Source organism: Mastacembelus armatus, chromosome 17 (genome assembly GCF_900324485.2).
Source record: "Mastacembelus armatus chromosome 17, fMasArm1.2, whole genome shotgun sequence".
NCBI classification, from domain to species: domain Eukaryota; kingdom Metazoa; phylum Chordata; class Actinopteri; order Synbranchiformes; family Mastacembelidae; genus Mastacembelus; species Mastacembelus armatus.
The window spans coordinates 1987030-2047977 of NC_046649.1; the positions used below are offsets into that span (position 1 = coordinate 1987030).

General features: G+C 42.9%; 1 protein-coding gene across 1 annotated transcript; it reads left to right on the forward strand.

Moving 5' to 3' along the window:
* Positions 1 to 36731: 36731 nt before the first annotated feature.
* Positions 36732 to 42502, forward strand: LOC113134725 (proenkephalin-A). The gene is made up of 3 exons (XM_026314220.1): positions 36732 to 36966; positions 37281 to 37424; positions 41909 to 42502. Exons 2-3 carry the CDS (start codon positions 37284 to 37286, stop codon positions 42500 to 42502), a joined length of 735 nt encoding a protein of 244 aa, XP_026170005.1. The 5' UTR covers positions 36732 to 36966; positions 37281 to 37283.
* Positions 42503 to 60948: the final 18446 nt, after the last annotated feature.

Consider the following 60948-nt stretch of genomic DNA (forward strand, 5'->3'; position numbering starts at 1 on the left):
CATATTTACCTGGTTCACCTGAGATTATTTACATGTGAACAGTGAACAGAGTACAAGGCGGGGTCGCATTACCTGTAATGAGGTGAGACAGGAAAAAACGTACTTCTCCTTACATTCATACGGATTAAATAAAAAGTGATGATTTGTTTTCGACTTTTGAGCCAAGTATTCGCTGAGATTCTGGTTGTTTTATTTATGTGTCTGTGAAGAGAAATGGCAGAGACAGAAAAGGCCGAGAGCACACCCTGTTGGCTTTATTTAAAAAAAGCACAACGTTTTGTTTTTATTATGATGGTATACAACTAAAAGTAGACCCTTTACAGATTTGAATGATGTATTTCTTTTATCTGTACGATCAGAATTGACGGAGTAATTTAAGTTTGTTTCAGCATTACCAGGAAAATATGCGTCAAAACGCGCCGGCGCGTGCATCGACCCCAGAGGGTTAAGACTGCAGTAATCAAACCCTTACTCAAAAAGCCTAGTCTTGATCCAGGAGTCTTGGCTAATTATAGACAAATATCCAACCTACCATTTATTTCTAAAATTCTGGAAAAAGCTCCTGCTAAGCAGAAATCAGAACACTTACACCGGAATGAACTATTTGAAGATTTTCAATCAGGATTTAGAGCACATCATAGTACAGTAACAGCACTGTTAAAAGTTACCAACGATCTTCTCTTAGCCTCAGATAATGGACTTGTTTCTATGCTTGTCCTCCTAGACCTTAGTGTTGCATTTGACACTATTGACCACAACATCTTATTACAAAGATTGGAGCATGTGACTGGTATCAGAGGAACAGCATTAAAATGGTTCCAACCCTATTTATCGGACATATTCCAGTTTGTTCATGTCCATGATGAACCTTCCACACGAACAAAAGTTAGTTATGGAGTTCCACAAGGCTCTGTGCTAGGACCGATTCTGTTCACCCTGTACATGCTTCCTTTAGGATATGTCATTAGGAAGCATTGTATTAATTACCACTGCTATGCAGATGAAACCCTCGGTTCCTACTCTATATCCAGTAATAGAGATCAAAAAAAGGACAACTGCAAGTGCCTGATCTGCCTCAGCCTAGTCCACAGGCCCACCCACAGAAATCAGGCTATAAAGAGTATATCGATTGGGAAACTTTGAAGTTAACTCCCTCTGGAAGTGGACGAAGTTCCCCGGATCACGCGGTAGAACCTGTTCCTTTTGCAGACAGAGCACATAGAGAGGGAGGCCCCAGGAACGTTCCTATTCAAACACCTCCTGAGACAAAGGTAAGTACTGATAGGTGGACGGATCCACAGATATTAGACCGGGAAGTTTTGCTGAAGTTCACTCCACAAAGACAACCTCAGACAGGACAGATAGTTCTCTGGGCGGAAAGAACATGGCGTCCAGAGATAAAGGAGGCTGATGAAGAAGAAATGAACGGCTCAGCTGGAAAGGGGACTGGTAAATTAGAGGATCCAGGTCCTAGTGAGAACTATTGCCAAAAGCTCAGATCATGGGGACCCCCCAAGGGTCCCCCACCTCCCCCCAATCAGTCCACCCAATCCATTGAGGGCAGTGAGGACGAAAAGGACCGAATGGAGGACGGGGAGGTAAACCAGCATCATTCTTTTCAAGCACCCTTGCTGGCTTCGGGAGGAAGAGTGACGTATCGGCCGTATGGGCTCGGGGATGTGCAGGCGTTGGTGGATCAACTTCCCCCAGTGGCAGAGGGAGGAGGTTTGTGGCTTGGCAAATTGGACAAGCTGACCGCAGGGCAGAGATTGGCTTTGGAAGACTTTAGGGCGATTATTCAGAGGTGCCTGACCAGTATAGATGCACGAGACCTGGAGAGGGCAGCAGGGACTTTGTGCGGGCAGGATTAGGAGCCGTTTGCGCAATGGGCTGTTGACCTGAGTAGGGTGATTAGAGAAAAATATCCATTACCCACTTCATCCGCCGTGCCCAAACTGGCATGGAACTCGAAAGAAAATGCAAGGACCTTCTTGGATCAGACTAAGGAACTGTGGGTGAGTCATACTGGGTGTCATCCTGGCAAACCAGGGCCCCAGAGGAAGTGGTATAGACAGGCGGTGTTGGAGGGTGTACCGGAGAAGGTAAAAACTGCTATGTGTGACAATCCTGATTTACAGGGGGCCGACTCTGTAGTGTGGGAGAGACATCTGGTGCATCATCTGACTCGTGTTCAGCAACAATTGCAAAAGGAAGAGGAGCAGAATCAGGGCCTCCAAACTCAGCTTTTAAAAATACAGCTGTCAGAGGCCCGGCAAAGGGTTAATTCAGAAAAAAAGAAGGAGAAAAACGAGGAACCAAAGAAATTGATGTGGCAATGGGGAATGGATGCTCCGGAATCCCCGGACCTGTTTCCCATACTGCCCTGGGAGCCGAATCGCCGTCTACCGGTGAATAGGGGGGGGCTACAGGGGCGCTCCGGGGGGGGGGGGGGGATGGATGGAGAGGACGCGGGGGGCGTGGGGGCCCACCTCGAGGCACTTCAAATGTATGCTTCCTATGTGGGGACACAGAACATTGGGTAAAAGACTGCCCTCACAGGGGTTACTTCGCCCGAGGAAGAGCCCGGGGGGGACAGGGTGCCGGTTCGTATCGTGGACGAGGTGACCCTCCATCCTACAACATACCAGTGATGGACTGGGGATCTCCCGTGACCTGGGATGATCCCTACCAAGAATGATACACCCCATCGAGAGGCCCGGACAACAGTAAAACCACGGCAGATCCGCTGCTGCCCGTGATGGTCAATTACATGAAGTTGTCGTTTTTGGTCGACACTGGGGCAACATGCTCCACTTTGAACACCACCTCAGAATCTACGCTGTCGAGGACTGAGTGTGACTCTACCAGATGGCACATGCTTGCCTTGTACCCGGTATTCTACCGGGGAATGTGTGCAGTTCCTCCTTAGACCCTCTGAGGGAGCAGATATTTACTGGGCTAAACTTTGCCCTGAACCACCAGACCAGGGAGGCATCTGGTCATATCAAATGTGGCGCCCCTGGATCTCGCTCCTCGACCCCTACGTCCCTACCGGACCCTCTTCATGTCACCCTCTTCTATGACAGGCTCCAAACCGATTGGTACAGGGAAGAGTTCGATCAGGTCGTAGGAGATTCTTGGAGCATTGATACGGAAAATATTTATGTGGCACCAGAAGGTGTGGCGGCAGCGGTGAAGCTGCTCCCGGAACAAAAACAGTGGTATCAAATGGAGGAGGACTCTGCACCCCATGTGTCTCTTGCACTACACCCGAGTCGTGAGGCCAAAGAATTGGGAGGTATCGTTAAGAGGGCATTGGCTCACTCAGACTGGAAGCCCACCTCAATACCGCAGGTCTCATACGCTCCCACTATACAGACTTTTATGTAGATGATCTCTTGCTGGCGGTGCCATCTGCGACTGCCTGTATACAGGCCACTAAGACAGTCTTGATGCTTCTGGCAGAGAGGGGTTTCAAGGTTAGTAAACAGAAACTTCAAACTTGCAGAAGACAAGTCTCTTTTCTGGGGCGTTTGATTTCTCAAAAGGGGGCAGGATTGTCCCCTGCCCATAGATCCACCATGCTGCATCACCCCAAGCCCCTCCTGGTAAAGGACATGCTCTCCTTCCTTGGCCTTACAGGGTACAGCCGTTCTTACGTCCCAGATTACACCAACCTCACGAGCCCCCTCCGATGGATGGTGAAAGACCAAGGTCTGAGGAACCTCTCTGCCCACCTTGTTTGGACGACGGAGGCAGAGCAAAACTTCATCCGCCTTAAACAAGAACTGGCTACAGCAGCTGATTTGGCCATTCTGGACTATTCACTTCCATTCTTTTTGGATGTCTCTGTCACAGACGCCATGGCCAATGGCGTCCTGCTCTAGAAAAAAGGGGGAGAGAGGTGAATTCTGATGTATACCAGTGTAATGCTGGATACATTGGAGAAAAGACATCACGCCTGTATATAACACGCAGCAGCCGTGGCAAAGATTATCCAAAAAACCGCTCACATCATGTTGGGACAGCCCAAATGTTGAAGAACCTAGAGTAATGGTGGCATCCATATCCCAAAGATATGGCCAGAGAGTTGGTCAGGGAATGTGACATCTGCACCAAGTACAACACCAGACCAACAGTGAAACCAGAGATCGGTAGGTATCCACTCGTCACCAGGCCTGGACGAGAGATTGTTATTGATTTCACAGATATGGGAACCACCGTTCGAGGGTACAGGTACGTATTGATGTGTGTGGATGCATATTCAGGGTGGCCAGAAGCGTGGCCCGCCAGGAGGGAAGACAGTAACACGGTAATTAAATGCCTGATAAATTATTATAGCCCCAACCATGGCTTCCCAGAGAAAATTAGGTCAGATAATGGGACGCATTTTAAGAATCAGGATTTGCAGAAGGTGGAGGCCATGATGGGGTTGAAACATGGGTTTGGAACGGTGTGTCAACCACAGTCTCAAGGAAAGGTGGAAAGGATGAATCAAACTGTAAAAACCAAATTGGCAAAAATCTGTGCACAGACCAAATTGAACTGGGTTGATGCATTGCCATTGGCACTCATGTCCATTCGCTGTTCTGTTAACCAATTCACTGGGTTTACCCCTTTTGAACTTCAAACAGGGAGACCCTTTCCAGGGCCCCACACCACTAGTCCAGTAGCCATTGTAGAGAATGAGGGTCTGTCAGCCAAAGCATATTTTAACTTTCTGCAAGCTCTCTTTCAGCTTTCTCACAGCAGGTCACGAATCAGCAGGGTGACGGAACACAAACTACACACGACGCCGACTGGGTGCTGTTTAAGGTGATCAAGAGGAAGTGGTCAGAGCCACGGTGGACAGGATCCTACCAGGTGACAGAGAGAACATCCCACGTAGTGAGGTTAAAGGGGAAAGGAGACACCTGGTACCACTGGTCGCAGTGTGCACCAGGAGAACCGCCATCCAGATCGTTGACCAAGGTCCAGGAGGACCTGCAACAACATACCTCTGTCTCAGCTGAGGCAGAGAAGGACCCTCCTCAGAAAGGGGCAGAATAATCCCCGGGTAGTGAGTCAGGTACTGAGGTAGTCTACCCTCAGTTCGAAGAAAGAAGAAACTGCACGAAAAGGGAGGGGGTGAGAAAGAGCGCCCCTCTCCGATAATAAGAGCACCGGGGGAGGCAGCGTCGAGGGATTGTTGGTTGTGTTTTTGTGTGGTAGTTTTAGTTGTTGATTTATTTAGTTTATTGTGTATGTTTAGCCATCATTAGATAGTTTAGTTAACAATTGGGGACTTAAAATGGAGATGATTGGATTTGGGAAGGTATTGGGGGTCCTTCTGACCCTGACTGTAATGATTGTTGTTTTGTGTTTGGTCTGTATTTGTAGGCATACTGGTCACATGTGGGTGTTGCTGCATTCCCTGTATGAGATCCCTGGCACGCCGGGTAATTTCATCCACCATGGAGAGGCAGGACCCGAAGGTCCTCATGCCTTTATTGGCTACTGATCCTGATGATGTAAATAGTGGTGTTGCCATACTGAGGCCTATTGATATTGATATCAAATTTTGACATTTACATAGTGGGGGTGGGCTCTTAGGAGAGCCCAAAAGGGGGAATTGTGGGAATGCAGACACACTTTGTGTGACTAGTATGCAGCATAGTGTGTAAAGTGTACTCCTGTATGTTTTAGACACGTGACAGGGTCACCTCTCTTCACTATGTCTTCACTATGAGGGGAGACAAAAGGGAAAAACAACACCATATAAGGTAATGGTCTGAATTCCTTTTGTGGAAAAGTACTGGTATGTGGGGGGTGGCCATCAGCTATATCTATTCTATAGTTTTCCCCTATAGTTCAGATCTCTCCGTGTGTCCCATGAGGGTTGATCTCCAGAGCGCTCTGTATAGTTTTAAATAAAACCTATAATCAGCTGAACCACTCCAGACGTCTTTGTGTACTTCCTCATCAAACGGACCTGGGTAAGTTATATGCGAACTCAACACCTGATACTAGAGATAAATTTACCAAGTCTAATAAAGATGAGTTCATTAATGGCAGGGTGTCTTTAAGCAGTCTATTCGGGATGGGGTCTAAGAGACACGTTGATGATTTCGATGAAGCAACTACTGATGTAAATTCAGAGAGATCTATGGGAGAGAAGCAGTCTAAACATAACTGAGGTCCTACAGATGATTCAAGAGCTACTGTAGTAGAAGATTCATTTATTGCAGGTATAGGAAGCATCTACTGAATTTCATCTCTAATAGTTGTGATTTTATTTGTAAAGAAACTCAGTTTAAACTCAAATTAAAAGTTGTTTTAATTTATAAAATGTATCCCACATTTAAACGGGGTTGTGTCTTCCACAGTTTTGAAACTTAAGAAGTAAGAGCCTACCTTTTCACAGCATTTCTGTTTCTCCCCCATTACTTTATGTATTTTATTTAATTCTCTATTTAATGCCTTTCCATTTAAATTAAAATTTTCATTTTTGTACAATTTTCTCAGTTCTGTTATATGTCTTGTTCTGAAATGTGGTTATGGCATATGATTAATTTCATTTTCAGATTTATTAAGTCCTCATGATCAGTATAAAACCTTATACAGTAAGTTTAGTTTAGTGTAGTTTCAGTGTAATTTACCATCTGTGTACATTTTATACACTTATACAAACCCTGCTGGGCTGATAAAAGTAAAGCTACATCTATGTTACACCATTGCAAAAAAAAAAAACCAAACATCTGATGTTGTGAATATATACAACAGATTGCATAAATGCATTTTTATCCCAAAATGTGTCATAGTTTGTCATAAAACACATACTGTATTTCACAAACACACTGATGACAATAAAAAGCAACAATACAACATTATATTATGTATCTACAGTATAAAAAAATCAAAAAAATACTATAACTAAATGCTAAAAAAATTATGTAACTCTGAGCCCATTATAAGAAAATTAAAAATGCACCAAGCCAAAACTAGAAATCGTACATAATTCTGCTACTGTATATTCTAAGAAGGTCTTTAATAAATTGTTGTTCACCTTTTCCCTTGACTATGGCTTTCAGTTCTTAAATATTTTAGAAAAAGAAAGTTTTCCCAATATTTTTTCATGCACATCCTCTACTAAAATTTCCATGGTTATTTTTAAGTCAGTTTTAAGTTGGGTTCATAATCTTAGCTCTACCTTTCAGTACCTGATTAATCTTTCAGAAATGGATATTGTTTAAGTGGTCGCTGTGAAAGATTATTCAGGTTTTATGACTCAGCTCTCTGAACTCTGCGGCTCTCATCTCTAGAAATTTGTTTATTAGCCAACCTAAAGTTTGACAATCAGAGTGGGGACCGGGACGCAGAGACTCTGACTCTGACTCTAAAACGCCTCTCTGCAGTTTCCTTTGAGCCGTCACCACCCCCAAACCACATAGAGACTGTGTCTGCTCCTCGAACATCTAAATCAAATAAATCAGAAGTTAACACAAGAGGAGTTATTCATGAACCTAATAAAAATTAAGACCACTCCTCGTATTGAAAAACAGAACAGTCAAATGTGGATTATTAAATATCAAGTCTCTTTCGTCTAAATCTCTGTTAGTAAATGATTTGATAACTGATCACCAAATTGATTTACTCTGTCTCACTGAAACCTGGCTCCAGCAGGATGAATATGTCAGTCTGAATGAATCAACCCCCCTCAGTCATAAAAATTGTCATGTTCCTTGAAGTACAGGTTGGAGTGGAGGAGCAGCTGCAGTCTTCCACTCAAACTTATTAAACTTTCATCCTCAGAACAGTTATAACTCATTTGAGAGCCTCACTCTTAGTGTCTCACATCCAAACTGGAAAACACAAAAACCAGTTCTACTTGTCATTGTGTACTGTCCACCTCTCCCTTACTGGGAGTTTTTAACATTCATGTAGATGTTGAAAATAATAGTCTCAGCACTGCATTTAATTCAATGTTAGATTCAATCAGTTTACTTATGCTTTAGTGTTAGGATAGTTATTTACATCATTCTTAGTATTTATTTAAAATCTTATTGTGAAATGTCAGTCGGTTTGTTTGCAAACCACATCAGTAACAAATGAGAAAAGTGTGTATGGGTGTTCTGAGTTGAGAGTTTGTGTGGGAGACAGCAGAGCATTTGTAGGCACAGCAGTTACTGTAAATGTTTCACACCTACATGTACACTATGATAGCAAATGTAACACTTGAAATGGCATGCTTTAATCCTGTAATTCCTACTTCTGTTGTTCCTGCTAATTTCTACGATGAGACAGAGGCCACAACCACTATGGAAGCTGAAACTGAGCTTTCACCCCATATGTTGTTCATGTTCTGCTATCGCTGCTCTTAACTACTAGTGCTTTTGCTGTTAACTACTGTTGCATTGATAGAATTAGGGCTGCAGAATGCACAATTTGCCAAATTTACCATATAGGCCATTGGTACTGGTATTTCAATGCCACACACCACCCCAGTTGGTACTGGGACTGCTAGCTATTATTGCTCATAAGATAATTTTCTAGAAAGGCTGCAGTGACTATAGAAGTTTGTAGAAAAAAATGTCAAAATATCCCTTGTATGTGTGCTCCTTCTCCTTTCCATCTGCACATACTCAGTCAAAGTGTTGTAGGATTCTAATACCTCCCACTTTGTGATCCAGTGGGTGGTAAGAATCAAAGAGTAAATATGGTACTGTGTGTGGGGATTTCCAATATTCTTCAATGTTGAGGCATCTGGCATCTTTAATGTGTACAGCACAATCTAGGATGGTGAGACCATTTCCTCTGACATCCTCCTGTGTGAATTTGATTTGATTTGACTTTTGCATTTGTAGCTGGCCTGATGTAGTCACTCCCAGACTACCACAGGCACATGACACACACCCTCCCAGGAAGATTCAGGAAAAGTGTAGCCACACACAGGGAATATTCAGGTGGCAATAAAAATCCGGGAATTAGGTGAAGTGAAGTCGTTGCCTAATGGCTAGGGAGTCGGACTTGTAACCTGAAAATTGCAGGTTCGAGTCTCAGGAACTGTCGGTGGCACAGAGTAAATTGCCAGTGCCCTCTCCACCTTATATACCATACCATGACTGAGGTGAGACCATTGAGCAAAGCATTGGACCCCCAACTGCTCCCTGGTTGCCACAGCATTGGCTGCTCACTGATCCCGGTGTGTGTGTCTGTGTGCACTTTGTGATGGGTTAAATGCAGAGCACAAATTCCGAGTATGGGTCACCATCCACTTTCAAGTGGAGAGCTGGTATAAATACTTCTTTCATCGGAAGCCTAATCAGGATCAGGTGTGGCTCATCACGTAGTTGCCTGAGGAGGACACACAAACACATAGAGGGAGAGAGACAAGGGGGAGGAGAAAACCAGGGAACGAGTAGACACAGATGAAACAAATCAGATAGTGCCTGCTAAATTTTAGAGTTGCTGTATGAGGCAGGTTTCATCCTTTTTATGATATTCTGATATGTTGTTATGTTATTTGAATTCATTACTAACCTGTTAGGACCTGGGCCATTTTTAAGACTACTGCTTAAAAGTGACATAACCAAAGTCTTTGTTTATTTAAAAAAAAACTTATGATTTGAAAACAGCCAAGGTAAGACAAAATTCACAATCATCCCTTCATAATTTGACATTTATTTCTGCAGTTCCTTGGCTGGTCTTTCAGTGAGTTTTAGTGGTAGAGAAATAGGACTTGTACTGGTGAAATCTGCTTACTGTTGTGAGGAAAATTTACACCTTGGCAGACGTCATGTTTGTCAACTCCTTGTGTGAATGCAACAGACAGTATGTCTGCTACCTCCCTGTGTGACCTGTGTGAATTCAACTAAGACTTTTCACACTGCTTTGTATTTCAGTAGGAAGCAGACGAAAAGACAGGTAGTCACATGTTCATGCTAATCATATTACGTATGTTGCCATGCCAGCGTGATGTGAGTGACTGATGTGTAAATTAATGCTGCTGAGCAGATATAAATTTGATCATTTCCTTTGTCCGGGGTCAATGGATATTGACCCATTCTGCAGATCGTATGCTCTGCTGTGACTCTGCTGCTTTTGCCTATTAAACTTGCCACCCTATAACCTGAGATTTTCCTCCTAGTACTTTTGCCACGACAGATTTGGTGTCAGTGAGAGGGATGGACGCACAGTCTAGACTCTGAAGGACGGAGAGTAACATTGCGCAGTAAATAGCGATTCCTCCCCGCGGGTTGCGAAGCTTTCATCCTAAGGAGCCCGGCCGCCAATCCAACCCAAGAAATAAAAGTACGGATTAGTGCAATTAAAAGATAAACTTGAAAAGAAGGAAAGACACAGTCCAAAGAAACACAGTCTTTTTACAAAAGAGAAAGAAAGAAGCACAAGATGTTACAAGCTGACTGGAAAGCGTATTGCATGTGGAAAGAAGAATGTCATGAGATGGAGAGTACAATGATTAGAAAGCAGTATGAAGACAAAAAGACAAAAAGCCTAAAAACAAACAAAACAGGACCAGAACATACATAACATACTATATAGACCAAAAGATTGTTCTGACACTAAATCTCTGTATCCTGTTCTGTCTGAGTTACATAAGGTGGATCAAGACCTGGACTCTACCCCCACCCTCCATATCACAACCTAACTTCACTACAGAGGACTGAAAGGCAGTTTCACAGGAAGGGAAACTCCAGCCAATGTTCCCCCATTGCAGTATGAGGCACCAGGCAACAACACTTCTGAAACACCTCCACCAGAGACTGACTCTGAAAATGTGAAGAGACACACCATGCAGAATAGATCCAAAGGGCATGGTGAATAAGAGGAAACAAAAGAGGGTATACATATTTTAACACTTCTCATGATAGAAGTTGCGGGGACGAACGGTCCCCAACTTGTATTCTGTCCCTGGACAGACACAAACATGAAGGAAGCAATGGACAAAATGACCCACCCCAAACAGAATGCCAACAAATGGGGAGAGGACTTTCTGAACATAGTGCAGGACAACAAACCAACATTTCAGGAACTGGAACGTGTGTTGAAACGACAACTGGTAGATGAGTATTACAAAATCAGACACCTTTTCACCAACACAAGCTTGAAACAACAAGACTGGGGATACGTGGACAATGCCCTATACAGACTTACTGAATCTTATGACATCCACAACAGTCGTCCCATCTGAAGACGGGCTGGGAGGCAACCCAATGAGTACCTATGAAGTCCACCTGAAGGATGCCTTTTTAAACAGGATGAAACCTGAGGTCACTGAGGCAGTGAAACAGACCTGTTTGACTTGGAAAACCTGCACACGCAGCACGCAGAGCACGCAGAAGAAACACAGAGGTGGAATGAAGTACAAAGAAAACAGAGACAAAACCTGATCTCACACACTACATTATGTTCAGTGCTATGGCCAGCCAGACCACTCATGGCAGAAGCTGAGGAAGGGGCCATGGCAGGAGACGAAGGCATTACCACCGAGACCCAGAAGTCTGTTTCCAATGTGGAGAAAAAGGACAGTGGGCAAGAGACTGCTCTTTGAATAAACAGAAAGCTGACTGGCTTGGAGTGGGGGTGGAGCAGATGCTGGACCAGGCAACTCCGATCCACACATTTACACATAGGAAGACAGAACCAAAGTATGACTTGCTAAATTTTTCCATTTACTGTGATTCTTACAAATATAAGATATTCTCAGAACTTTGTCTTTCTATTGATAATCATGAAGTGACATTTCTGGTTGATTCAGGAGCTCACAAGCTCTGTACTGAAAAGTGACTCACTATCATACCCTCCTAAAATGAGTGGTAGGTCTTGTCTCACAGTAGGTGCTAGTGGAAAACCTGTTTTGGAAAGCTGCTCTGTTCCTCTCATATGCACTTTGGGGAAACAGACCACCAAACATTCATTCATTATGAATGAGCAGGATTACTATTGCAACAACAACATCATCAATAGGGTAAAACTAACCTGTCTCACGACAGTCTAATCCCAGCTCACGTTCCCTATTAGTGGGTGAACAATCCAATGCTTGGTGAATACTGCTTCACAATAATAGGAAGAGCTGACATCGAAGGATCAGGGAGATGGGGACTATCCATCACAACTCTCTCAGATGGTTAATGTCCTTTCAGAATTTGCGTATAAATGGCAGGTTGTAGGTGAGACTTCTGTTACACAACAACTCATAGACTTTGCACACTCACACTGTACACAAGCAAGTACCCTCACACAACATAAATCACTACACTGCACAGCACATGTAGATGTAGGACCTGAAGAGGAGTATGAAAGGCAGTGGTATGTAGAAAATAAGGAAGTGGAGTGATAAATTTGACACGTCTATTGGACAAAGACTGCTGCTGTTGCCTCTGTTCTACTCTCCCCTACCCAGAAAGAACCTTTTTACAGGAAATACTCCACACATCCCACTGGCAAAACCTGTTAAATGGAGTTGGAAAGACCTGCACAGCTGGTTGCAGAGCTTGCTGTTCCTCAAGGACTTTCAACCAACAGCATCAGATCTTAGGACAGAGTATAGTAAGAAGGGTGATGTACATCGTACACAATTTACATGAGTTGTACAAGTTTGTTGAACAGTTGAGTTCATTAATAGCCAAAACGCCGCTAATGCTGCAGCCTTTACCATCACAGAAACTAGTTTACCATCAGAGCTTGAGCAAATTCCAAAATCTCTCTGGGCAGCCCATAAATATGATGTAGGCCTTGTAAAAAAATGCAGCGCCTCTGATAGTGCATCCAAAATCAGAGTACAGGCCTAGTAAAAAGCAGTACCCTTTAAAACACGAAGCCATCGATGGTATAAAGCCTGTGCTCAATTCATTGTTAAAAGCTGGCATAATAATTCCATGTGAGAATTCTCCAGTGTGCAGTCCCATTTTTCCAGTTAAAAAAATAAGAGACCAAGGTCAAACAACTGAATGGCGCTTTGTGCAAGATTTACAGGTGGTGAATGAAGCCATGAAGTAATCCTCAAACCATCTTGTTTCTGGTGTAGCAAACCAAAGGCAGGAGAATATGGTCACATTCCTGAGTGAGGCAGGAGTGATATCCTCTGACAATTTATGACTATGAACTCTGTGACCCACTAAGATAAACAACCAGGTATGGTACAAGTACTGCAATGTCAAGACTCCCCTTTTGACAAAGAGCAGGCCAACAGCAACCCCTCTTAACAAACAGACTAGGGGTGCTGTACAGTCGGAGCTGCGGATGCATCTCGCCCTCCAGGGGCTGCGCAAGCTAAATTAATATTATAATATACCCGGAGCAGGTAAGTAATTTTCTGTTGTATTTATATATTGGCCGTAGCATGTACTGCTCTGCCAATTATATTGAGTTGAGTGTTTTTCCCAGTTGGTGGCGGTCGTTTTCATCCCCTCTCCCAAGCTGTGGTTTTGTGTTGCTTTGTGTAGCCGTGTACGGCTTGCCTAAGTTAGTTATGTGCATTGCCGGGCTTGGCATTGTTTAGCTATGATATCGGCAGTGACGTTTTACTGTTCGCCTTGATTTAACCTTCTAATTATTATTACCGATTGTTTCTGAATCATCAGTGGCGTTTTTCGGCTCGACGTGATTTTGGAAGCACGGAGTAGTGTTGCAGACTGGCCTTGTTGATCGTCAGCCGCATTTTTTGAGTCGACAGTGGCGATTCCTGCTCGACCCGACTCTCTGAAACGGTGTTTCCTTAACTCACTCCACCTTAATATATATTTCATTATCGCACAATGCTTGAATCCTTGTGCTGTAGGATTGTGTTTTCAGCCCCTCGAACCTGAAGATGGGCATGATTTGTGTCCTTCCTGTCTTGGTGTGGACCATCTCAAGGAAGCACTCTCTGACAACGCATGTACCAACTGCAGTATTTTGCCCCGGTCTGTACGGGCAGCCCACTTGGCTGCATTTCAACAGCCTACTGACTGGTTGGCGGATGGGCAGTTGAGCCCGTTGCCATCGGGCCAGACTGCGGGTTTAAAGCGTACCGCTGCAGCGGGAGCGTCCGTTCCAACTAAGCGAATGAGGACGGAGAGCTCTGGAAAATTGTCTGCTCGGGTGGACCATCTTACTACGGAGTTGGTTCAGATGAGAACCCTCCTCCAGAATATTCAGACGGCTGGTGACCGTGGGACCACTGTCTGTGAAGAAGACGCCATCTCATTGGTGGGATCTGATACATATTTTCATGAAGGTCCAGTAGCTATGAGCTCTAGGACTTCAGAATCGGGCTCCCATGCCTCTACCAGTTCTCAGGGTGGCGGGCATGAATCTGCGGCTTCGGCCATCCGGACGGCTCTTGCCCGCTTGCAGCTGGACATTCCACAGGCACAATCAGCTACTTCCAGTGCCTTCTTTAGGCGGCAGGATGCCGTGTCATGCTTTGCTGTTCCCCCTTCGGAGGAATATGTGAAGGAACTACATGCCTGTTGGACAGACACTAAGGCATTTTCACGACCTACATCGGATGGACGGACTTTGGCGTCAATGCAGGACGCTCCAAAATTTGGACAGTTGAACCGGCTATAGCCTCTCTGATTGTGGCCCCAGATGAGGCTTTGAGGACTAATGCCAGGTGTCGTATTACAGATGATCTGCTATGCAAGGCTTATGATGCAGGGGCACGTATGGGCCGTATTGGGAATTCCCTTTCCCATTTGCTTTTGGGTATCTCAGCCTCACTGGAGACCTCTCCAGTCGATGTGCCAACCCATAGTTTGGTCGACGCTTCCCTGCAGGCCTTTGCGTTTATGTCCAGGGAGCTTGGACGTCTACTCTCCACGCTGACGCAGGCTCGACGTCAAGTATGGCTGGCACAGTAGCCCCTGACGGAGGCTTGCAGAAAGACTCTGAGGAGCGTTCCCGTAGTCCCATGGGAACTTTTTGGTGCTGCTGCGCTCGAGGCTCTGGAGCGTACAGCCCAGGCTACACGGACCACGGACAAGACAACAGCTGGCTGGTCTTCACAGGCGGAGCCCTCTGAATACTGGCAATAGTGTGGTCACGACTACTCGCCGGGGATACTCCGTTCAGGCTGACTCCTTTGTGGAACCTCAGTGACCGGTGGTCAGACCAGCCCATAACCAACGAAACCAGGTCCGGGCCCCAACCTCGCGTCTTCCTCGGGCAGTACCACCTGCTCGCCGTCCCCCCAGGCCCTCCAAGGGCCAGCGGGCCCGGAACTGATATGGCCGGGCCGGTAATCGGTTATTTTACCCCGGAACAACTCAGTTACTGGCCCATTCACACCCCAGACGCCTGGGTGCTATCCACCTTGTCTCAGGGATACCACTTACAATTCCGACGCCGGCCCCCCATTTCTGGCCAGGTCAGGATGACACTTCCAATTCAGGGTCCTTCCGTTTGGACTATCTCTGTCCCCCAGGGTTTTCACCAGGTGTGTGGCAGCGGCCCTGTCTCCCTTGCAGGCACAAGGCTTAAAAATTCTCCCTTACCTGGACAACTGGCTGATTTGTGCACCGACCCACGATCAGGCCCTTCGGGACACACAGACGGTGCTGGAACATATAGGCCGTTTAGGCCTACAGGTGAACCTCGACAAGAGCAACCTGACTCCCTCTCAGGAAGCAACCTTTATCGGAATCGCTCTGAACACTGTTACTATGGCCGCTTGCCCCTCACCGCAACGCGTCAGCAATATTCTACAAATGCTCCCTGCATTCCAACATGGCAGGATGTTGCCTTTCATCCACTATCTTCGCCTCCTGGGCAGATTGACAGCTGCTGCCAGCGTAGTGCCTCTCGGGCTTTTCAGGCAAGGTCAGGCACTCTCAAAGCAACGCCTTGCACACTGGGTGGTTAATGTCATAACCCAGGCTTATGCCTCACAGAGTAAGCTACCACCACCTGGAGTGAGGTGCCTTTCTACTAGGAGCCTTACAACCTCGTGGGCTGCAATGAATGGAGTACCTCTGGATATCATATGCGAGGCGGCATCCTGGACGTCGGCGGACACCTTTGCCAAATTCTATAGGGTGAATGTGGTTACACCCCAGCCATTAGAAGGGATCCTGCGACAGCACCCTTCTTCATTCTAGTGAGATGGCTACGACTCTAAGGTCTAGGGATTCCTCGTGACCATGTTGGTATAAGTCATCCAGTGCTTCAAGCACCGCCTCTGGCGGTCAGTAAGGATGAAATAGAACGAGAGTTACAACTGTAACTGCGGTTCTATGAATCCCGGATGACCGCCAGACCACTCGGTCCCTCAGAATCCTCGTGTTTTCACGAGAAGAGCAAGGGACTGAGCCTGTGTGTCACCGGGAGGTCACAGGTGACTTTGTTTTTATTAATACTCGGCCTGCGCGTGCGCAAAGATGATAATCCAGTGCTTCAAGCACCGCCTCTGGCGGTCATCCGGGATTCATAGAAAAAAACCTCCAGCAGAACCGGGCTCAGTTTGGGCCGCCATCTGCCTCGACCGGTTGGGGTGAGTGAATAGAGCAGAGAGAAAAGAACAGCAACAATAAACAACAAATAGACACTGCAAGTTGGTGGGACCAGTAACTGCACATCAGCGATATACAGGGACACCTGCAGAAGGTACAGAGAGAACAGAGAGAGGGAGAGAGCACAAACTAGGGGAGAGAGAGAGCACAAGGTTGGTGACATTCAATGGCGGAATATACATGAGGTGGGAGGAGAGGAAGAGAGGGGAGGGGAAGGGAAGGAGGGGGGGTTAGGGTAGGGGAGCTCAGTGCACCGATGGTCCTCGGGCAGTCTAGGCCTATAGCAGCATAACTAAGGGATGGTTCAGGGTTGCCTGAAGCCAGCCCTAACTATATGCTTTGTCAAAGAGGAAGGTTTTAAGTCTATCCTTAAAAATATAGAGAGTGTCTGCCTCCTGAACCCAGGCTGGGAGCTGGTTCCACAGGAGAGGAACTTGATAACTAAAGGCTCTGCCTCCCAGTCTGCTTTTGGAAACTCTGGGAACCACAAGTAGACCAGCAGTCCGAGAGCGAAGTGGTCTATTGGGATAATATGGTACTATGAGGTCTTTAACCCTCTGGGGTCGACGCACGCGCCGGCGCATTTTGACGCATCTTTTTCTGATAAGGCCGAAACAAACTTAAATTACTCCGTCAATTCTGATCGTACAGATAAAAGAAGTATATCATTCAAATCTGTAAAGGGTCTACTTTTAGTGGTATACCATCATAATAACAACAAAACGTTGTGCTTTTTTTAAATAAAGAAAGCCGACAGGGTGCGCTGTCTGTATTTTCTGTCTCTGATCTTTTCTCTTCACAGACGCGTAAATAAAACAACCAGAATATCAGCAAATACTTGCCTCATAAAAATAAGAATTATATGGCTAGAAAGCTTGAAATGTTTTCTTTGAAATTAAATAATTCAAGTCGAAAACAAATCATCACTTTTTATTTAATCCGTATGAACATAAGGAGAAGTAAGTTTTCTCGTCTCACCTCATTACAGGTAATGCGATCCCACCTTGTACTCTGTTCACTGTTCACATGTAAATAATCTCAGGTGAACCAGGTAAATATGTGCACACCCCCGAGAAATGACATAAAATGTCAAACTTCATCATAGAATTTACTCACTTTTTCGGCGCGTTTGGATGATGGCGCGTTACGCACGTGAAGCGGCGCTCCTTACATTCCACACAGAGACAAATAGTTTAGTTTGTCCTCAGAGTAAAAACACTGATTTTAACTCAAATGAAGATCGTTTGGCTCCTCATTGTGTTGTATTGTGCTGCACTAATCCGTCCCATTTACATTGACTGAAAGGCTCATTATGCGCGGCTTTGTCTGGACGTTCAGTGCGTCTTTTGTCAACACGACAGGGCTCTTCTCCTCCACTCGCCTTCCTTCCCACCTCAGTGCCCACGGAACTGGGGGAGCCTATGCAGCTCGTCACTCCAGACTCATGCCAGCGGAATCAACCAGGGCCACTGCCTTTACTGCGGTGACCCGAGGCATCCGCTCGCTATCTGTCCAAGCTGACCAAAAGAACAATAGGTCTGGGGATATTGGTGAGCCGAGCCATGGACCAGGCATGTTCTCCCAGGTTACTCTTGCCGGCCACCATGGCATTAAGGCACAAAGATTTTCCTCTCTTGGCCCTCACTGACTGGAGCTCGTACTGTATGCCTCTGCTCAGCATTAACACCAGCCGTGGAGGCTACTCCTTGTCTTAAGGCTCCGCCTGATCTCTCTCAGGTACCTCCGGTTTACCATAATTTGGCTGCAATTTTTGATAAGGATCGGGCATTTTCTCTTCCTCCCGATCGCCCATAGGAAAGGCCTCCCACCAGCCCACTGAGGGCTTCTCCATCCCTTGCCCATCCCTTCAAGGCCCTGGTTCGACATAACGCTGGATTTTATTACTGGACTACCACCTTCGCAAGGTAATACCGTCATTGTGACAGTGGTTGACAGGTTTTCCAAAGCAGGACATTTCATCCCTCTTCCTAAGCTTGCCACAGCATAGCATTACCTATACTTCCTGAGAGCTCTCAGGAAGACTACCCTGTCACAGCACTTGCTAAAGTCCTTTTATCACTGCTTCGTGGAGAGCATCCTGACCCATGGCATTCTTGTGTGGTACAGTAGCACTTTTGCAGCTGATAGAAAGGCCTGGAGAGAATAATCAGATCTTCAGAGAAAATTCTAAAACCACAACTTACCAGGCCTGAAGGACATTTTCACTTTCCGTGCCCTCCAGAAAGTTACCTTGAAACTTATCTTGAAGGACTCATGCCACCCATCACACCATGCCCTCAGGCAGACATTACAGAACAGAACAACCAGATAGTTAAATAGCTTCTACTCAAAAGCTATTGTTATACTAAATGTCAGTCTCAAATTACTTGTTTCAAGTAGTTGCAATAATTAGCATTATCTGTTTACAAGCTATACTGAACACCAGTCTGAAATAGGTGCAATAATTATCATTACTTATGTCTTAGATAAGTGCAATGATTACCATTATCTGTTTACAAGCATATGTGGCACTATGTATGTGTATTTATCTTATGTTATTTTCTTAGCACCGTTTTTTGTGTGACAGCACGAGTCTCCAATATTCAGAGAGAACAATATTCTCCTTTTTTGAGATGATGATTTGGGGTTTTCATTAACTGTAAGCCATAATCATCACAATCAAAAGTAAAAAATGCTTAAAATATTTCACTGTGTTTACTGAATTTGTATAATAAAGGGGGTTCACTTTTTGAATGGAACTACTGATATTATCTCAGTGTATTAGAATTAATTGAGGTGCACCTGCCACTGGAACTGCAGAAAAACATTACTACTCAGGAATGCGTTGTGCATATTGCCAGTCACGACTAACACTGCCTCTGGGATAAAACACACATTGGAACTCAGTTGCCAGTCAAGATTTCCAACTGACTCAAACCCTACTTCACCACTCAGCTGCTGCTCTCTTTTATTGTATCCCCTTTTCTTCATTTCTTGTTATCCATTGGTGTGGCTAAATATTCTAGATGTTACTTCACTGTTCTTTTAAACATGTTCTTTTTACTCTTTTCCTCTGAGATTTTCCTCAATTATCTTCCACATTTTTCTCATCTCATCTCCTTTGAGTCCTGTTTACTGGCACTCTCTATCCACCTTCAAACTTGTGCACTTTTAACTATCCTCATTTCATTCCTTTCATTTCTTTCTAATTCCCCTCTCTCCTCCCTTCTCCTCAATTTCTGTCCTCCTACTGCTTTTCATATTTTTCTCCAGAGGCAAAATTACAAACTCTTTTCCCCAATTTTGCCTGCCCAAGATGGGAAGCATGAGAGAAACTATATGGCACTGTAACCCAACCAACCCAATGCTTTTTGCCCATCCACCCACTCACTGTTCTACTCATCCTCCATCCTTATTATTGCAATCTCTCTCACTAACTGTCTTTAGCATCACCTCTCTCTGTCTCTCTATCAGATCGATAGTAAACAGCAGTCGTTATGCTTAGACCCATCAGTGAATGAAGTGGGCTAAAGGAGCACTTAGTGCAGTGTACATGTGTACATACTGTAGGGTTGTGAATGTGCAATGGAGGCTGGTATCTGCTTTACTTTTTGGTACTACTGATTGGTAAGCCATCATCATCAGAAACAACAATCATGAAAATGGCTGTGAGAAAATGATGCTTTGCTCAGAATCAAGGATAATTTTCCCTGCAGTACAGGTATCTAACAGATAATTACCTTTGATAATCCAGTAGGAATAATTGTGATAATGTTGATACATTAAACAATGTTTAAGGATACATTTGTTATTTTCAGGCAGACACATTAAGGCCTGTATGTTTGCAGCTGAAACTGAGCAAAGCATCTACACAATTCGTTTCTCTACTCTGGTTGAAGATGTGAAAACTAGCTGCTTTAATTTCAGCATGGAGATACATTGCTTATATTTGACAACAGCTAAATGACCTATCAGTGTTAACGCAGCATTAACAATTTTTTTGTCTTTACCTATGTAAATGGTAATGGTAAATGGTCTTATACTGGTATAGCGCTTTTCTACACTCAAGTGTACTCCAAGTGCTTTTACACTTTTGTCCATTCACCCATCACTCACACATTCATACACAGGTGGAACAGCCATTGGGGGCAACTTGAGGAGCAGTGTCTTGCCCAAGGACACTTCGGCCTGTGGACCAAGGATCGAACCACCAACCCTCTGGTTCATGGTCGACCTGCTCCACCTCCTGGGGGTCACTGGGAGCTGGGCGACGTGATTGTGACCTAGTTGCATAGATTCCTCTGTATTGCTTGTCAATGGGGCGGGAAGCGCAGGGGAAGCAGCCGGTGGAGAAGGATGTCTGTAGAAAGACTTAATCCAGATACGATTACCGTACCACTCGTCCTGCCGCGAGCCGCCTCATTGACTCTCCTCCTGGCGCTGTTCCTCATCGCTGTCTCAGAGATGCCGGTCGATTCTGACTACCAGCGTGATGAATGCATCCAATTTCTTGGGCAACTCAAGAGGAGCCAAACAGTCCTTTACTGCTCAAGACAAGCTGCATATCAAACAATGCGGTATTGTCCCAGCCACACTCTGCTGTTAATGACCGGAACTGCACTGCGAATTTTGAGGTACATATAGTGCCCTGTTTCGCGGAAAATAAAGTCCTAGCACTTTCTATACGTGGTCTTACATGTTATAAAATGTGCATCAATGCCTGTGAAAACTTTTCAAACATATAACAGCTTGAAGACTCTCTTCACAACTCTGACACTATCCAAGCTTCAGCCTTCCTGGGTCAGGTGACTAATGGCATAAGCTACTTTAGCTCTTTCGGTGGGGCAATGAGAGGCATGGAGCTCGAAGTGTATGGAATATTGGGTGAGGAAAGATCTGCAGTTACCAGACTCACCAGAGAAACGCACATGTTGTGCTAGTTAAGAAAAGGGGCCTCTCCAGCTGTAGGCAGGCAGGCAAAGTCAGTAACAAACAAAAGGCAATCAAACCACGAGGAAGTAAGGCTGGTAAGCTGAACACTAGGGAACAGACAAACTAACAACTGGACAAGGGAACACAGGGAGTATACAGTATATACAAGACAGAGTGGATCTAACAAGACACAGGTGGAACTGATTACTGGAATTACTGATTACTGGTGAGAAATCCACAAGCTACCCAGCAGCATACATGATTAAAATATTAATGTATAATCTCTGAAAAATACCAGACATTCTTAACATTTTCTCCATTTTTAAATGAGCCTTTTAAATCTACACAGGGACTGGATCACCTTTCATGGAAACAGCCATGCTAGGCCACTATATTTCTGCAGCAGCCCAGAACCAAACACTAGCTCTAGACAGGGAATCATGTTTTATTTTAAAAGTAACAGCTATCGTACCATCACTGAAGCACTTGGAAATGGGCGATAGGGTGTGAGGAGTGCTCAGAAGATTACGCTCTCATTACTAGATCTGCTAAATCTTTAACATTTTACAAAATGCACCTATATGTTAGGGATCTATACTTCTAACAATGCTGTAAATAAATAGATGTGTTGGAATAAGCACAATGAAAACAGTTCACACAGGTCTGTGAAAAATAATAGAATTCTGTCAGCCCCATACCTAATGTGTCCATCTACAACATCAGACCACAGGAAATACAGGAGGCTGAAGTGAGCTCCACATTTTAAATACAGTACAGAATGATGATGATGACCAGGAGTGTTATATTTTACTGTGTGATAATTTTTGGATCATTACAAGCAATATGAAAATAAAACAGTAAACTTATTCTTTATCGTTTTTATATGTAAAAGAGTAAAATCAAACCAAATTAAAAATGTAAAAATTATTTCAGAGGTTAAGAATACAACATGAAAACAATAAGACAACATATTTTATCCTACAGTTATTCAATGGTATTGCACTGCAGATGTCTCTGGATCACTAACACAATAAAGACAAATAGAAATGCGGGCTATTACACAAGGTAAACAAGAGATTAATAGGCTCTTCGACATGACCAAAACAGATGGCTCTGAACATTGACTGCTGAGAGCACTTTTGTTTTGCACTTTTGTTCTATGTTACTCATTATATCATTTATTTTTATTTTGTTCCCTCAAAATCTTTAAATTTGTTTTAAATTTACAATGTAGACTGTCATAAGATGGTTATTTCTGTTTCCGGTTGGGCTTTTATTTCGGTGCCTTAGTTCCTCTTATCTCCTAGGTTAGTCGCAGGTAGCTTTATGTTTATTAGTTATATTACTTTCACCTGTGTTAGATTAGTTTTGATCTGAGTCTATTTATACTCCCTCTCTTCCTTTGTTCATCGCCAGTCATTTGCCAGTATTGCCAGCTGCCCAGACAGAGCCTCTCCTCACTGCCCAGCCAGTATTTCCCGCTGCCGAGCCCGAACCTCCTGTCCTGCAGTCTCAACGATGGCGTCACCATCGTCCGAAGAGGCTGGCTTCAGAACCTCAGTGCGCCGACGACAGCGTCCCTGCTGAGGTTTCCCTCCAGCAACCCGAACCTCAGTGTGCTGAGGGTTCCTCTCCAGCTGTCAGAATCTCAGTGCACCGACAGCTGTGTCCCCACAGACGTTCCCCTGCAGCTACCCAGGCTCACAGCTAGTTTTCCTCTTATTGTCGTGCAGCATCGCCACATGTATACTAATGGTTTATCTGGCGGTAAGTGAAAGGACAGTGGTCAAAATTGGACAAATGGTATCGTAAATTTAAAAATTAATAAAATGACGTTACACTCTCTGCCTACCGGACGGTGCTAGCTGCTATTGGACATGCGTCCAATCGTTGCAGATCGTTATGAGGCATGTGTAACCGGTTTTATTTTGTTGAGGGTTTGTGAGGATAGGGAGAGGATTGTAGCTCAGCCTAGTCACAGTGAATGGGGTGCCCACCCCTAGCCTGTGTGGCACCGTGAATGTGAGCTCTGGTTTAACAAGTTTTTCTTTATCCAGTGGTCAGATTGGTATGGACTACAATATTCGTTTGCCGAGATCAATGAGGCTATGAAGGAGGATGAAGTCAGCAGAAATTTTGAGAGTGTTGGAAAACGTCTGTTTCATGATAACATGGAAATTGCTGGGAGCGTGTCTCCATCACATGCTCCAGAGCAAAACCTGTGAGCGGTAGGTGGCGGCACTCTAATTTCATGTGTGCGTGTGTGTGTGTGTGTGTGTGTGTGTGTGTGTGGATAGTGTATTAATTAGGAACTTGTGTCTTGACAGTGTTTTTTATTTCTGTATAAATTAGAGATTGATGGACCCCTGACGCTGGCCAAGCTGTGTCGCAGTATATTGCCTTCAACGTCATCGTCATCGGCACCAGCCAACCATATGCATGCATGCCCTGAAGATCCGACAGCGGCATTTGTACAGACGATGGAGACTGCGGTGGAGCATCTGGCGTGCCGTATGTTAGCCCAATGCTGGGAGGACAGAGAGGTCTGGTGTTATGCTTGTACACTGGATTGTCTGTCCCAGGAAGGCCATGACTGTCTGTGGGGGTTCCCATAAGACTTCCTGGTGAATCGCTTCGACCTGGTTCTGCAGAAACTGTGGACAGACCGATTCATCCCTGCTGTCTCTTAATTCCTCTGTGCCAGCGGAATTGTTGCTGACGACGGGCGACTCCGCGGGGCTGTTGAGGTGATTTTGCAGACGCTGAAAACTTCAGACCTCGTGCACAAATGAAAACATGCTGTTATTGAGCCGATCTGGGGGTACAACAACAAAACTGAGACTGAAACAGCCCGCTGTGCTGGTTAATTCACGGATGCCGGGGCAGGCGTGAAAATGGCATTTTATTTTTCCCTGCTATAAAATCCGATTAAGAAAGTATTATACCTGTCCTTAAGAAAGCATTTTTTTAATAACATTTTTAACATTTTTTAATGTTAACAAAAAACAATTAAAACAATTGTTTCTGATGTGCATCCTTAAGAAGCTGCATGTTTGTCTTTTTTCTGTATTCATTATTAGTTTTTCTAGTTTTACTGTATTCATTATTAGTTTTTATGGTCATCCTAAAGAGGTTGAATGTTTTCATATTGTCACACTTGTGAGTGTCCCAGCAATGTGTCTGGGATTTTGTGAATAAAAAACAAGGGTTTTGAAAAGAAATGCGTCATTGCTTTTTTTTGACAGCCCTCATGGAGCGGGTGATAGATCAAATCTATCATGACCATGACAAATCTTGGAGGTCTAGCTGGCATCAACAAGCTGCAGGCAGCTGTTAAAGAATCCACAGGGGTAAATCCTGCAATATGTGACGTTAAAAATTATTTATGGGAACAGGACGCACACACTTTGCACGTACCTGCCAGGAGAAATTTCAGTCAGTTCCAGACTGATTTGGTGGACATGTGTGAATACGTCACAGAGAATGATAGTGTGATACTTATTAACATGTATTGATGTATTTTCTAAACACATCAATACAATACATCAATACATCATAAAAGGACACGTGCCTCTTAACCCTCTGGGGTCGATGAACGCGCCGGCGTGTTTTGATGCATCTTCTCCTAATAACGCCGAAACAAACTTAAATTACTCTGTCAATTCTGATCGTACAGATAAAAGAAATATATCATTCAAATCTGTAAAGGGTCTACTTTTAGTGGTATACCATCATAATAACAACAAAACGTTGTGCTTTTTTTAAATAAAGAAAGCCGACAGGGTGCGCTGTCTGTATTTTCTGTCTCTGATCTTTTCTCTTCACAGACGCGTAAATAAAACAACCAGAATATCAGCAAATACTTGCCTCATAAAAATAAGAATTATATGGCTAGAAAGCTTGAAATGTTTTCTTTGAAATTAAATAATTCAAGTCGAAAACAAATCATCACTTTTTATTTAATCCGTATGAACATAAGGAGAAGTAAGTTTTCTCGTCTCACCTCATTACAGGTAATGCGATCCCACCTTGTACTCTGTTCACTGTTCACATGTAAATAATCTCAGGTGAACCAGGTAAATATGTGCACACCCCCGAGAAATGACATAAAATGTCAAACTTCATCATGGAATTTACTCACTTTTTCTGCGCGTTTGGATGATGGCGCGTTACGCACGTGAAGAAGGGCTTCTTGTATTCCACACAGAGACAAATAGTTTAGCTTGTCCTCAGAGTAAAAACACTGATTTTAACTCAAATGAGGATCGTTTGGCTCCTCATTGTTTTGTATTGTGCTGCACTAATCCCCTCTCAGCCACATTGACTGAAAGGCTCATTATGCGCGTCTTTTGTCTTCTCAGGTAAATCACATGACTATTCATCCTGAGACACACATTCTTGCATATGGCCTTTCTGGACAAAAAGTGTCTTAGAAAATTTAAATCAGTGTATTGTTTTCTGTGAATGTGTGAACAAGATGACTTTCACATCATTGTGAAGTAAACACTTTAGCCTACAACATGCAGGTCTCCAAAGTCTTGTGAACCAATGTTTTGTTTGTGTTTTATGGTCTTATTTCAGTGACTAAAAAAATTTTGTTTTTCACTAACCATGCATAAACACTGTTTTCTCAAAAACACAATCATGTATAAACTTGCTGCTCACATATTATTGTAGCCAATTTTGTGCTGATTACAGTGTTATCAGACTTTAGACCTTAATATGTTTAAAAAACACTGAAAAAAGCACAAATGTCAGGACATGTCAAAATTTGTCCAGGGCCCCAAAACCCCCTCAGACCCCAGAGGGTTAAGCTCCAAACAGATGCTGGGAGCGAGTTTTATAATCATCACTTCAAACATTTGATGAAAGAGTATAACAGTGCGCATTTCTCTACGCTGGACAAAACTAAAGAAAGCATAGTGGAACGGTTCAACCAGACATTAAAGTCCTGTATGTGGCAGTATTTAACAGCTGTCAATACACATATTGATAAAATCCATGACCCAGTCAGCGCTTATAACACGTCATACCACAGATTTATAAAGAGGGTTCCTGTCGCCTTGAATAAAGCAGTGGTAAATCATGCAGCACTTGTACATCATTGCGGCAGTAATGAGCCACCTCAAACTGCATTTCAAAGGATGTGGTTTTCAACCCTATTATACCACGTCATGAATTTTACCTGCTCACTCTGGGACATTTGTCATACCCATAGTAGTGAGGGGTGGGGTATGGTCCTACATAAAATTTATTCTCAACAGTGTTGAATTTATGTGGAAAGTAGCCCCAGGTTAGATCGTCATCAAAGCCTAGAGCTGCTGGTGTTTTAGCCAGGCTCATAGGCAGAAAACTGAATGAATCAATCCACCATTGGCTGTAGTTGTCATCGTACATCAGAATTACTCTACTTCCCTTCATAATCACAAGGGGGTGTATTCAAGTATGATATAGCTGTCAAAATCTGAAGCATTATGAGCTAATAATATAGCCCTTATATTTGTTACGCCTGTAGCATCTGACAAATGCTGCCACACAATTAACACCAGTGAAACAAAATGGGTATGGATCACCCTTCATCTCCGTGGTGCATACAAAATTGGCCTCATGCTTGCCATCATGGTATCTGGTTTCAAAGTCATACAGAATATAATTATCATGGGGTTCCTCAGTTACTACTTTAGGGGGGCGTGGGCTGTATGAAACACTAGTATACCTCACCTCCTCTGAGTGCCCCACAGTGCTCACATTTGTGTTTAGACGACTGCTTACAGCTCCTGTAAATTTTACCACACTCCTCACAGTATTTCTTAGTATCACGAGGTACCATATGGTGATCTGTGTCTGGTAAATTATGATTCTTGAAACAGTACATGGATTTACAGATACGTTTGCACAGATACGTTTGCACACAGTGGGGCCGGAGTGCTGCTCACACACTGTGAAGCAAACATTACACTTGTGTTTACAATATGTAACAGGGGCGTCTCATATGTGTTGTAACACTACTCACAGACATACAAGGCCCCAAAAAAAACCCTTAGGGTTTGTTATTCGTTAATAATGTGCGTCATGTAGGTAGAGCCAAATGGTTTGGGGGTGAGTCGTGTGTTTGGAAACAGAGCGGTTGTTTTCTACCTTCACTATGATGAAAAATTATTTTTACCCCTAATTCTCTTTCGAATCTAGTAACATTACTAAAAGCTACCTGTGGTGGAGACCTACAGATTCATGTAGTTCTTTAGCACAGTGTAATATTTCCAGATCCCCCATTGAGGTTTTTTTTTTGACCAGATAACACACATACATTATTGTCTGAGGTATCATTATTAGGATTTTAATAATAATAATAATATATAATAATAATAATATTAATAATAATATTATAATAATTAGGATTAGGATTAGGAACTCTTTCCCTTTCTTAACAAAATTTCACCATAAGGATCACGACCCAGCTTCAGCCATGTGCCCCCACCATGATTCTCTTGTGCTGCACTGACCACAAATTCAAGGTCCCCATCTGACGAGTCATCATTATTTTGGATCACTTGTGTGACCTCATCCGTAAAAGCATCCACATCATACCCATCATTCTGCCTTAAAACAACTTGCACGTCGCTAATCAAGGATGGACCTCGCAGCACAACATTCAACACGCTCCCCGGGCGTGACATCTCGATGGCCCTGTTTATAACTGCGATCAGCCGCTCCCTAATGAGCCCAGGTACCTGTTCGGTGTTGTTATCAATGTTGACAGCTCTGAAATTAATAGGCTGCCTCAGCTCTAGGGCATCAAAGGTAGCAATGTCCCTGACAGTGATTGCACCTGCCCCATGCTGCACAGCGTCGGCATTGGGGGCATTGTTATCTGCAGAACTAGTAGATGGCTGGTTCTGTGGCTGCTGAGGAGGGCTATGTGGCTGCTGAGGAGGCTCTGAAGTCGCTGAATCAACAACAACATCACATGGCATGTTCTGATCAGTTGTATGCTCATCGACAGGGTCCTCCTGAGCCTGTTCCACAGTTGCTAAGACACCATGTTTAGACACAGTACCCTGTGGGAGACGGTTAATTTTTCTCTTGAGCTGTTCTGACTTCAGACATGTGTTTTCAGACCATCTGAGAAAATCCGCAGTACTACACTGAGATATTCAGAGTTTGGTGGCGGCCGAGTGTTCAACATGTTCATGAAATGTGTATTTTTTTCACGCATCTGACTAGCCCAGCGTAAGAATTCAACATGTGACATTGCAGACAGTTGTCATTATCAACAAATCCACTAATCTTATCAGATTAGTGGATTTGTTTATTTTGGTGCCTTAGTTCCTTGCGTCTCCTAGGTTAGTCGCAGGTAGCTTTATGTTTATTAGTTCTATTACTTTCACCTATGTTAGATTAGTTTTGGTCTGAGCCTAAAACTCAGACCAAAAATGTCCGTCCATTTTTAAAAACTATTATATTTGTGTAGAATAGTGGAAATCAGCTCCTGCACAGCTTCTACTCTGCTGCTCAAACACTCATACTTTTCATTCAACCCTCTCACATAACACTCTCGATAACAACTCAGTAATGTTTCGCAGTACAGTGAGTGTGTTTTCACCACGAGTCTGTGTTGCTACCTCGGATGCACCTGCTGCAGCAACAGGTTGCCCTTGTACTGTAACAGCCCCTGTGTCTACTGCAGCATTAGCCTCAGGAGTTGTAGACACAGCATCAGCAGCTACTGGCCGTCGCCCCGGGTCTCTCTAGCTCCCTGTGCTGTCCGAATGGCCCCACCACAGCGCTCCAGCACCCTCCTTCCCGTTCACTCACTCCGGTATTAGAAAATGGGGCTTGGTTGCTCTGGTCTGCACCACAAAACATACAAAGATTATCAACAATGCTGGTGCTAAAACACTGCTTTTCTTTAATATTGGTACTCACCGTCTCTACTTGTTTCTCCTAAAATCTGCCGCTCTCTCCGCCTCTTTAAAGATAACCGGCCCCTTCATGACACTGCTGTGTTTTCTGCAGCCAGAGCACACGACCATTTATAAAAACCATACATTTACGCCATAGACCATAGACAAGCAACACACCATCCCTCCATTAAGAATGCACATGCGCCTAGCTTTAACCAACAATCAATAATATATATAACGCCACCATCAGTAGCTAAAAAAAATGCCTTGTTACCGTTATTAGCATCGTCTCCTGCCCCCCATTCAACCGTAACGGGCTTGGTACAACACCATTACCTGTTGAAACACACATTTTCAGTATCCCCCCAAAGTATCAGACCATGAAAAACCTATGCAACTATCAACCACATGGGAAAAATGTTCTGCTCCACTCTTCCCGCAGGTATTAAATACCAGGTAGGGACGCTACGTAACATACGCGTACATAATACCTATACGTCATCACGCAACCAATAGCGACTAGTACTGCCCGGTTGGCGGAGAATGTAATGTCATTTTATTAATTTATTAATTTACAACTCCAATTTTGACCCCCTCCTTTCATCCACTGCCAGATAAATCATTAGTATACTACTCACATCTCCAATCCAGCAGCCGGAGCCCAGCGCTGTTTCCTCACCAGAGCCCAGAGCTGCCTTCTCGCCGCACGAGCCTCCAGCGTCACCTACTTGGCCAGGGTCTCCAGCGCTGCAGCCCGAGTCTCCAGCAATGCAGCAGCTAGAGCCTCCAGTGTCGCCTATTTGGGCAGGGTGCCCGGCGTTGCCTATTCGGCCAGGGTCTCCAGCACCGCTGCAGTCAAGGTTTCCAGCACCGCCGCCTCAGCCAGAGTCTCCAGCGCTGCAGCCAGAATCACCAGACCCATCACCAGGATCGTCTGCCGTGCAGCCTCGATAACAATGTAGACTGTCGTGCGATGGTTGTTTCTGTTTCCGGTTGAACTTTTATTTTGGTGCCTTAGTTCCTTGCGTCTCCTAGGTTAGTCGCAGGTAGCTTTATGTTTATTAGTTCTATTACTTTCACCTATGTTAGATTAGTTTTGGTCTGAGCCTATTTATAGTCCGTCTCTTCCTTTCTTCATTGTTGGAGCATTAGTTGCAGCTATAGTGTCAACGTTTATTGACGCATGTGCCTGAGCTGACCTGTAGTGATTTCCTTGTTTGCCTGCCTGTCTGCGCTGAGAGTGGCGTTTTTCTCCCGGACAGAGGATTTATATGTTTTGCCATTTATATGTTGTTCCCGGACAGGGATTTCCTGGTTTGCCTGCCTGTCTGCGCTGAGAGTGACTCTGCTAGCATGATTTGAGTGACTCTGATGTGTAAATTAATGCTGTTCAACTGTTATAAAAGCTGATCATCAATCAGTCGGTATTGACCCATTCTGCAGACCGTATGCTCTGTTGTGACTCTGTTGTTTTGCCTTTTAAATTTGCCATCCTTTAACCTGAGATTTGCCTCCAAGTGCTTTTTGGCACAACAGTTCTGCTTGAAGTTTCTTCTGTTAAAGGGAGTTTTTCCTCTCCACTGTCGCCAAGTGCTTGCTCATAAGGGATTTGTTGGGTTTCTGTGTTTTTTTGTTTTTTTGTAAAGTGCCTCGAGATAATTGTATTGTGATTTGACACTATACAAATAAATTGCATTGCATTGCATTGAATTGAATTGAATGTCATCCAAGTCAAACGAACCCAAACTGTGCAGTTTCACACTCTGCCTGACCACATGCTTTTATTTTTACATGTGTTTTGTCGTTTGGGGCTTCTGTAGTCTATTATTGTTTTGTTTAGTCTTGTGTGTACGTATATGCAGACAGCATTAAGTATTCAGCAGCCAGCTGTCAGTATCATTTCTTGTTTGTTGTCTTTATCTGATAACAACACGGAGCAGCCTGTGTCTCAGTCTATAACTTTAATGCTGTTCACTCAGACTGCTGCACATCACACAAGACAGAACAGTTTGTTAAATGGCTTTTATCTGTGTCCCCTGCCAAAGCAGATAACAGTATATCAGCAACAGAAAATAGAAAACAGCCACTAGTGGTACTTGGCAAGGTTCAAACCTATAGGGGAAATGATCAGGCAATTCTAAAATGTTTTATTTGCACTATCCATTATAGGAAGACAGTAGTGGTAACAGCGTATTTCTGTGATGCTTCTGCAGCTGCAGGTGAGAACTCACTCAAATATTACCATCTTGATATATTGCTAATGATAATACTTTTCAGTAGAACTTACCTAATATGGATTACACCTTCAAAAATGGTCTTCATTATATGAGCTATAATAGTATACCCCTTATATTTGTTACGCCTGTAGCGTCTGACAAACGCTGCTGCACAATTAACACCAGTGAAACAAAATGGGTATGGATCACCCTTCATCTCCATGGTGCATACAAAATGGCCTCATGCTTGCCATCACAGTATCTGGTTTCAAAGTCATACAGAATATAATTCTCTGGTCTTATATCAAATCAAATCAAATTTATTTACATTGCGCATTTAAAACAGTTGACCAAAGTGCTTTACACAAACATTAAGAAATGTACATCAAAAGAAAATCAATCTATGACTTCAGCAAGCAACAATGAAAGAAATTATGCACAACAAAAACATACTGTATAAGAACATATATGTTTTAAGATTATTTTCTTAAAATGTCAATAGAAGGGGAACATTTAATAAACAGAAGAAAACTGTTCCAAAGTCTCAGAGCTGCCATCACTAAGACATGATCCCTCAATTTCCTACAAACAGGCACACAGACAAACATCCAAATATGTGCATTTATGCACACACATGCACACACACGCACGCACACACACACACACACACACACACACGCACACACACACACACACACACGCACACACACACATTCATACAAAATCATCATTGGCATGAAGATTAATCTTTATTGAAGCTCTTGTTCCTGACAAATAAGTGCTGGGAACAAACAGTGAGGCAGTGCAGTGATGTTAGCAAAACACCTTCTTAATTAAAAAGCTCGTCTTTGTTATACCTGTACTAGTGATAACAGCTATCTGCATGGGGAAGATAAGAAAGTGGGGATTATATAAAATGAAACACTAGACATGACACTGTCTCTTGGTGCTACTGGAACAAAAACACAAAAACAAGACATTCATGGATGAGAGCTGAGAATAGGGATCTGTTGGAATGCTACTACACCAGTAGTCCCAGTGAGAGACCTTTTTATGCAAAGGATGTGGGACCTATGCAAACTGACTAAACTGACATCAAAACAACTAATAGCTCAGTGTTCCGAGATTCTGAGATTGAGTACCAAGCCCTAATAATAACCTGCAAACTCAACACAAGAGCAGCTGACCTGAGATTGAAGATCATGGTGGGAATGGATAACGAGAACCTCTGTGCTGGTTACCGAGACCAAGTTAAGTACCTTCCAAAAGTCTACTACAAACAATCCCTGCAGCTACTGTCACTGGGACCAACAAGCTGATATACACTAAAGCAGCAGTGATCCTTGAGATGCTTGGCTATGATATGAGCAAGATAGTAGCTCAAGCAATACTAAGGAACAGTATCCCCAATGGAGGAAGAAGCTGAAAACAAGATCAAACAGCTTGGAGAGAAATTTGCCAGCTATCAGAACTGCAGGAAGGTGTGATGAAGAAAGGGGTTCATGAGAAATCGATTCACTGATCCAGACGGCAAGGACCTACAGCAAGACAACTGAAATGTCATTTGGATTGGATAAATGGGGTCAGATCGTAACCAGAAGATGGATGGTAGTCAGAACTGAGGGGATTGTACTACCAGAAGTCAACATAGCAGATGTTGAGGACAGCAACAAGTACCTTGGAATCCTACAGGCAAATGGGAACCATGAGGAGGACATATGGAGAGCAGCAACTGCCAGATATCTGATATAAACAAACACCCAAATAAAACAGAGTAAATAAAAATAGAATGTATAATTTAAGATAAGCACTGCTTACTGTATAATATCCACAATGTTATTGTGCAATTAACACAAAATAGTCCTAATATCACAACAAAAACAAGATTGAGGGGGCAGGGTTGTGAGAGTTCAGTACAGTGATCGCTCTCGGAGGTTCATTGTGTGTTTCATAATGGTGGTGGCCCTGTGGCGGAAGTGTGTTCTGAAGATATCATCCAAAGAGGGCAATGTGAGTGCAGTTAATTTTTATGATGTGTTTATGACTCTTTGGAGACTCTTCTGATCTACCTCTGTACAGCTGACGTACCAAGCTGTTAGGCAGTATGTCAAAGTGCTCTGCAAGAAATAGAGCCATGGCTGAACCTTTTTTTTACCACGGCAGTGAAGTTGATGGTCCATGTGAGGTCCCCTGTAATGTATGTCCTGAAGAATTTGAAACTGAACTCTATGTTATGTACCAGTTAAATATTTCTTTTGGACCCAAGCTAGCATACAGAGCTGAGTTAGAAAAGTACACAGTTTGTTTAATACAGGAACATAGGATTGAAACAATAAAGAAGTCTCTTTAAAAACGGTTCAAAGTAAAGAACTTCACTCCTTCAGAACTCTGGAATAATCAGATAAGTCTTTTCAAAGTTCACTATGTTATGTAAGGTCCAGACCAATCCTGGAAATGGGCTCAAAGGTACAGGTGAGCCACAACTAGTGGGGAAGCACAGGGAATTGGGGATAGGTAGCATGGGACAACGGTGTCCTTGATTCCTCCTGACGAGCACCTGGGAACCAGGAAACAACAAAGAGGCCAGGGGACAGCCAGGTAGGACCGGAAAGGAAGACCCACACACTGCGACATTCGAGTAGAAACACGTGAGTGATAGGAGCTGGGACGACAGGGATCCATGGAACATGGAAGAACAGGAACTCCACGAAAACAGGGGATCACCAGGAGTGTGGCAAGACTGCTGTTTCCATCAAAAGACACAACAGAATCTGGCAATGAGGTGATGAAAAGTGGTGTCCTAAATAGTGCTCTTTTTAATGAGCAGATGGGAAACAGGTGTGGCACAACACCTTGTTGCCTATCCAGCACACACACACACACACACACAGAGCCCTGGGAGGGGAAAACAAGGAACTAGGAACAAAGACAGTTGTAAGTAATCTAGGCTAATGTGAACATAAAGCTACACAGAATTAAAACATGGAAACACAGGAAATAACCACAAAAGTCCCAAGGAGGAAGCGAAGACATGGATCCTGACACTCTCTACCTCCTCTCTTCTGATGTTAAGAGGACTACGAGTCTCACACGGTCTCATGAAGTCAATAATTTTTTTTTTAGTCTTTTTTATATTCAATGTAAGGTCATCAGTCTGTTTATTTCCTCTCTGTATTGTGTTTCATCGCAGTTATCAGTCCCAGTACTGTTGTGTCATCAGCAAATTTGAATATAGTGTTCACTGGCCTTGGTATGTTTTAAGAGTAACCTCTCAAAGTGCTTTGTGATAACAGGAGTGAGTGCTATTGGGTATAGTCATTCAAACAGGTGATATCTTCCTGAGACCCAGCCCACTGACTTGTGTCCCTTGTAGTGGACAGTTTGTTCACATAAAAACAGTCCTATGATCCACTACAGTGGATATGCTATAAAATTAAAAATAAAAATAAATTTAAAAAGGTCTAAATTGTAACATGTTTTTTTAACCAGAAATAGGTACTAAATTACAAAAAAGAAGAAATTGGAAGACACTTATTTTCCTCGATTTTCAGGAGGATATTAGTCTGTTTGGGCACCAGGATCATCATGGTTAATTTGAAACAGGTGGAAGCAGTGGCCCAGGATACTGAAAGACGAAAGCAGAAATCAGTGGGTGGTCCATGGCAGGCAGTGCAGGTGCTACTCTGTTCTCAGGATGCAAAAGAGCATTGAACCTCCTCTGCCAGGCATGCATTGTTGGCTGTAGATGGTATCTGGTTGCCCCTGTAGTTGCTGAATGCCTTGCCACATATGTGATGGATCTTTTTTAATGAAGTGATCCTGTATTTTTTGCTTGTATGCAGCTGTGGACCGCTGCTTTGCATTCATTCAGTCGCTACCTCTTCATCGACTGTTTCTTGTTCGAATGTGCCTATTGATGGTCACATTTTAAATACAAGGTCCTGATGTAATGAAGAACTGTGGTGGTATAGGTCTCTGTGTCCGGATAAAAAAAAAAGGAAAATAAAGTTTCCAGCAACTATGAAGACACCACCGGGATGAGCATTGTGTTGTTTATTTATAAAAGTTAGAGGTTAGGATTAGCGTCTGGTGGAATGTAGATGGCTGACACAACAGAAAACTCTCAGGGCAGGTAATGGTTTCCACTTAACTCTCAGACACTCAGTCTGGTGAGCACTGTTTGTCTAGGATGGCAGAGTTTGTGAACTATTTATGTAGCCACCATGTATGATGAGCTTGGAGTATCAGACTGAATTCCGACCACTGTGACTTGTTCATTTTACTGTAAGCATAATTTTAAAGAAATGTAAAGAAAAGACTACAAACCAAAAAGAAGCAACACAACATTAACCAAAATACAGACACAGTCACACAGTACCAGCTGGCAGGTATGTGATCTCACGTTGTGTTGTATTTAAGAACAAAATTAATATGTAGCCTGAACTAAAAATCGCTTGATAGACCTACATACAATTTTGCAAAATGTGGATTCCACTGTGTATTTTGTACTAATGGGTATCATTCAAAATGAGACCTTCACTAGCCATATGACATTTTAAAATGTTTTCTACCATATACCCTTTGGACACATATTTCATCCTATTCCATTCATGTCACAGGAATGTTAAAACCAAGACAAAAAGAGATGTACACTATTTCACTTAAGGTTTTATGATTTGCCATTCCTGATAAGCCATCAGGGAATCATGGCAATAAAAACTAGGCTACAGGACTAGCTGACTACATGACAGATTTTTAATAAAAGAACATTCCACGTAGCAACATGTCGTCTCACCTTTCTGGTCCAATAATGGAAAGGCTCATTTAAGTAATTAACCTTTGTTAGGGATAAAAGACATTTCTCACACAGACTGCATCCCCAAACACACACTATTTTTCTGTCTCTCTCTCATTTATTATATCTGTCAAAGGCTTTCTGAGGAACAATAAAAATATAACTGGATAGAACATCTGACAGCAAACGTGTGTGTGCGGTAAAGAGAGTGGGAGGCTGTCACGTCCCATCATCATGCTTATTAAAACGCTCCACCCGCTCCCCATCATTCCCGGTGACGTAAGCCACCAAACTACTTAAATAAGCCGCGGAGCCAGCAGCTCTACACAGAGAGCTTGGAAGGTACCCCATAAGAGTTTTTTTGTTTTTTTCCCCTCTAAAACGTGACACCGTGTGCGCCGTGCTCCGGCTTCACTGTGCGTCCCGGAAACCCGAAGGCAGTACGCAGATATTCAGAGAGAGAGAGAGAGGAGGGGGGAGAACACACTGTGCGTGTTGTGTTTGCTGATTGACTGAACCGTAACCGCTCTGCTCACCGCGTGCAAGACAGCGCGCGCGCAAATATATTGGGTACGCGGACGAGGAAAGCACAGAACGACCTAACTATCGTTTACAATAACGCAGAGGTAAGACAATAACTTTTTAATTTAACAGAAATAACCTGTTCTACTATCCCCGCCACCACCACCACTACTACTACTAGGCTATTAAGACTACTATAAATACTACTAGTCTACAACAACTGCTAATACTAATACACTGAAAGATCCACAAAAGCATATACATTATAGGAAACTAATGGCATGCAACATTTTTAAACATCCTTTTTCCATCATCACTTGATTTTACCTTTTACTTTGAAACTCTTAATGTGAATCTTAATGTTACCAATCTGACAAAGTTTTAACCTTGTTCTGATTTTGTAATTTACTGTCCTCAGTCCATGGCTGTCCCCACTCATAGATGCATGTGGATGCTGGTCCTAGGCGTGTGTGTGTCGCTGGTGGTTGGAAAGGACTGCGGAAAGGAGTGCGCACTATGTGTGTACCGTCTGCTGGGACAGCAGTCTGGTTTCTCCTCCATGGTAATATCACCCCATAATTGCTGTAATTAACTACAATTTATATTTCTAACACACTTAGAGATAAACTAGTAATTGTAAAATAGAAAATGTTTTACAGAGACAGTCTGGTGTTTCACCAATGGTAATTTTTTTATTATAGATAAACCCAGTTTTATACAGAAATTTAGTTACAGTCACAAGTCTGGTTCCTCATTTTTAGAAAGTCATATTAATAAAATTTAGTGTTTTAGTACACCCAAGGACCAACTCACAATAGCATTGAATACTATCTTATTAAAGTTTGCTACTGTAATTTACTGAATAAAAAACATATAATTTTGAAAGTACTTACCAACCATTTTAAAGGTTAAAAGAACTTTTTTTTTTTCACTCCATCCCTTTCCCCTTTCATTTGTTTCTTTCTGCGGTCATCATTTCTCCCTTTCCTGTCTCCTGCCGCTCTGTTCTTTCCACTCCTTCTATTTGTGCCTCCTCACCACTTTCATTACCCTACCTCTTTTATTTTCTAATTTTCCTTATTAGAAGACTGCAGATAATGCCTCAACAAACATATCATTAATAGTTCTTTCATTTATAAGTTTTGAGGGTTTTCCTTTCCTTTCTGTTCTTTTCCTATTTGAATCCCTCTTTGTTCAGTCTGTGGATTCCAAGAGGGATTCAAACAGTCAATTATGGTGATATTGTTCTGTTCTGTTTAAAGCCAAAAATTCAAAACTGGAAGGGTATTTTTCAAAAGTCTTTCTCTTTTTCTTTCTCCTCCCCTGCCCCCTTTTTCTTGTCTCATTTATTTGACTTTGAATATCCATTTTCCTTTCTCTGTTTTTTGTTTCCTTTTTTCAGTTACATCCGTGATCCTGTTTTTACACCAGTCATAGTTATACTGTTCTACAGACAGAATTCAAACCAAAAAGCTGAATACAAGTACATTTCAGTTTGACTGATTGATTGAATGTTGTTCATGTAATATATATATTTACATTTCATTTTGGGGATTTTACTTGCTTTGGGTGTCTTGACATCAATGGGATTTTCAGTTTGGTTGCGTGACTGAGTTAATGGTGAGCACAGGAAAATGCTTTCTCTTATCTTTTCTGTGATATCAACATTACTAGTTCATGGAGGTAGGTTTATTTAATGAGCAGATAAAATATAATTTCTTACTTGTTTGAAACACGGACTAAAATGTTTATGATTTCAAATGTTTACATCTAACAATTTCTTATTTTATCTGTAATTCACACAGAACTACCCAATGTAGAATTAAAGAATGTTTTAATGACATTTAATAATGCATTTTATTAGCACTTAAGTGCCATTTACTTATAAAATTCTGGACTAAATAAGTTTCCATATTTTAATAATGAATAGAGCTCTGATCCTCTAAAAATGTATATAAAAGATGCCAATAATGTGTAAATTAAATTTAGACTAAGAGTACATTAATTCACTGAATTCTCTACCCTTTTAAAATGTGTCAGACTTGGATAAAATATTAATAGCAGTCTATCTTGAATGAGGATGAAAACCTGTTCATATTTGGTTGCCTTTTCTCTCTTTACGTAATTGCTACTTATTGATCACTTCCCATTATGCCCGGTAGAGGTTGCTGCTGCCCTTGACTCTCTCAGCCCCTCAGGCTCCAATATGCCCTTAATTTTCCTGTTCATTAATTTTGTTTTCATCAGCTGGTGGCACTGAAAGCTCAGCAACAATCCCTCCTCTGTGTCATGAAACAGGAATTTCTTGTCTCAAATAAATGAAATCCAATGGCACATACGAGGTTAAGAGCAGGTTATCCCAGCAGTGTGCAGCCCCCCCACCCCAGACACAGTAGAAGCCTTTAGTCTGATAGTACCGCTAAAACAAAGGTTTTAGGGACTTAGAGTTAAAGAGTTAGTTATAGGGTTCCCTGGAATCAGTGGATGGCAGGTGGGGACACAAAGCTTTTATAGAGTATGGTCCCTTTAGATCTTTCTAATACTTTGTATGTGGGTGAGGAACAGGCTGAAGCAGATGGATTTAACCAAGATTTTGTGTTTTTCTATGTTGTTAAGAGGGTAAGTGAGGGATGTCGTAGATAAAATAGGCTGTTATGTTCTTCCAAACCATCTGTTTTCTATTGCAATCACTCCCTTGTCGACTGTTTCTGTCTTTTGTTTAGTCTTTGTCTGTTGTTCTCTATTTGAACAGAAGCTTGAAGGACAGTGCACACAAGACAGATGGCAGAGCATTCTCTGTAGCATTTCTGTCTTCGTTTCAATTTTTCAGTAGCAATTCATCAAACATTATCATCATGGGCAGAAAAATGAAGCAGCAGTGATGGATGGAATGAGCCATAATTAAAACCCCTAACCCTTTTGTGTCTCAATTTGTCAGTGAAAAACAAGCCAGAATTTGTTCTCTGTGTCTTACCATACACAACAGACAGGGTTTATTTTTTTGATGATCCAGCAGACAGGTAGAGGGAGAATCACTGAGCTATTCTCATACCACAAGTGAAAAAAGTTCATATAAACAAATTTTATAATGCACATTGTGCAGGTGACCTGCTAAAGTTGTAAGGAGGCATGCTTAAACACACAATATGTCCCAGTTATATCTCAAAATTCACAATCACAATTTCCTGAAGCCCAGGGTGACATCTTTAAATTGCAAGGTTTTTTTCCTGTGATCAATCACATTGACATTTGAAGATATTCAAAGTTTATTATTTGTTGGCAGTGATTGATACATACTAAACAATTTTTTTGGCAGGTGACAACACCAACTAGCCCAGATTGGGACACCCAGTCCAACTGGATCCAATCAGTCATTAGGGCTATGCGATTAATCAAATTTTGATTTCGATTTCAGGTCTCAATGATCACAAAAACTATGTAATACAGAAAAAAACAATTATTCCATTTTTATTTTGGCCTTTGTTCTTAATGACACACATGCACACTTTCGCCCCTCCGGGAGCCCAAACTCTCTCAGCATATACTGTCGGCGAAACAAATCGCGTATGTGGTATCTGGTGGCATTTAAAAATCAGCGCCAGTGAAGATGGCGGAAAGAGAGCAGCCACAGAAGTCTGGTCAACAAAAGAGGTAGAAGCAATTCCATTGTTTGGGAACAGTTTGGATTCGAAGAAACGTGGATCAAAAACATAATATGTGCAAGATTTGCTACGCGATGGCGTTGGCACCGCTATTAATACATTTGAATATATTTTATATTATTCGTTTTAAGGAGAATTGAGTTTTTTGTTCAATAAATGTGACATATTTCTAAAGTCAATCAGTAATCGTGTAAAATAATCGGGATTATTTAAATAAAACTGGGGTATTTATAAAAGACACATTTCCAATAAGAATGGTAGAAGTTGAAGCAGCATGAGCCACCATAGATTGACTTTATGTTGAGATTCTAAAAAAACTTGATCCTACATTTTGCAAATCAGCTAGGTCTCAGTCACTGATGTTTTTGTATCTTGGTGTCTGCATAGAAACCAGAATGAATTAGATTGCTAACAAAAACACAAAACTAGACAGTTTACAGATGAGTCACAGACATTATGACCACTGACATAAAGTGAATAACAGAGATTATCCTGTTACTGTGGCATCTGCGAGCGTGTTGGGTATATTTAACCAGCAGATGAACATTAAGTCCTCACAGCTGATGTGTGTGAAGCAGGAAAAACAGACTAAGTGTAAGGATGTGAGTGGCTCTGACAGGGGCCAAAGTGTGGTGGCTTGATGGGTGTTCCTGGTCTGCAGTAGTTAATACAGATTAAAGGTTGTGTAAGGAAGGACAAACAGTCAACAGCCAACAGGGTCATGGGTGTCCAAGGCTCACTGATGACGAGACTAACCTACTGTTGATTAATTTAATTTAATTAATGAAACTTTTTAAATTTCATTTATACTTTTTAAAAAAATCCCATTTTCTTTGAATCTTTGTTGCAGTTTTGTACAGTTTGTACAGTTTTGAACCAGCCCTGGCTATATCCCTTACATACTGATGGGCATTTAAAATATTCAGACTGCTCAGCTTAGATCATTGTGAACAAAATAATTTTCAAATCGTTTATTGATTCGTGATATCCACATCTATGCAAAATATTTCCTGACTCTAGTGCGAAACTCAACACATACATAGGATTGACATTTGCATTTAAAAAGAACGCAATTAAGTGCATTTTCTAAAATGTTGAGTTTGCCTTTTAATTTCCGAACATATCCTTTATATCACCAAAGGGCCCTTACTGTATATTGAGTCTCTTAAGATCATACTTTTATTTATCATACTTTATATACTACATTATTTTATCTGTGAAGTTTGGGGGGTTAACATGGAAAAGGAAATTATTCTTTCCCCTGATCAAACCATGGTGATATTTTAATAGAACCATGAAACTATCTGGAAGAAACAACACCTTGTAATTGAAACCATTGTATTCATAAGACTGAAAATCATAATTATATTTTTGTTTTTTCCAGACATGCTCATTTGAGTGTGATGGTGTTTTGGACAGCCAGAAGCTCCACATTTGCCAGGACTACATATTGGAGGAAGAAAAACACATTCCTGTGGATTCTGACACTCGTCAACTGCAAGAACAGGAAGCAGCAGGCGCCATGATTGTTAATGATGAAGACGCAACAGAGCATCAACTGGCCAAGAAGTATGGTGGTTTCATGAAGCGCTATGGTGGTTTCATGTCTCGCCGCTCCTCCTCTCCAGAGGGAACATTAGAGGATCCTGGAAACCAGGGCGAGGAAGAAAACGTTCGCCTAGAGGTCCTAAAGATTCTTAACTCAGCTACTGAGAATGGCAGTGAAGGGGATGATCAGGGGGGCGATACAGTGAAGCGGTATGGAGGCTTTATGCGTCGGGCTGATGGAGCTGTGGTGCACAGCAACCTGCTAGAGGCAGTGTTGGGCCGTGGGCTCAAGAAGCGCTATGGAGGGTTCATGAGGCGCGTGGGCAGGCCTGAGTGGCTGGTAGACAGCAGCAAGAATGGCGAGGTGTTGAAACGCGCTTGGGAGACTGGCAGTGAGCTTCAGAAGAGGTACGGAGGTTTCATGGACTAGTACACCACAGTTATGACCCTTCAATTCCTCCATCCCTCCAGCCCCCTCTCTTCAACCAATCACCTTGTAGTCTGGACTTGTTGGTGTTTAAATCAACTCCTCTTCTGCTAATTACATTGTGTCATCTGGCTTTGTATACCGTGCTGCTGCCTATGCCATTGGTTCAATAGGTCCTGTAATGATTAAAAAATGAATATATATCATTCAAATGTACACAATTTTTGGGTCCGTTTCTGGTTTTCATGTTAATATTATTTATTAAACTGGTATGTTGATCAAGACATGTGGGTCAAGTGTATGATTTGCAAAAAAAAAATACCATGTTCAAGTTTTTGTGTGCACAAGGGTTTGGGTTTCGGAAGGAAGATATATGCTAGTCATAAAGTCTTCAAACATTAAAATATGAAAACATTTGCTCTATTCACACAGCAGAAAACATGATGAAATTGGATTTGAAACAGGATGGATTACAGCAATTTACATAGAAACATTGTGTCGGCTCCTATATTCTTTATGCACTAACTGGACTTGACACATTACCTGACCTGGTACTTAATGATAGATCATCTTTGCATTTTAACTGAAGCACACAGCGGTATTTTGGATATGGTGTTCAATTCAAAATCAGAATCAGTTTTATTGCATAGGATGTTGGATAAGGAAGTTGACTCAGTAATGGAACAGGGAAATAAGCTGTCCTTGTTTGTAGTAGTTTTGATATAGTGTTTTGTAGCACCATCCAGAGGATGTTGAAACAGTCTGTGTCCAGGATGTGAGGGGTGTGGAGAAATCTTCTCTGCCCCCCTCTTGACACATGAGGTATACACTACAGGTTCTTGATGGAGGGCAGGCTGGCAGCCTGAACTGTCCATTGGAGCCTGGTCCTGTCATGTTTGACTGCTAAACGAACTGCTGAACCTCTGATGTTGCAGTCTCACCGGCTTGTAAGATTACAGTTTCCGCGTTCAGCTCCAGGGCCAGCAATTCAACCTATGCCTACATATGCAGATTCGTCACCATCTCAAATTAGAGGTCAGAGGGGTTCATTGAGGTGCAGTCCCTGGGGTAGAGTGTGAAGAGCAGGGAGGAGAGCATACATCCTTGGGGGCTCCTGTGCTGACTGAACGGGTGCTAGATATGGTACTCAGCCTCACCTCCTGGCTGCTATCTGTCAGAAAGCTGACACAGGGTTTATGGCTCGCTGGCACAGTGAGCTGGGTGAGTTTGGACTGGAGGATGTCTGGGATGGTGGTGTTGAATGCTGAGCTGAAGTCCAGAAACAGGACCTATTCATAAGTCACTGAGGAGTTGATGTGTTGCAGCTTGTAATACAGTACCATGTTGACTGCATCCTCCACTTGTCTGCCTGGTAGGCAAACTGCAGTGGTTCCAGCAGCAGGCCTGAGTTGTCATTTATGTGGGTCAGCACTATTCTCTTCATGACCTCAAATGTCAGAGTGTTCAGTCCATTGATAGAAGGCTTCTAGTTGTAATTTAACAAGCGCTCCAGTGCATTTTCTACAATATCATCTCCACCAGCTGGCAAAAATAGCCGCTTCAAACTAAGATATCTAAACAACTTTCTGTCATGATGAGGACAAAAAAAATTGAGGACAGTTGAATGAGGACAGTTACCTGTAGTTTAGGAGCTCTCCTGTACTGAATGAGACCTATGATGGGTTGCAAAAAGCAAAATGAACAAAAAAAAAAAATTCAATTCAATTCAATTTTTATTTGTATAGCACCAAATCACAATACAAATCATCTCAAGGCACTTTACAAAAACTAAAAACCCAACAAATCCCTTATGAGCAAGTACTTGGCGACAGTGGAGAGGAAAAACTCCCTTTAACGGAAGAAAAAAACCTCCAGCAGAACCGGGCTCAGTTTGGGCGGCCATCTGCCTCGACCAGTTGGGGTGAGTGGATAGAGCAGAGAGAAAAGAACAGCAACAATAAACAACAAATAGACACTGCAGGTTGGTGGGACCAGTAACTGCACATCAGCGATATACAGCTCCAGGACCAGGGACACCTGCAGAAGGTACAGAGAGAGAACAGAGAGAGAGGGAGAGAGCACAAACTAGAGGAGACAGAGCAAAGCATTAGAGAGCAAAAGGCTGACGCTGAGATAACTGGTCACTACTAATGATGCTGTTTCTATACTATGATGTGCTTTAAATCCTGACTGAAAATCTTCCAATAGTTCTTTCCTGTGTAAGTGATAGCTAAGTGATGCTTAGCAACAGCTTCCATCCATTTTCTATACCCACTTATTCCTTATCCAGGGTCACGGGAATCTGCTGCAGTCTATCCCAGCTCTCTTTCGGCTGAAAGGCAGGGGGTACACCCTGGACAGGTCACCAGTCCATCACAGGGCCACATAGAGACAAACAACCTCACACTCACTCCTGTGGTCAATTTCGAATCACCAATCAACCTGACACACATGTTTTTGGACTGTGGGAGGAAACCAGAGTTTTTGAGTAGGTGTTTGATTACTGTAGTCTTAAAGGCCTGTGGTACGTAGCCTGATACTAGATTATAAATTTACCAAGTTTAATAAAGATGAGCCAACTAATGCCAACTAATGTCTTGGGGCAGTCTGGTTGGGATGGGGTCTAAGAGACATGTTGATGATTTAAATGAACCAACTGCTAACGTTAATTCAGAGAGATCTATGGGAGAGAAACGGTCTAAACATAACTGAGGTCTTACAGATGAAAGTGAAAGTGAACGTGAAAGTGACTTATGTGGCCAAGTATGGTGACCCATACTTGGAATTTGTGCTCTGCATTTAACCCATCCCAAAGTGCACGCACACCAGTGAACACACACCCAGAGCACTGGGCAGCCAGTGCTGCGGCGCCTCGGGGGGCAGTTGGGGGAGGGTGCCTTGCTCAAGGGTCTCACCTCAGTTGTGGTATTGAAGGGCGCTGGTGGGAAGCCAGAAGGGCACTGGCTATTCACTCTGTCCCACCGACAATTCCTGCCGGATATGAGACTGCAGTTGTAACCTGCAGTTTTCAGGTTACAAGTCCAACGACTGCCCCAGGAATGATTCGAGAACAAATGTAGTAGAAGATTCATTTATGGCTATAGGTAGCTTCTGATGACTTTTATCTGTAATAGTTATGATTTTATATGTAAAGAAACTCATAAAGTCATCACTGCTGAGAGCTAATGAAACACTGGGCTCAACAGAGCTGTGACTTTTTGTCAGCCTGGCTACAGTGCTGAAAAGAAACCTGGGATTGTTCTTATTTTCCTCTATTAGTGATGAATAGTATGCAGTTTTGGCTTTATGGAGAGCTTTTTTATATGTTAATAGACTGTGTTTCCAGGCTAGAAAAAATTTCTATAAATTTGTGGAACGCCACTTCCTTTCCACCCTTCACGATGTCTGCTTTGTGTGATAGAGCGCTAGGCCCTTCCCTCCAGCTGCTATCAGACTGTACAACCAGCACTGTTCCCAACCTCCCTGCTTGTCCAAAAACTGTAAAAACTTGTAACTATACTATTACACCATTTACACCAGCAATTTATTGCTGTATTGTATAAGTATCCTAGCTTTAAGGTGCGGATGTGTGACCTGTGCCATGGAGCTACACTCTGATTCACTAACATCTTTTTCAGAGGGAGCACAGTATCAAGTTGTAGCCTTCCCTGCTACCATCCAGGTTCTCCCTGATGTCACATAGACACACTGATACAGGTCTTGCCTTTTAATAGAGCTTTATTGAGCTACATGTCCTGCTTCCAGCAGACCCCTCTTGACCTATCTCTGTCGTGGCTTGTTACCGTGGCTTGTTGTCGGAGCCCCTCCTCCATCATCCCTCCTATATATCAGAATCAGATCATTAATCTGATGATCCTCAGCTGCCAATTTCATCGTTCGGCTGCCATTCCACGGGCTGCTGCCCCACAGCCCTAACCCCTCCCCCTACATGGGTGGAATCTGGGAACACAGACACTAGGAGGATGACAGGGAACATGGGAGGACAAGACCATGGTGGGATGCGTGGCAACACAGGGGAACTAGGAAGCTGGAGTCTGGGAAACAAGGAGTATGCTCTCTCACACTAGAAGACACTGGACTCACACACCAGGGGTAGCTAAAGAAACACAGGAGAAGGAAGCCACACACAGTGAACACGCAACTACTCATGGGGAAATTATAACAGAAATGAACATAGGGAAGATCATAGGGAATCCCAACAGGAATGATTACAGGGAAGCCAAAAGAATGACACCGAACACAGAGAGAGTCACAGGGAGACAGAACACAGAATAATCCGGCAACTAGGTGAGGTTGGCTGATCAACTAGGGGACAGTGAGGCCAATCACCTAGTTGCCTCAGAACACCATATACACACAGAGAGAAGGAGAGAGATACAAGGGAAAGCACACAGGGAAACAGCCAGACACAGGTGATAGCAATGAACATTAATGAAGATAAAACAACCTGGAACAAACCCAGGCGACAAACTAGAAAGTCCAACACAAGGAAGTACAGAAACAGTACCATAACCAGAGGATTTTGGGGAAATACTGTTAAATGTCCTTTCTCTCTATACCTTCTGCAGGTGTCCCTGGTCCTGGAGCTGTATATTGCTGATGTGCAGTTACTGGCCCCACCAATCTGCAGTGTCTATTTGTTGTTTATTGTTGCTGTTCTTTTCTCTCTTCTCTGTCCACTCACCCCAACTGGTCGAGGCAGATGGGTTGGGTTTATATGTAAATTCATAATATTTGCAGGAATTGGCAGGAACTATAGTAGGAATCATGCTAAGGTGACAGTGGATGGAGTGGATACCCATACACGTTACTTGGGAATTCTGGTTCATGAAATATTATTTTGGGCAGCACAGTCACTGAGTGGTTAGCACTGTTGCCTCACAGCAAGAAGGTCCTGGGTTCGCAACCCATCAGGGACCTTTTTGTGTGGAGATTGCATGTTCTCCCTGTGCTTGCGTGGGTTTACTCCAGCTACTCTGGTTTCCTCCCACAGTCCAAAAACATGTATGTCAGGTTGACTGGTGACTTTAAATTGCCTATAGGAGTGAGTGTGAGTGTGTGAGATTGTTTGTCTCTATGTGGCCCTGTGATGGACTGGTGACCTGTCCAGGGTGTACCCCTGACCCTGGGATAGGCTCCAGCAGTTCCCTGTGACCCTGGATTAGGAATAAATAGGTATAAATAATGGATGGAATTATTATTTTTGGAAAAAACATGGCAATTTTGTGTATAACAGAACTATAAGTTCATTGTCTTAAGAGAATTTTAAAAAGAAGTTATTGTATTTGGTAGTTAGTTATGTTATGTTCGTTGTAGTTTGTTATGATTTATTTTTATTTAATTTAATTTTACTTTACTTATTTTTAATTTTAAAATTAATTTATTTTATTATTTATTTATTTATAATAGTGATACATGTTTTTTCTGTTATTCTTGTTCTTTAAGGGTTATGACTGTTGTACGTTAAAATGTAACCTTTTTTGATTATTGATTTTTGTACCTTGCTGGACTGAGTTTGTAATATATGTTTGGAGAGGTCCATGGTCCATGCCTGTGGCTTCTTGACTTCTCCATTCATTTTTATGTGCAAATTTATTAATAAACATTCTTAAAAAATGCAGAGATAGGAAGCCAGCATATACCTAATTCACAGACTGCCCCATGTTTGCACTGCACCTGTTTCTTTTACAAAATTGGACAGAAATCCAGGAAATATGTTTACTCCTTTCTTCCTCACAAAAAAAAAATGGCTGTATTGATTTTTCTGGCACTATCAATTTTACCTAAACCTGCATCACTTTTTCTATATGAACACCCACTGCTATTGCTCACCACATGGATTTTATGTATCCAATTATTTCTGAGATACATAAGTGACTCATCTGGTTCAGAATGGGTGGGTAATTTAACAGTCAGTGATTGCAGTAATCCACAAAAGGCCCCATTCACTCTCAGAGTCACAGACCTGTTTGTATGTGATGGGGCAGTCAACCTCTGTATTCAGATCTCACTTTGATTTAGCTGTTACAAAAATTATTCAAATAAGGCACATGGAGTATGAAGTTTTTCTTTAAATGGCTTCAGGGTTTACTGTAGTGATGAATGGATGATATCAAAGTCTGCAGTTCTCTAATAATATAGGTTCTGTTTTTAAAAAAAATTATTTTAAGCTTATGGTTTACTTTGTGCACAAGAATTCTTCATTAGCAAAACTTCAACCATGATGCCTTTGTGCCAGACACCACAAAAGGGCAGGCACACTAAGTTACATATTGAGTATTGGAAAAATTGTTTTTGTTCTTCACATTTTGTGTTTCAGCATTCAATGAAAAAAATATGCATACGACATTAAAGTTCCAAGACACAGCTTTAATTCCAGTGGGTTTACGTCAAGATAAAAAACACAACATTTTTTTCATTTCTTGCAGAAGCAATGGGATAAATGCAGAGGCAGTGTATACAGGAGCATTCTGTGTGCTCAGATTCAGAGAAATGTATTAAAACTCACTGGACAACATTTTATCACTCAAAAGGAAAAATATACGGCCAGAAAAGCTAAAAAGCTTTTCACCGTGGAGAGGTCGAATATCTTATGCTGGCTGAGTCAGTCAGCCAATCACAGTCTGACTGAGCTGCAATCCATTTGCTGAAAACCATACTAAAGACATAGAGTCCACAACAAAAGAGCTGAAGGAGGCTGCACCTGGGAAAACATCACCAGGGAAGATACAAGGTGCTGATGTCTCTGGACTTCAGGCAGCATAGTTTGCAGGGAGGCAGGAAGGGCATTGCCCCATCCAGCAGCTAAACTGTATTGTAATGGAGAGTTTGAGTTTAATGCCATCTCCTTCACCTAAGCATTCACTTAATTATATTCCACCACCAATGAGATAGTCAGATGACATAAACTCTAGAATCCCATTGAAGTCGAACTTTTATTTGAAATTGGCTCACTATCTTGGATTCATCCATCCATCTTCTTCCGCTTATCTGGGACCGGATTGCGGGGGCAGTAGCCGAATCAGGGATACCCAGACTTCCTTCTCCCTGGACACTTCCTCCAGCTCTTCCGAGGGGACACCGAGGCGTTCCCAGGCCAGCTGTGAGACATAGTCCCTCCAGCGTGTCCTGGGTCTTCCCCGGGGCCTCCTCCCGGTGGGACATGCCCGGAACACCTCCCGGGGAGGCGCCCAGGAGGCATCTGAAACAGATGCCCGAGCCACCTCAACTGACTCCTCTCGATGTGGAGGAGCAGCGGCTCTACTCCGAGCTCCTCTCGGGGTGACCGAGCTCCTCACCCCATCTCTAAGGGAGCACCCGGCCACCCTGCGGAGGAAGCTCATTTCAGCCGCTTGTATCCGCGATCTTGTCCTTTTGGTCATGACCCAAAAGCTCATGACCATCTTGGATACAGCAGGCATTAAATTATAACTTGACAGCTAAGAATATGTGGTATGGTTTCAATAGCACAAAAACAGAGAAAGAATATATACAGCTGAACATTCACATTCAGCCAGATTTCTCTGCCAGTTTAACTTTCAATGATAAACATTAATTAAAATAAACATTACAACACATTATCAAAGATGTATGTAGGTTAACTATGAGAAGATGGTAACAGTTACCACAGTTTATATTAGTACATGCTTTGGCAAACAGTTAATATAAAAACAACTACTACATAATGGTTGACCATACTTACCCTGTATATAATAAATATATATAACATAATATATAAATATATATATATATAAAAATATATAATAAAACTCACTGAAACTCTGATGAACTTTACTAACTGTCATCGTCATACTTTACACAACGAGAGAGAGAACGGAAAATGGACGGTACTATTCTGATGGGGGAGGTGAAACAAATCAATACCACATTAACATTCGCCCCCAGTAAGAAATTAGATCTGTTGGGAGGTGAGCTTCGTTTGTAGGTCTGGTGCAGCGCAGAGAATGCTTCCCGTAACTCTGTCTCTCCACCTCTGAAATTGGTGCCCTGATTGGAGAGTAACTCAAAAGGCTTACCACAACAGGCTTCTCAATGCCATAAGGAAGGAGTCTGCATCAAGATTGAGGAGGAGATCTACTTGCAATGCTTGAGTGGACATACACTTGAAAATTATCCCTAAACTCTTCTCAGTTCTCCTGCCAACTCAGATAGTGTAGGGACTGAAGCAGTACATCACAGTGTAATAAATGGTAGGTTTGTGAAGACGTAGCCTGGCTAGAGGGACCTGTGGTTTCCCTCATTTCTGGCATTTTGTGCACTGATGCTAATGCTGCTGAACAGCTTCTCTTGCATGAAGAATCCAATACTTTCTTCTCAGTTCAGCAAACAACCGCTCTGTCCTTGGGTAGTGACACTGATAATCATAAATAGATAGATAAATAGATAGATAAACTTTATTGGTCCACAAGGGAAGTGCCTTGGTCACTGTAGCTCAGTTACATACAGACACTGAAAAGAAAAAAAAAAACTATTAAATAATAAAAATGAAAATAGAATAGAAAATACAAGCAGAAAATACCTTTGAATATGTACAATATACACACAGATAAAAGTAAATATACACTATATACAAACATAAATAGTCAGCACCACAGAAGAGACTGTGGTGCAGGATGGTGGAGTCATCTGCTGCAAAGGGGGAAGTTATTAAACAGAAGGATGGAGAACGGTATGAATGAAGTCCTGTACCGTTCACTGTGATAGTGGAGCTGGATGAGTCTGTTGGAGAATGAGCTCGTCTGACCCTTTATGATCTGTTGAAGTGGGTGTGAAGGACTGTCCATGATGGAGAGCAGTTTGTCCAGAGGTGTATAGGGTGAACAGAAAGGGAGTCAGGACAGTCCCCTGTGGTGCCCCCACATTACTGATCACAGTATCAGACAGGGAGCACCCCAGCTGCACAGACTGGGGCCTGTCAGACAAGTAATCAGCAATCCAGGAGACAGGCAGGCAGTGGCTGTGTACTATGAGTCCTTTGTACTAGCATACAGCAGATCTAGAGTTTGATGAAAAGTGGGCAAAACTGAGTCCAGGGTGACATGATTAAAATCTCCAGAGATGACTATAAGGGCCTCTGGATGTTTGGACTGTTGCCTAGCAGCAGTGGCATGGATCATGTTGCTAGCTGCCAATGCTGGAGGGGAAGTTGTATTGTCCTATGCTTAGGATCAAGAACAATTTGGTGTACTGTTTCAGCATCCATGTCAGCAGAATAGCGTAGACAGCTGCCAACTCAAACTAAGGAGCTCCCACGTCTCTGTACCACCACCTTGGCTCTTATGGTATAGGGCACAAAAAACCCTAAGGGATCATATTGGTTGGCAAGCATCTGATAGACGGTGTGCAGGGTCAGCACTGGGTACTCAAATGGCTGATGCCTGTATGTCAGAGGAACACCAACATAGGCTAAGAGCTGGTTCTGAGAGGTTTGACTGCCATTGAGAGATCCAAAATTCTGCACTCTGTCTGATCTTGGTGAATACTGCTACTCTGACAGGGGATGCTGCAACCCTTTCCAGATATGCAATAATTTTAAAATTCTGTTTGGTTTTATAAAAAAAAATCATTTTTGAGCACTAACAGCATTTTATGATATGGGAAATTAAATGAGAATTCAGTGTGTTTTGTGCATTCAGTGATTCAGGCCTTGTTACGAGCAGTTTTCTAAAACTTGCATGGGTTTTCTCAGGTACTCTGGTTTCTTTCAACAGTCCAGAAACATGCATGTCAGGTTGATTAGTGACTCTAAATTGTCCATAGGAGTGAATGTGAGTGTGTGTGGTTGTTTGTCTCTATGTGGCCCTGTGATGGACTGGTGACCTGTCCAGGGAGTACCCCTGCCTTTCACCCAAAGAGAGCTGGGATAGGCTCCAAAAGATCCCCATGACCGAGTTAGAAATGAGTGGGTTTTAGATAATGGATGGATGGATGGTTCTGGACCCAGGTTTGCAGACAAATTTAGGAAAACAGGAGGCTCAGGCTGGGGAGCATAAAACTGACTGGAGATCTCATACTACAATTGTCCATGATGATTCACAGAGAACAGGTGCAGCTGGGACGAGGACACCAGGGGAAAACAGCAGCTTCAAGGAATCCAGAGGATCAGGTAAGCAATGGAAAACAAGACCCCAGAGGAGATCACAGCTGAGGCTGACTGTGACTGGTCTAGCAAGGGAACATCCCAGGTAGAAGAATAATCTGGTGCCAAGGTGTTGTCAAGAGCTGTCTTTTTTAAGGAACTCCCTCTGTTGGCACAATGAGGAACAGGTGCGTCTCATCCACCAGCCATCATGTAGCCTCAGCATGACACACATACGCACAAACCAAAACTCACACACACACACACACACACACACACACACACACACACAAGGCGAGAGCAGGGGAAGGGAAACAAGGAACAAAGGAACCAGACACAGGTGAAAGCAATCAAGAATAATGAGAATGCAGTTCAAGGCACATCAGCAGTTTACACAAACACACAGAATAGCATCCGCTATATAAATTTAAGAAGAAATGACAAAAATAAATTGGCATAAATATAAATATAAGAAATAAAGCAAATAGAATAAAATAACAGTCACAATACTGTGGTAACAGGTTGGAGTAATAAATGCACTGAAGCATAAAGTCTGAGGAATAAAAAATGGGTACCTGTCTAAATACTTATATAAACTATATAAAATATAAAGAGGAGGTGGTCTCGCAGTTTTTGTTAGTTAATGAATGAATGAATGAATGAATGAATGCCTTTATTGTCACTATACACGTACAATGAGATTAAAACAAGCACTCCTACAGTGCAAACATATAAGTTACACAACAATAGACAAAATAAAGCAAAGTTCTACAGCGCTATATACATATAAAAAATAAATAACTAATAGGGTATTAAATATCCAAATATACAGTATAATATACTTTCAATGTTGCACATTGTTTAGATATAGCACAGTAATAGTGATTGTTGAAAACATTGCATTGATATTGCACAATATACAGGTATTACACATTCACCATCAATACCTTTAGATAATAGACTTGCACAGTTGAAGGGAGGAGTTCAGGGTTTATAGGGTTAGATTATATAGCACTATCCAATCAGTGCATGTGTCAGTTTAAAGTCATCACAGCTTTTGGAAAAAAACTGTTCTTAAATCTGTTTGTCCTTGCTGTGATGCACCTGTAACGCCTCCCTGAGGGCATCAAGTCAAACAGATCAAAACCCGGGTGAGAATAGTCCTTAATGATGTTTTTTGCTTTACAAAGGCAGCGGGAGGTGTAAATATCCGTCAGGGAGGGAAGAGGGCAACCAATGATCTTCTGTGCTGTCTTTACTATTCTTTCGAGCCTCGCCCTGTCTGCCATAGTGCAGCTGCTGTACCATGCTGTGATACAGTATGTCAACAGGCTCTCAATAATCGAGCGGTAAAGGGTCAGTAGCAGCTTGGAGTCCAAATTGTACTTCCTGAGCACCCTCAGGAAGTGTAGCCGCTGCTGAGCCTTCTTGACAACTGTTGTGGTATTATCTGTCCAAGAAAGGTCAGCAGAGATAAGGATACCAAGAAACCGAAAAGTATGGACCATTTCCACACACTCGCCATTTATGTAGAGTAGGGCTAAGTTGGTGCTGTGCCTCCTGAAATCAACTATAATCTCCTTAGTTTTCTTGGTGTTCAGAGCCAAATTGTTCTTCGAACACCAAGCTGTTAATTTTAAGACCTCCTCTCTGTAAGCTGCCTCATCTCCCTTTGAGATGAGTCCGACCAAAGTGGTGTCATCAGCAAACTTAACTATGAGATTACTATTGTGGGTGGAACTATAGTCGTGGGTATACAGACAATACAGGAGGGGGCTCAGCACACAGCCTTGTGGGGATCCGATGTTCAGTCTACAAATAGAGGAGAGATAGGGACCAAGTCTCACAATCTGGCACCGGTTGGTGAGAAAATCCTTTATCCAGATACATATGAGAGGGGGCAAGCCAAGAGTGACCAGTTTAGTGACAAGAATTTCAGGAATGATTGTGTTAAATGCCGAGCTATAGTCCACAAAGAGCATCCGGACGTAGCTCTGCTTCTGCTCAAGATGGTTCAGCACAGAATGGAGGGCTATAGCGATGGCATCCTCTGTGGATCTATTAGCACGATATGCAAACTGATAGGGGTCGAGATCTTGAGGAAGATAGTCCTTAATGTACTGGAGAACCAGTCTCTCGAAGCACTTCATGATTACTGGGGTGAGGGCCACAGGGCGATAGTCATTTAGGCTGGTGATGGGAGACTTCTTTGGTACTGGTATGATTATGGCTGATTTTAGGCAGGATGGGATAACTGCCTGAGCTAAAGAGAGGTTCAAAATTTTGGTGAAGATGGGGGTAAGTTGGTGGGCACACGCTCTGAGCACCCTACCAGGGACTCCATCTGGGCCGGCAGCCTTCTTGGGATTTACTGCCAGTAGTACCCGTCTGACATCATGCTCCTTTAGGCTGAGTGGAATGTCGCAGGAATCGGTTGGGGGTAAAAGCAGGGCTGGAGCAGGTGAGCGCTGCTGTTGTGGTGATTCAAAGCGAGCAAAGAAGCAGTTTAGCTCCTCTGCTATCCGCGCAGTCAAATCTCCTGTTGTTACATCACAGCCTCTGTAGTTTGTAATATTTTGTATTCCCTGCCACAGCTCCCGTGTGTTGTGGCTGGACAAGAGGGACTCTATGCATCTCTTATACTCCGACTTTGCTTTTTTAATTCCCTTTTTCACAGCAGCTCGGGCAGTTCTATACAGAACTCTATCACCTGACCTGAAAGCATCACTGCGGGCTCTGAGGCATCTACAGACCTGGTTGGTCATCCAAGGTTTCTGATTTGGGAAAACCTGAACGTTTTTGTCCACAGTTACGTTTCCGATACAGAACTTGATATAGTCTAGTACCGTTTCTGTAAATTTTCCCAGCTCTCGATGTTCAAATATGTCCCAGTTTGTCTGTTCAAAGCAATCCTGTAATGTGGATAGTGCATTACCAGGCCATATTGTAACAGTCTTTGTAGTGGGCCTGGCAGTACGCCTGAGGGGGGTATAGGCTGGGGTGAGCAGGAGAGAAAGATGATCGGACTGGCCGAGTTCAGGGAGGGGCATTACTTTGTACGCATGTTTGATGTTGGAATACACATGGTCCAAAGTGTTCTTCCCTCTAGTAGAACACTTAACGTATTGGTAGAATTTCGGCAGTACAGTCTTCAAATTAGCCTTATTAAAGTCTCCTGCAATAATGTGAACACCGTCAGGGTGGACCCGCTGCTGTTCGTTAATGGTGTTCAGTAGGAGAGAGAGTGCAATGTTTGCATTGGCGTCGGGTGGAATATACACCGCCGTGACAATCACTATTGTTAGCTCTCTTGGTAAAAAAAAAGGGCCGACATCTTACAGCCATGTACTTGAGATCAGGGGAACAGTACACCAATTCTCGTGTACATAAATACAGAGCCCCCCTCCTCTGTTCTTACCAGATTCCTTTGTCCTGTCACCACGGAGCAGAGTGCGACCTGCTAGCTGTATGTTAGCATCGGAAATCCCCGGGGGAAGCCAAGTTTCAGTAATAATCAAAACACAGCAGTCGCGAACATAGTGATTTCCGGCAAGTTGTAATTCCAAGTCATACATTTTGTGTACCAAGGATCTGGCATTGGTGAGATACAGGCTCGGTAGAGGTGGTTTATATGGTTGTTTCTTTAGCCTTAGCATAACTCCGGCTCTGCAGCCCCGCTTCTGCTTCCTCTCCCTTCTCCGTCTGCGCCGTCTCCTGGACCCGACAACAATCCACGGAGAGTCCTCTGGTCTTGCTATGCTGTCTGGGATGTTGTGTACGCGATGAAAAACATTCGAAACAGATGTCTGGTGCTGGACACCGATGTCTATAAGATTCTGACAGCTGTAGAAAATGTTCACAGAACCAATAGTGCCCAAACAAGCAAAAAAGAAATACAAGAACAACAACAACAAAAAAAAAAGAGCACCAAGAAGGAGAGCCATAACTCCAAACTCCAAATGGGCAACCCTGGACATGTAACAGTGAAAGACTGTATCTGTACTCCAGACATTGAGCTGTTGGTGGTTGGACTGAGGTCATACTACCTGCCCCGTGAGTTTTCACACGCCATTGTTGTGACTGTTTACATCCCTCCATCAGCTGCAGCACAGAGTGCATGTGACATCATCCATACAGTTGTCGCTGGTCTCCAAACAAAACACCCCAGTGCCCTTATACTAATTAATGGGGATTTTAACCATGTCACTATTTCGGGAACTCTGACCAACTTCAAACAGTATGTGGACTGTGCAACACGAGAAAATAAGATTCTTGATCTCCTTTATGCCAATGTGAAGCATACAGCTCTTCAGCCCTACCCCCACTTGGTGGATCAGACCACCAATAATATATTTAGTACCAACATACAAGCCCATAGTAAGACAGCAGTCAGCTACCAAGAGGTATGTGAAAGTTTGGTCAAAGGATGCTGAGGAGGCCCTGCAGGAGTGCTTCAGGGTTACAAACTGGGACCTTTTCATGGACACTCATGGTGAGGGCATCGAAGGCATCTCTCACTGCATTGCAGATTACATCCACTTCTATGAGGACAATATTGTTCCATCCAAAAAAGTTCATTGTTTCCCCAATAATAAGCCATGGATAAATAAGGACATTAAAGGCCTCTTCAACAAGAAGAAGAGGGTGTTAATGGAAAGGGACAAGGAGGAACTCCGAGCCGCACAGAAGGAACTCAAGAGGAAGCTGAGGGAGGCAATGCAGCTCTATAGAGACAGAGTAGAGCACAAGTTGAGATAGAACAATATCAAAGTGCTGTGGAATGGGATGAAAATAATGACTGGCTATAATAAGTCACACACTGCTGTGGAAGGAGACTCAAAGTTTGCTAATGAACTTAACCTGTTCTTTAATAGATTTGACACCACCTCTACTTCTTACTCTGATCCATTGTCCTCACACACCATCCCTCCTCCCTACACCACCTTAGGTGATGCCTTGGGGTCTCTTCACATCCCCCCACCCAACATCTCTGCCAATGCTACCTCCCCATTGCCCACTAATGCCATCTCCTCTATCAGCAGCCATACAACATTGAAGTATATCTCACCTCCAATAACTCCTCCCCTGCCCTCATCATCTGACTCCTCATCAACACAACACACAGCCCCAGCCTTTGCCACAGAACAGGTGAGGAAGGAACTAGCTAAACTAAAGGCCAACAAAGCAAAAGGACCAGATGAGATCAGTCCCAGAGTACTTAAGGTGTGTGCTGGACAGCTTGCAGAGGTTTTTCAGAAACTCTTCAACCTCTCTCTGAGGCTCAAAAAGGTGCCTACGCTATGGAAAACTTCCTGTATTGTCCCATTACCAAAAAGAACTCGTCCCAGTACCCTTAGTGACTTCAGTTATGGAAGTTCCCGCAGATATGGTGGAGTGGATCAGAGACTACCTCACTGGGCGGCCACAGTTTGTTCGCTTAGATGGCTGCATATCTGATGTGGTGATGAGCAACACCGGTGCACCTCAAGGAACTGTACTGGCACCATTCCTGTTTACACTCGACACCTCAGACTTCCGCTACAACTCAGGAACCTGTCACCTCCAAAAGTTCTCTGATGACTCTTCAATCATTGGATGCATCAACAATAATAACGATGAGGAATACAGACATTTGATAAAAAGCTTTGTTGATTGGTGTAACAACAACTGTCTAAAGCTCAATATTAAGAAAACCAGAGAACTGGTGGTGGACTTTAGGAAGAACAGGAAGACCCCAGTCCCTGTCTCCATCCTTGGAGACGAAGTAGAGATTGTGGACTCCTACAAATACCTTGGAGTCCACATTGACAACAAACTGGACTGGTCAAACAATACAGATGCACTCTTCAAGAAAGGACAGAGCAGACTGTTATTACCTCAGGAGACTCTGTTCCTTTGGTGTGTGCAACAAGCTACTGAAGACGTTCTATCAGTCTGTAGTAGCGACTGCACTGTTCTTTGCAGTTGTGTGCTGGGGAGGTGGCATCAAGGCTGGTGAGGCCAACAGACTAAATAATTTGATCAGGAAGGCAAAATCTGTTGTTGGACTGGAACTGGACAGTCTGGAGGCTGTGGCAGAGAGGATGGATGGTGGACAAAATAAACTCCACACTGGACAATTCTGCCCACCGACTTCATGAGGAACTATGGCGAATGGGAAGGTCATTCAGCCACAGACTAATTCCCCCTAAAGCCAAGACTGAAAGATTCAGGAGGTCTTTTGTGTCCACGGCCATAAGACTCCATAATTCCTCAATATAAACAATAATGCACACGCACACGCACACACACACACACAAACCCACCAAATAAAAAATTAGTTAATTACTTTATTACTTGATTAATTACTTTATGAATTACTATTAATCAATATAATTTAAATAATCTCAAATTTAACAACTGCTGTAACAACTGAATTTCCCCTTGGGGATTAATAAAGTACTTCTTCTTCTTCTTCTTCTTCTTCTCTAACACCATGCATGGTGTTAGTAATATATTTATAAGCATTTCTTCTGGTTCTATATTTTGAATAGTGCACAGTTATTTTTAAGGGCTGTGAAATTTACACTGCACACTTGTGTCCTTCAAATTAGTGCAAAACAGTATATTTGTTACCTGTGTTCATTGGTGCCTTTAAAATGTGAAAAGCCTTGTTATGACATATGTAATGTATAAACACAGACATCAGAGGACCCAGCTCTTAAGTAGGACAAAGCTATCATTTGAAATTTAATTAACTCAATTCAATTCAATTTAAATTAATTTTATCACGACTGTTGCTCATTTTTACCACAGCATGTGTTACACTATGTCTGTAGGTGGTGCTCAGTTTATACTACCATGTATAAGTTATGATATGTTGGAGTGAGATTCATTTCTCTTTCCAGATGACACACCAAGTACCCTCCTACCTGTCTCCCTGATCACTTTAGCTGAGGCTGCCTAGTCATCTGGAAGAACCTCCTGACCTCCCAGAGCCTGTTTCAGCTCCTCCCTGAAAGCCATATAACTCTTCCATTTTCAACTTCCACCACTTGGTCCTCTGCTCTGCCCTTGTCCTCTTCATCTTCCTCACCACCAGAGTCATCCTACACACCACCATCCTATGCTGTCTGGCTACACTCTCCCCAACCACTACTTTGCAGTCACTGATCTCTTTTCAGGTTGAAAGATGTAATCAACTTGTGTGCTCCTGCCTCCACTCTTATATGTCACCCTATGCTCCTCCCTTTTCTGGAAAAATGTGTTCACTACAACCATTTCCATCCTTTTTGCAAAGTCTACTGCCATCTGTCCTTCTGCATTCCTGTCCTCCATACCTTACCCATCATTTCCTCGTCACCTCTGTTTCCCTCACCAACATGTCCGTCAAAGTCTGCCCCAATCACCACTCTCTCACCACTAGGGATACCCTGGATCACCTCATCCATCTCCCTCCAGAATTTCTCCTTCTCTTCTAACTCACATCCTACCTGTGGGGCATAACCACTGACAACATTCAACATCACACCTTCAACTTCCAGCTTCAGACTCATCACCCTATCTGACACTCTCTTCACCTCCAGAACATTCCTAGCAAAATCCTCCTTCAGGATAACTGCTACTCCATTCCTCTTTCCATCCACACCATGATAAAACAGCTTGAACCCTGCTCCTAATCTATAGGCCTTGCTACCTTTCCACCTGGTCTCCAAAACACACAAGATATCCATCTTTCTTCTCTCCATCAAATCAGCCAACTCTCTAGTTTCCCTGACAAAGTCCCTACATTCAAAGTCCCTACTCTAAGTCCTACACTCCTGCCCTTCCTCTTCTCTCTTTGTCTATGAACATGCCTTCCTCCTCTCCTTCTTCAACCAACAATAGTCCAGTTTCCACTGGCACCCTGTAGGTCAACAGCACCAGTGACGGTCGATGTTAACCCGGGCCGCGACCGATTTGGTATGGAAATCATATTTGTGATTCGCATGTTTGATTTGGCTTAAATTTTACGTCGGATGCCCTTCCTGACACAACCGTCTGCATTCACCTTGGGACTTGGGACCGGCACATGAAGACACTAAATTGTGCCCCCCTGTCGTTTCATTGAGAAAAATGTAAACATATCTAATAAAATGAGAGAAGTATCTTCTTATATCAAGACAATTGGCAACAGTTTAGGCTGGGTCCAGCAACTATTACTGTATAGCCAGCATGTACATGTGTACTCCTATACATGAGCCTGCCCCTACTTCTCAGTGTTAACACTCTCAGAGTATATTTGACACTGGCAATTTTGTTGTGTAGGCACATAACTTTTAAGTGACTGTTTCAGTGTAGACCACAAAAA

Excerpts from the sequence above, each read along its gene's own strand:
- LOC113134725 (XM_026314220.1), top strand. The coding sequence starts at position 37,284 with ATGGCTGTCCCCACTCATAGATGCATGTGGATGCTGGTCCTAGGCGTG. Across the intron at positions 37,425-41,908 it reads AGTCTGGTTTCTCCTCCATG|ACATGCTCATTTGAGTGTGA; the intron begins GTAATATCACCC and ends TGTTTTTTCCAG.